This window comes from Amblyomma maculatum, chromosome 3 (genome assembly GCF_055883805.1).
Source record: "Amblyomma maculatum isolate TAMU_Amacu chromosome 3, ASM5588380v1, whole genome shotgun sequence".
NCBI lineage: Eukaryota > Metazoa > Arthropoda > Arachnida > Ixodida > Ixodidae > Amblyomma > Amblyomma maculatum.
In genome coordinates, this window is record NC_139346.1 from 197,124,205 (window position 1) to 197,195,505 (window position 71,301).

At 47.9% G+C, this 71,301-nt stretch overlaps 3 protein-coding genes and 1 non-coding gene across 4 annotated transcripts in view; 1 reads left to right on the forward strand and 3 right to left on the reverse strand.

Annotated features, from left to right (window-relative positions):
• The window catches only part of LOC146197374 (uncharacterized), a gene marked incomplete at its 5' end in the record, with an annotated part of 9,647 nt that extends 2,142 nt beyond the window's left edge, over positions 1–7,505 (forward strand). The window contains 6 exons of the mRNA XM_084597178.1: positions 2,142–2,189; positions 2,819–2,890; positions 3,347–3,441; positions 3,925–3,969; positions 5,226–5,285; positions 6,775–7,505. Of these exons, the coding sequence (XP_084453304.1) occupies positions 2,142–2,189; positions 2,819–2,890; positions 3,347–3,441; positions 3,925–3,969; positions 5,226–5,285; positions 6,775–7,505 (1,051 nt within the window). The remainder of the gene's footprint in view (positions 1–2,141; positions 2,190–2,818; positions 2,891–3,346; positions 3,442–3,924; positions 3,970–5,225; positions 5,286–6,774) is intronic.
• A 3,269-nt stretch (positions 7,506–10,774) lies between these two features.
• Positions 10,775–19,790, reverse strand: LOC146197375 (neprilysin-21-like). The gene is made up of 9 exons (XM_084596477.1): positions 19,467–19,790; positions 16,058–16,164; positions 15,826–15,884; positions 15,705–15,756; positions 14,626–14,827; positions 13,602–13,667; positions 13,409–13,513; positions 11,896–11,972; positions 10,775–10,883 (listed from the first exon to the last, which is right to left on the reverse strand). Exons 1-9 carry the CDS (start codon positions 19,626–19,628, stop codon positions 10,775–10,777), a joined length of 939 nt encoding a protein of 312 aa, XP_084452603.1. The 5' UTR covers positions 19,629–19,790.
• On the reverse strand, positions 19,772–45,470 carry LOC146197376 (neprilysin-1-like). The gene is made up of 14 exons (XM_084597179.1): positions 45,318–45,470; positions 39,442–39,566; positions 38,955–39,076; positions 37,720–37,764; positions 29,258–29,362; positions 29,008–29,088; positions 28,453–28,500; positions 27,861–28,034; positions 26,568–26,663; positions 26,249–26,454; positions 23,085–23,255; positions 20,789–20,872; positions 20,285–20,412; positions 19,772–19,832 (listed from the first exon to the last, which is right to left on the reverse strand). Exons 1-14 carry the CDS (start codon positions 45,468–45,470, stop codon positions 19,772–19,774), a joined length of 1,599 nt encoding a protein of 532 aa, XP_084453305.1.
• Positions 29,138–29,210, reverse strand: TRNAR-UCG (transfer RNA arginine (anticodon UCG)). The gene has a single exon. It is a non-coding gene; the product is annotated as a tRNA-Arg (tRNA).
• Positions 45,471–71,301: the final 25,831 nt, after the last annotated feature.

Consider the following 71,301-nt stretch of genomic DNA (forward strand, 5'->3'; position numbering starts at 1 on the left):
CTTACGAGATGCGTGTTTTAAAAAAATATTTTAGCGCTGTTTCACTTAATAAGTTGACAACCAATTTATTAGTATATCGTTGTCTTCAAGGGGGACGGGTTCTTTCATACTTGCATTAACCTCAGGTGACTGAATCGAAATAGTTCTTTACCTGGCGGCATTTCGTAAATATTTGCCGCAAGGAATATCATCCACTTGCTTCCCAAAGTCTGCCGTTGTTGCACGGGTATTCAGTTTTTCCGGTCCCTACTCTACAAACGCAGTGTTCGGAACTCGCACGAAAGGCTGCCAAAGCGAAACATTTTCGGTTGGGGCTTGAAATTCAGAAGCTGCTCGTCTTCGCCCAATTGAGTGAGTCGCAAGTGGAACAGCGTAGAGCAACATACGCGCATACCACCGCTGTTAATCTTTTATCTTCTGTTAATCATCTCCTTTTGGTTGTTATTTTTTTTGTTAATGCAAACAACTGAGTAAAAAAAAAAAAAAAAAAAGATTGCTTTAACCGCGGCAGCTCTTAGCAGCTAAACTGCGGCCGGCGGAAATGAAACGATCAGGGAAATGAAGGAAAGAACAGGGAAAGAAAGCACATCGCTCATTTTCAGCTAATCGGCTTAGATAATTTGCGGCTATTCAAGACACACTGTGTGCATAAGACTGCAACGTGTGCCCTTTCTCCGTAGAATGCCCTGCCGCCCCCGCTGCTATCCCGCGTCCCCACATACCAGACAGGAGGAGCCGCGCAGCGCGTTCCGGTTCGAGGCTTTTTTCCTCCTCGCCGCGAAAACGGTCTATACATGCACGAAGTCTTGGCATAACTAACAGAGCAAAATAAGGTGGTGCTGCCTTAATGACTAACCTAAGGTGAACAGTTTATGCTTTTGTGCCCTTCTTTTGTATCCTCATGGGATTACCTTACACATGTGTGTACAGAGCCGACAGGCACTTCGAACTGCGCGTAGGATGCCTGGCAGAAGTCGTCAGGTTCAAGATCGCTTGGATGCAAGCTCGAGGGGCACTTAAGCTCCGCCTTACAGTATACGGCTATGACGCGATAACCTTAACGGGTCCCTTCAGCGGCCTGGGATCCTCTTTGCATGCCCCTCCGCAGACTCTTACCCTTTCTTTTTATTGATGCGAAACCAATGTCCCATTAGCACAAACTCCGGTGTTGTCACCTGTCTGAACCATCTATGGCATGAAATTAGAATGACGTCACTATGCCGGTGTACGATGTCATATGGCTTTCAATTGTATTCACATAGCTATGATTGATGAAGCGTAATGTATTACAACTTCACAAGCCTTGAATCACGATTACGCATCCGAAGCAGTGGCGTCGTGTTTGGGAGCCTGCTTTGGCTGATGGAGATTGCTGTCAATCCAATGGGAACAAGCGGTCCGCTGGTCAATCGCTCGGCTTTTCGGGGGTACACCACTTGGTGAACGAAAGCCTATGCCTGAAATTCCCGTTGCCTGTGGGCAACCAATAACTCCCCAGCCGAAAACTACGCCACGCCAACGTGCAACGTTCACAAACCTCCGATATCTACTCCGTAGCGCGCCTCTCCTAAACTGGCCACATAATGGGTTGCTGGACATAATAATGAAACCGAAGCGGTGCCTTGTGTAGAGCATCCGCTTCATATTCGGGAAGTACCAGGCTCGATTCCTGGTGCCGCTGAGTAGCCACAGGTTTTGAGTGAGTACAAGATTTTCCCCGGCCTGGTACTCGCTTCCTCTGGAGTAAAATGTTTGGGAAAAGGGTAATTGACCAAAAGGCCTTGTGCAAGAGCATCTGTCTCGCATTTGGGAGGTACCAGGTTCGATCCCCGGTGCCGGCGGGTACCCACCGGTTTCCAATGGGTACAAGATTTCCCCCGGCCTGGTGCTCGACTCTTTTAGGCTGAAATGCTTGGGAAAGGGGTCATGGGCCAAATAATTGGGCCATATACTGGGTTTCTGCTGCACGAGGGGGACTTAAATATGTCCAATGGCGAAACAAATGGAAACGACGGTGGCACAATATCTTCTATCGCAAGCCCATTCTCTTGTTACTGTGAACGATAACTGCTGTTAGTAATCACCTGAAACTAGTCATTAGAGCCTCAGTTTGTCTTGACTTTCAACTTTCACCTCTCCAGGCTGGAAGTGTCCCGACGAGTGTCATTCTCCAAGGAAGTTTCAGAAGGGTAAGGCTTTCACTCGCTGAAACGACGGGCCACGAGACGCCTCCTGTAGTACAGGACATTGGTTTCAACGTATATGAATTCTCAGTTCACGAACGCTTTCGAATCTCGACTCCCTTTAAATCTAACTAACGAATTAGTGGGTCATATTCCCACGACACCATATAGCGCTAGGCCGCCTTGGAGCCCAGGCGAGATAGGGCGACGGCAAGCGTCAGGCATATGTCTACAGTACGTACACGACCAGTAGTAACACGCAGTGCGGCCAGTTGCCTTGCGCCTTGAGTGTGCTCTTCGCTTGTAAGACCGGGACCCCGCATGCGGAGAGCACGAGGCATAAGAACTAATGTGACTTCCACGCTTTAAGGTTGGTGTAGCCGGCCAGTTTAAAATACGCTCCATGAAAAGGCTGCACGCCAGCCGCGTTTGCTAGGCTAGATTGCATATTTATTTATCTTCGAATTGATTCATTTAATTAGGATGTATTTCATATCTGGCCTTTTAAAACGTACTTTGCAGTAATGTGTTACTTGGTAGTAACCATTAAGTTTTTTCCTTAGCTTACAGAAGCGGCGCTTGGCGCCAGCAGTTCACATGAAAGCGGCGGTTAGAGAGACCCCGTCTATTTTCAGGTCGACGGAGTCCCTTCCTCACGACCTTCTCTGCAATGGTCCGCCGCCTGGGAGAACGCTTAGGAAGAAACAGTAAGTAGTGAGATGTTTGACTTCGTTGCTATACTGGGCCCGTATTCCGAGTTTGCGTCGTTATCGAAAGTGTCGCTATCTCCCCGATCTCGAGTCATCTGATTGGTGGAAACACCGCAACATAATGTTGCCACCTTTTCTGGTTCCGGCGTTTCGACCAATCAGATGACTCGAGGTCACGTGAGATAGCGACACCTCGATAACAACGCAAACTCGGAATACGGGCCCTGGTGTCAAATTATATACTTCAGGTAAATGCTAAGGTAATGGCAGCCATATGTACAGTATAGCTTTATTATAGTAAATCACTGCTTACCACTGCATGAATTAAATACGCCAAAGCCAGAAGAAGCAGAAAATAGCATGAAACTGGGTTATAAGGCTAACAGACGCCGCCACCCCTGCTTGGCAGTGCCACCACTTTTCCTTGTTTGTTCTTGTCTTCCCTACGGCCAGGAGCGTGTCAGTCATCGCCTTCTGCTCGTTGGCCATGGTCACCCTGGTGGGAGTTTTCTGGGGATATATCATCCACGGCATCGTCCACGCAGAAGGTGCTGTCAACGCTGAACGCCGCATGCGTCTTTGATGAAAGCATCGCCTTGAGAATTCGTGCTAACACATCGCATGCAAGCTGTCGCTTGAATTGCTTTTCTTACTTTGCTGTCCGGTATCTGTAGGTAGCAACGCACCGGAAGCTTTTTCCTTATGTCTTAGTATTTTGCTGTAAGTTTTCTAGAAGAGGGAAATGGAGATGTTTTTTCGAAGTACAAGATGGGGAGCAAGGCAAGCTACACTACCCGCTAACCAACTTTTGGGAAAAGAGGGCGTGTCTCTGAAAATGCAAATCACGCTGTCGAAATGTTAGGCGCTGAGCCTGGCCTCTGTAATTTTGAGCTAGTCTAGCTTCGCTTTGGAGGCTGTCACTGTTTGCGAAACTACACTGTTTCATGGGGACAAAGGTAGCGTCTGTGAAAGTGTCTCGAGAAGGTCGTTTCCTCTCATGGCCTCAAGGACCGGCCTCATTTTCAGGGCAGGAGTGACGCCTTCGCCACCGCATCGAAACAGAGAATACGTTAAGGGTGAGTGGCTCTTTGTATTGACTGCGCGAGGTGTGTCATAAGTACAGTGAGCACTTAATAATGAAGCCCGCACAACACTTACGATGTGTTGCATTTTAATTTGCTTCATATGTATATTGCTTGCGTTAATGCATTAGTTGGTCATGTCAGTTTTCGCCCCAGCGAACGTCGTGAAATTTTCACAGTTATTTCAACACGCTTTGTCGCCGTCGGTATGCAAGGGGATTTTCAAGATGTTTTCAAACATTTATTTAAAGAACTGGTGAAGATATGTCTGCACGGTCTGAGCGGATGAGCTTTAGAACGAGGTGTATAGCCTATATCATGTACATGTTGAAGCTTGAAAATTAGACAATTAACTCTCATTTACTAATCAGCCTTTTATTTTTATATTAAGAGGAAATAATATGCTTTGAAGATAAAGCGTATAAACATTAAAGTTCACTCCTTTTTTAAATTTTCTTAATTCGTATCATGGCTTGAAATACCGAACGTCAAAAATGCGCATTGTTAGCTCGCCGAATTGGTTTTCCGGCATCGCGCATTCAGAAAATGGCGTCTATTGCATTTCTTAATGCATCAAATACAGATACAGTTTGCTTGTGTTTGCGTGCTTGATAACATAAAAGAAGTTTACACACTTTTGATAACAATGTCACGCGTAACGAGGCTATAAAATTATGCATTGCGGTAAAGCCAACTAACCGAGCTTTAAAATCGCATTTTTTCATACGATGTTTTGAACCACGCTTTCGTTTAAGAAAATAATCAAAACGAGCACTCACCTTTGATTTAGTGGTTTTAATCTCACAATATTGCTAATTGAAATGAAAAATAAACAAGCTTTATTAGTTAATTATAGTTAATTGACTGATCGTTTAGCTCTATCACGTACACGATGCCCATCTTGCTGTGGAACCCGCATGTCGCGAGACCGAACCGACATATTGCTCGTAGCTTTTAGAAGGCAAGTTTGTAAGCGATAAAGAAAAATTACGCAGTATATTAGCACAAAGGAACCTAGAGACATTTCAAGCAAAAGGCCTGACCCGTGGGTATCCGCATCATCCTGTTGCAAATGCAGCTTGATTTAATCGATGCTCGTCCGATGCAGCCTACTTTTGCCAAAGGAAACGACTCGAAATGCGGCAGTCAGTTTCGCCTGATTACTGATGAAAATGCTTCCTTTATATCTGTCGCCCATGCTATCTGTCGTGGGTGCTCATATGAAAGACCTTCACGGTTTTCTTTTTCAGCTAGTCCTGCAGAAGAAGTCCTGAGAAACCTGGAGGAATCAGACTACGCTGTTCCGAATTGTAAGCGAAACACTTGCAGCTGCGCCGCTGCCGAGTAGTGCAGCTATCACTAAAGTGCAGGGGGTTCGACGATTTTCGTTATAAAGCAAACTTTTCCTGCTAAATGCTTGTTAAATATAACAACGATAAACCTGGCTACACTTGTTACGCATGCCTTTAAAACGGTATATGGGATCACTCCTTTATTTTTCCTCTTTTTCGCGGAAAAATAAATCACGTGTACGTGTGTGTGCGTGTGTGTAAATCTGGGCCAGAGACAGATACATTGTTTTAATTCAGTTAGAAATTAAAGTACATTTAATGGGTCTCGGAGATACGAGGCATAGAAGGTAGGTGACAGTTTTTCGCATCTTGGTTGACTAAACGCTAGAAGAGCAGAAAACAAACGGCTTGAAAATATGCGTTGCAAAAGTTTTGTCTCGGCATCGTCGATATTGTGGCCTAATTCAAATTGTTCACAGTAAGGGCGTTGTAGAACGTTTGTTCTCGCTTTTCTGTACTCAGTACATACTCGACTGCTGGGTACTGATGAATCTTCCTTAGCTCGAAGCCACGGATTCGTTAAAACGCGAAACTCCCAGCCCGAAATAACAGTTCACGAACGTTCATGTGTCGGCAGTTCATTTCTAGCTACACTTAAAAAAAGCGTTAAAAGCCAGATGCGATTTTATTGTTTACTTAGAACTCCTGCGTACTTTACTTACAATGCACTACCGCACGGGAGACTGGTTTGACATATACAGCATACCGGAGAAATGAGCAATTACTCTTAACATAGGTTTCGAGCAAAGTAAAACCAATGAGTAGACACTAACAAACATCGTCACAATCAACACTATGCGCTCATACTAAACGCTGGCGACAATTATTGTTCGCTTAGCGCCATTGAAAGAAGCTGTGAAATGTGCAGTCAGAATTTGCAGGAACACAAAAACAAAAAACCTGCCGTTTATAGGGCAAACATTGCTGTCAGCAGGGCAAGAACTTCGCTTCGGCTGAATGCAGCAGGATTGATTTCGCTCCGGTGAAATAACACACAGACATTTATGCACCTAAATCCGTGTGACTATTAAGCGGTTGCGCCTTCAACGTTCAAGCGAGAAAGTCAACAGCAAAATAGGAAACAAGCGCGCTTGCGTTTGCGCGCTGGCGGGATGAATTTCTCAGCGAGTCCATCAGCGTGCATGATGATGATCACTATACAACCGCTTGCTCAAAGGAACTCGAAACGCATACTTTCGCCTTTCCACTTCGCCTTAACGAGCCTGTCAAATTAATCTGGCTTGCATGTACCATATTGAGACAATAACAAGGGCAAACTTCGATGCTAAATTAGGGCCATGTAATGTAAGACGGTTTTTTTTCTTCAAATCTTGAAATTGAAGACACTTTCTGAAATCTTTAGCTAAACAATTGCGCACTTTCTTAGAAACGTCGGGAATACAGCTTATTACCGCAGTAAGTTCACACTACGCGTCCGACTGTGCAGTGGTATTCCTCACGGAGCGATCGAGACGCCGCCGTGTACGGACGCCCGTGGTGGTACTGAGGCGCCACCCGTCAACTGAGTCGTCTTCTCTAGCGCCTCGTCGTACAACCGGCTGGAATAAATATAGATTCCGGCGCTTGAGCACTGGCGCACGATTAACGACACGGCGGCAACGTTTCAAGACGACGCGGCGGACCGCGTTCCAGTGGCGCTCCAAGGTACTCGCGAGCCCCGACTCCACCACCGACGCTGGCGAACCACCCGCAAACGCCGCCCGCACGTTTTCCACTGTGGCGCCTGTCCAGGATAACGCACTCTTTCCGGCAACTGAGGTCGGATTTCCCGCCGAACTCAGCAGCAACGAGACCCTGTTGGCTGTTGGTGCCAATGGTAGTTTGGTAACTAATTCTAGCGAAACTGTGATGCTGGAAAACGTCACTGCTTTGGTTGGCTTGTCTACAGAAAAGGAGCCGCCGCTGACTTCTGTCAGTGACGACGGGGACGACAGTGGTGACGACGACAGCGCCGAAGATGACGGCTATGACGTTTCTTCGAACGTACTGTTCAACGAGGATGAGACGTCCCGTGTCAGTGGCGAGACCAGCGGGAACTCATCTACTCGCATTCTTGTCGACGATGGAACAACGAGGGTTAGTTTCACAGTGGTACGCTCGAACGAGACCGCAGAGGGGCCTATCGTAAACGGCACCGACGTGGACTATTACGAGTGACGTGCTTGCTGGCGAAAGGGGTTTTTTTTTTTTCGTTTGCTCATTCACCCCGACTGTTTTGCACATCACGTTTACCATATCATGTACATATTCATGTTACGTTCAGTAAATATATTTACAGTGATGGTTGCTACTGCCCTTGGGTATCCCCAATAAATAATTAGTTTTGGGGAAAAGAAAATGGAGTATCAATGGTCTCACTTCTAGGCGGAATCCGCAACCGCGCCTTGAGAGAAGGGATCAAGAAGGCTGATTGGGTGGGGTTTAACGTCCCAAAGAAACTCAGGCTATGACAGATATCGTAGTGGGGGGCTGCGGAAATTTCGACTACCGGGGGTTCTTTAACGTACGCTGACATCGGACAGCACACGGGCGCCCTACTTTTCGCCTCCATCGAAAAGCGGCCACCGGGATTGCGGGAAAGAAAGGCTTACAGGTTTTTGAGTTGCATTCGAGAATGTAACTCAAAAACCTGTAAGCCTTTCTTTGATAAAAGTGTGGTAATAGGAAAAAGCAGAGAAAGAGTAACGCGCGAAATCATTGAAGCCGAAAAGATAAATAGCTCAGGATGCGCGTGTGTAAGCACACCTTCCATTCTCCTCTCAGATAAAGAGCTTGTCTTTCTAAGGAATTGACTGTTGGCACATGTGATTCATGTTTTTCTGGCGTTTATATATGATGCTTCAGGAGAATAAAATTTGTTGGAAGTTAGCGCTCGTGGTGTTCGTCTCTCGCTCTTGTGTCCTCGTCTTTTGCTGCGCTATAGTGTATTGGAGTTCTTCGGCCAAGCGCTGGTGGAACTCATGACGTCGTCCTTCGCTAGACACCCGTTTGGCCTTAAATCGTGGAATTTCATCAGATGCCAGCAGAAGGTACGCTAAGAACGAAGACCGCGGAGAGCGCAACATGCTAGGCAGCTACGCGCATCGTCGTGCAGCCGAATAATATGAATCAATCGCCTGGTCACCGACGCTTTGCCTCTGTAACAGCCTTATCTACACAGAAGTATGTGATAACTGTTATTAACTTACCGAAAATAATTTAATCTCCCGGAACGTTAGTGCATGAAGAGTAATCACTTTATTACAAAGTCATTCAGTGTAAATAAATACAAGTAATGAATTATGTGCAGCTATAGAACACATGCGCTAAAACTTTGGTGACTGACAACGTTGTTGGAAGCATGCATGGGCTATGCACATGGGGCAGTAATGTGTATACCGTAACGATCGTAACAACTGAAACGATCTTTTTTCTAGAAATAACATTGAAGGTTTATAAAGTGTTTCTTTTTCGGTGCTCGCCGAGATAGCTTGGCGCGCTAGTTGTAAGAAAAAAAAATCTTTTTGGCAACCTCGAAGCCGTGAAATGAGGGGAAAACAAAAATTGTCGGGGAACGCTTAAGCTCCGCCTTTAAGGATATGGCGCCATAGCGCAGACATACGCCTATACATATAAAGCCTCGTGTTAAAGAGCTTGGAAGGTTGATTCTTATTCCACCTTTCCCACTTCAAATGACCAACCTGAAATGGCAGCTCCTCTCAACTTCCTGATTCGATGTCTCGTTAGGTCGCACAAACCATGCCAAGAATCAGTACCCAGCCCTTCAACTTCCAGCGCCCTGCCAGAGATTTTTTCGCCTATGGGTAAAGTCAATGAAGGGCAGACTGATTCTAATAACACCCTCTCATGTGAAATGAGAGGCCGGAATTGGCAGCTCCTGCCAAACGTAATGTCAGACAACCCTGCGTCCAGTCAGTGTGCGGCTTTCTCAGTAGCCAGGGGAGGGGGTGAAGGGTGGCAGTTCCTGGCCCTAAGGGGCTGGGACGGTAGGTCAACGCCGCTTGCGGCGGGGGCTAGCTAGCCACTAATTTTTATCTGTTGTAGGCCGTCATTGCACCCGCCACCGCTTCGGTGGTGGTGGTGGACGACGGCTGTTGTTGCGGCACGCGTCTTTTTCTCCCTCTTTTTTTTTTTCTTGTCTATTTTTCTCTTCTGTCCGCACGAGGCAGTGGGGGTGGCTCAGCTACAGAGCCAGTAGCAGGCCCGTGCATTTGTTTTTCTTCCTACAGCACCAACAACAACAGCTATCGCCTATCAGCGCCATGCTCGTGATGTTTCGCCGGATTTTTCGCTATTTGTGACCATTCGCTAACGCACAAGGAGGTGACGGAAGGCGTCACTGTGCGGAACGGACGACCGGCCATCGAGGCACCGTATACGGATGACTGCGTGGTGGCGGTACCAGACTTCATAGCGACAATAAAAAGATCAGTGTATGGTTATAGTTACGATTTAACTTTATAATCGTAAGTTGAGCTGATGTTGTAGCCTTCTCATATTTTGTTTTCTTCTGGGCGCAAACTCTAGCTCCCTCGCGTTATATTTGTTGTCGCGTTATTTGCGTGTAAATACCTTAAGCGGGCGCTTGGCACACCGAGATCTGCTGAGCGTGGTCCTGCCATTGGCGAAAAAGTTAAGCACCAAAATCGATGATCGATGTCGAGCGGGCTCCTGCTATTGGCGAAAAAGCACCATATTCGATGTCGAGCCAGTTGCCAAGCTGGTAGAGAAGCGGCTGGTTGCTCCGCCTCCAAAAAATGCGGCAGCAGCCAAAGGGCCCCAGTCGCGCTGTATTATAGGCACATACGAGTGCGGATGCCACCATTTGTTAGCAGAGTTTCCCATGATAGATTGTATGCTTACTGCTGCGCTGGACGATGAAATAGACTATTTTTTGTCATTTTCGTTCATCAGTGCAGCAAGTCGATAACGTAGTCAAAAGTGTAGAGCCCAGGGGGTCTGCTTCTGAGCCGCTTCGTGCGGCTTGTAATGCATTGTCCAGTGTTCCGAATATCTCGATGGTAAGATTTTTTGTCTATACCCTCTCCAATGGGAAGGACCTCCACTAACGCTAGGTTAGCGCCGCTATTTGGATCAAAAGCAGACCCCCCGGGCTATACACTTTTGACAAAGGCTGTGCCTTTAATTTCCAGCTGTAAATCTGAAGCAAGCCGCATGAGAAATCCACCGACGGCCCCTTATTGAGACGGAACATGCCTCAACGCCACGAATTTTAGCTGTGGTTTTGACGCAGCATTCTGCGATAGGTTCGAGATGCAATACCTTTTATTACCACTAGTGACGACTACGTTTGTGATTGCTACGGTTTATGCAGAATGTGCCGCAGTGGTGGTTAGAGACAAAATTATCAGCTAGCCATTGTGCACTTTGAAACTTGAAACAAGCCAGTTGCTTTTTTTGTTTCTTTACTGAAACCTCCAGAACTTGCACTTGACGTGCGGGTTCATGGGCGTCCCCCTCACGCACCGGAAGGCGTCTCCGAAGCCATCGCTGTTCGCCAGCGGGATGTTCACTCTGCAAGAAGACAGTTCATGCGTGAGAGTCGAAGGTCGCGAACGCTTCGCAGAACAGCCATCTGTGCCGAGGCCGCTTTTGTAGTCGCGTATTTTGAGCAGCTTTTGCAGGGGCAACGGTTAAAAGCACCTTTCCCGGTTCCGCGGCGTTAGTGTAACACCGCGTTGCGGCGATTGGTCAGCATGCAGCGACGTCACGATTGACATCACTGCGGCGCACACACGGCAACGCGCCACCTGGAGTGGTATAAATTCAGCAACGTCAGAAATGACAGCATATACTGATGTCACGCGCTCTGTGGTTAACGAGGGAGGTTTTAATCAAAGAAGAATGCTTGAGGAACCGTCAACAGCAGCATTAAACTGATTTATTTGTAGGAAGGGAAAGGCACGGTAACTGTCTCACTTGTTTTCTGTGGACACCGCAACCGCGCCGTAAGGGAAGGGAGGAAGGTGGGAGTGAAAGTGGAAAGAGAGAAAGAGGAGTCGTAGTGGAGGGCTACGGAGTAATTTCGACCACCTGGGGATCTTTAACGTGCGCTGACATCGCACAGCACACGGACGCCTCTTCGTTTCGCCATATATATAGGGCAGGAGAAAGAGCGAGGAGGGGTGGAAAGGAGCGACTGCCGCGTATGCAGCCGATGAGTCAACCGCGCGGACTAAGAAGCAGGGGTGAAACACATATTGGGATTTGCAGGGCTCTAAGGTGGAAAGGGGAGTAAGTGTGGAGGGAGGGGTAATTGCCGGGCCGCGAGCTTGGGGCACGAATCCATTAACTGAAATAGACAACAGAAAGCCTCTTAGTGCTCGTTTTCCGCATTACTACGAATTTGATTACTGCAGTATAACTTTTTTCTGCCAGTACTGGACCGCAAAGTGTCTAATTACAAAGTCAAGATGAAGCATTTGCCCATGCGCAAATGTGTGAAGCGTCAATAACTTAGTTCAGCAAGATAACTGAGTTAAGCAAGTGCATGCGGTGTACCTTTATGACGTCGCATTTTCGTTACCTGTGTTGCGTGAGCGCCACCGTCGAGGTTCTCACATGGCGCTGCGCGTAACCTTCGTTGGAATTCTCGCAGAAGCCCTGTTCGGGGAAGAAGCAAATGCACAGGCTTGAGCGAGACGCGCTTCTTGACGACGGCGAAGTTGATCAAAGCTCTAAGTAGATGCTGCGATGCTCCGCTGCCTGTTGTAAAATGTTCCCTTTAAGAATGGTTGTACAAATTGCTTCTATATCTGCTTCCAATAGCGCTTCAGAAAATACCCGTCAACTGCTATCCAGCTAAGAATATGTAATTTGATTTTACATCTGTACTGGAGCTGGCTGTATAAATTATGCCATTGATGCCCTGATGCACCACTGATATCATGATCCTGTTCTGGGGCCGGTAGCCTAATGTGTTTGTAGACCTACCCAAGTCTCGATCACTGGTTAAAATTAACTTTGGCAGCATACTTTCGCGAATTTAGATATCTTACAGCTGCACTAACAACTCGCCTCAACAGCTATCCCCTTCGCACAAATGTACCACAGACACTCTGCGCCTGTAATGTTGTTGTTCTCGTCCAAGTCATTACTAAATTCTTAAGCTTAAAATTTTTACAGTCAAAGCCTTCGCTGAGAGGTTCGCCGAGAAATGATACATGGTACGCCTGTGCCTGCAATGGTAGCGACGAGCTATACTACCAGCGAAGCATAAGCGACAGGTCAGTACTTCATTTAACCCTTATCCGAACCAACAAGGCAGTCCAAACATCATCATCGCCCACTAATTTAAGAAGTACTTTGCGCTATAACCAAAATACCTTAGCGGCAACGGCGGAGGTCGCCGTGACGAAACAACACATTGTGTCAGGCTGCCATTGATCCTGCGCCGTTGGTTAATTATTGTTCCTTTCCCGAACACACACGTTCACATTCCTGGCTTTTGCGGACGCTTGTGATGCACACCGGCTACCCAGCGAGCTCAAATGGGCAGCGTGAAACGCGACGACGACGACGACGATGATGATGATGATGATGATTAGGATGATGATGATAAACTCTTTATTTACTCCCAAAGAAGGGAAACCAGCCGAAAGACTGTTTGCACTGCTTAGAGAAGGTCAGCAGGGATCCCTTGGGACTCTGCGGCCTCCAATGCATGCAAAATGAGCTGGCGCTGTTGGGCGAGCTTGGCGGTACGCAGGAGGGACTCCCACGCATCCACTGTAGCTGAATTGTCTGCGTTGTGTCGTATACATGTCCACACCATGTGAATAAATGTGGTCGGTTGTGAGCAGTGTTTGCAGCTAGGTGCAATAAGATTTAGGAAAATTTTGCTATATAGCCATGGGTTTGGAAAGGTTCCTGTTTGTATTTTGCGCCAATGGACGGCGTCGCGCCGGGATAGTTCCCGGTGTGCAGGGGGGTACACTTCTTGCGAATCGCAGAGCAACAGTACTTGCGGCCACACGAATCTGCCGGACCACAGCTTCCTGTTTGCGTGCTGCTCGAGAGCAGCAGCCTGCCCCGCTCACCATGGCGTACGCTGTGTAGAAGAGCTGGTCGGCGGTGACGTTTGGCAGGTTGGCCAGCACGAAGTTGCCCTTGATCCCGCGCTCCTTGAGGTGCCTCGCGTACATCTGGTCGGAGAGAGGAGGTGGTCTTTTTTGTGGGTCCGTGTGTTTGAAAAATGTATGGCGCCGAGGAAACAGCGCGTCGCCAACTCACATTGTGCAGGAAGGCCACGGCAGCGTTGTCGCGCACGTTGGACTCTGCCGTCAGCGAGCTGTATTGCTGCGAAAAAGCACGACACAGTAAAATGATAATGCAGAGGCCGCGGCGCGCTTACAAGGTTGTTCGAGTGCCTGTGTTCCGATGGAGGAAAGCATCTGATGCAGTGATTACGAAAGCTGACGTTTATTTATTTATTTTTTAACCTGCAGCCTGCACTTGAGTTGACGATGCCCATATACTGGACCCTCACCTGTATCTAAGTCGCATCGTAGATTCAATTTGAGCTAGAAAAGTAAGACAGGCAAAAAAAGAAAATAATGTTCTGACGCATGCGGATTTGCTTAATGCCAGCATAAAGGTTCCAAAGTCTCGGTATGGGTGATCTGTGGTGGTTAGTGAGTTAACTAAAAATATGGCCGAGTAAAATTCGAATTGGCAAAATTTAAGACGTCCGATGAAAATGTCCATTTACAAATCCTGACAGTCAGATTTCATTTCCTCCAAACGGAAACAATATTTCCGCGTGGTATAGTGCGACAAGAAAGTGTATAGTTGGCCGAGAAAATCGAAACTAAGGTTGTGGCCCCAGAGGTCCTAAAGGCACGTCTAAAGAAGGTGTCAACCAGTGAGGTGCCCCGGGTCCTGCCCGTGTAGACAATGCAAGGTTGGCGCTTCGTATAAGTGGCTGGGATAAACTTTTCTGTATTCTATTATTTTGCTTTACTTATACGTTTTTCAAAAGACAACAAGCTCCCGCTATCGCCTGCACATGCAAGTCGGTGCCACGGAAGATGATACAGTGGAATCAAGAAAAAATGGCTGTCACGTTATACCAGCGGATGAGAGGCCAAGTTCAAGCAAAATGCGTCCTGGTGGATATTGAGAGGACACATTAGGCAGTGGTTGTAATGCACTACGTAAAACATATGGTCTGTCAGCGTAAAGAGAAGGTGAAGGCAGCTGATGCCTGGCGGCGGAGGTTGGGAGAAGGGGAATCTCTGGTGCCCGTAGCACTCACGGCGTTGGCGAAGAGTCCGCTGAGCGAGGCATTGTACTGTCGTCCCAGGCAGAGGCTGTAGTTTGCGTAGGCGTCGCGGGTCTCTGGTCCCCACCAGTCGTGTAGCGCACCACTTTGGACGTCGAAAAGCGAGCCCAGCCCCGTCACGGAAGCCATCAGCCGCTGAGCCAGACCCGCCAACACGCGGGGAATGTACAGCGGCCTGCGGAACAACCAAGGTCGAGTAGCTCATAGGCAGTCATCCCAGAACTAAAGCAAGCACGAGTCTTGTTTTCAATAAGATACGAAAGCTCATCAGGAGGTTGTGGGATGCTCTGGAAATAAATTAACTAACGCTAGTTGTTGTTGTTGTTGTGGCTGTAGGAAGAAAGAAAAGAAAATGCACGGGCCTGCTACTGGCTCTGTAGCTGAGTCGCCTCCGCTGCCTGATTTGATTGATTTATAGGAAGGGAAAAGCGCGGTAACTGTCTCACTTGTTTTCTGTGGACACCTCAACCACGCCGTAAGGGAAGGGAGGAAGGTGAGAGTGAAAGTGGAAAGAGAGAAAGAGGATCCGTAGTGGAGGGCTACGGAGTAATTTCGACCACCTGGGGATCTTTAATGTGCGCTGACATCGCACAGCACACGGACGCCTCTTCGTTTCGCCTCCATCGAAACGCAGCCGCCGAGGTCGGGTTCGAACCCGGGTACTCCGGCACAGTAGTCGAGCGTCTCACCACTGCACCACCCCGTCGGGGCCCTCCGCTGCCGCTGATTGATTTATAGGAAGGCCTCGTGCGGACAGAAGGGAAAATAGAGAAGAAAGAGAAAGAAGAGGGAGAGAAAGACTCGCACCGCAACAACAGCCGTCGTCCACCACCAAAACAGTGGCGGGTGCAATGATGGCCTACAACATATAAAAATCGGTGGCTGGCTAGCCCCTGCCGCAAGCGGCGTTGACCTACCGTCCCAGCCCCGTAGGGGCCAGGGACAGGCACCTTTCACCACCTTCAATCCTAACGCTAGTCAGTGGACTGGCGATTTTGAAAGCCTGTACATCCTATGCACGCGTGAAATGCGCGCGTCTCGCGCAGCCTTACGTCTCTGCGTTGTCGAAACCCATCGGTTCTGCGAACATGGCCATTGGGATGTCTGCGGGAAAGAAGCAGGTTTAACGTTATTCTGAGCGCAGGAATACCTTCCATGCGTTCTCCATCTTACACAGTGTGTTGTTCTGCGGGTCATAGGTCACGTGGACATCAAACACCGACCCGAACCATCTGGAAAAGAGGCGAGTAGTAGCGAGGTTAGAAAACAATGCGATCTCACTGCTTCAAATGAAACTCTGTTTTCATATTGGCGAAACGAAATTCCACTTGGATAGGCACATCATTGGCTCGAACTTATACCGATGCCCGCCGTGGCAGCTAGTATAGAGAGCGGCGTAACTCACGCGCCCTGTGAAGGGCTGTAGAGCAGGCGCCGAAAGCGCTGGTCGACATGAGCCGACTTAGCGCTCATCAGGCTGCGCAGAAGGTTCCCCACGGGGACGTCGCGGACCTGCACAGAATGAAAGGGCACTCTGAACGAGCAAATGTGAAAAACGCACACACACAAGGAAGAAAATAGGACACGAGGCTGAGTAACAACTGATTATTTGTTAAAGGGCGCAGAATAATATAAAAGCGAAAGGGAGAGGGTGAGGGAGTGAGGGGCGGTAACACAAAAAATACTCTCAGTCGTCGCGGTGAAATAGATGAAGTTGACGTCTCGGGATAAAATCAATAAATCAAATAAAAACAATAAAGTCCTGTACAGGGCCAACCCGGTAGATATAAAATGCTAAAACCAATGTGCGAGGAAACGGGGCTAAAACACCAGCGAGGAGAAAACAAAGAAAGCGGGGGAGGCGGCTGTAGGCGCGAACAAAAACTAATTCAGTCAATCAAACAAAATCTAGGGAGCTAAACTTGTAGAACTGTCAGAGGTTCGATCGGCACCGCTTCCACCACTTCCCGCGATAAATGTGCGTTAAAAAAAAAAGCGTTTTTTTTTTTTTTCCCCCGGCAGCTTTGGCTGCCAGCACGGTATTGCAGCGTCCTATCCAGGGAATTCCTCAGGGAATACAACTATGGCGAGGGAGATACGAGGCTAGAGGATGGGGCAGTTCTGAGGGCAGAGAAAAACAGTACTTTTTTTTTGGTAGTTATTAGAGCTAAAACCGTTACGAATTGATGGGGTGCTTTCAGAAAAAGAAGGCGATGTAAAGTGGAATCACTGGTTTATCTAGTTTGCTTTCATGGATGCTTTCCAACAGTTCTCCGGCCGTTTGGTAACTTCTAAATAGCCGTCAGTTTATCATATCAGTGTGTTCGTTGATGCGTTCACATGCGGGATATATAAGCGAATGGAAGTGTACTTGCCGACTCGTAGAAGACGTTGCGCTCTTCCTCGCTCATCACCCAGGCGGGGAAGAACTCGACGAAATCAAGGCGCTTCAGCTAAAAGGGAAAAGTTCGCCAGTTTGAAATTTGCTGTGACTTCTAACTCTCGACGAATTCGTTTCATTGCGAAGTTTACTAGCCGTCATCGCGGTCTATTACGATGGTCAGAATCTTGTAGCTATTAAGGGCCAGAGTTAACGGTCTAGACAAAAAAAAAAAAAAAATAAGATAACAGTGAGCAGAATTCGTATATTTTTATTTTTTGAATTTGGGTTGCAACCAAGAGGTTCAATGAACTTTGAGGACTACGCTATACATTTTGCTGGCTGTTGAGTACGAGTCGCAATCGGTGACGAGGGAGAATTAAAGCGCGAACTTTTGAAGCGCGGTGAGACAAATAGATCATTGAATTGGGTAGTGTAGTTGTATGTTTCGCGGCATTTATCCACTACGTTAAACAAATGCCGGGTGCACATAAGAAGGAGCCACGACTACACTGAGCTTCATCTGCTGGTATTGTGCTTTCTGATAACCTATCAAGGCTGGCACTTAATAAACGAGATTTCGCGCCGTATTTAAGAAAGATGACGAACTTTGTAACCGTAACAAGCCAGCGTCATCTCAAAACTATGGATATGTCACGAAAAATTGTCATGGTCTGGCTTCTCCAAAGTACACCTGCACTCCGGTCTCTATTGCCGTGCTGATTTAGTGGTTGGGGATCCCCTCTCTTCGTGAATTCCGGCTGCGGCCATTTACTCTACTCAGTCCGACTCATTTTCCGCTATCCCCGACCAGATAAAGCTACTCCCACACGTAGATGAGGGCATACATATCTGGTTCTAGGCACATGTATGCACTAGCTTACGTAAGATAAGCGTCACATGTGTTACTTCCATTGTTTTCGCTCATTTATCCGTGCTTTTGAGCAACCCTAGATATATATATATATATATATATATATATATATATATATATATATATATATATATATATATATATATATATATATATTTTTTTTTTGCAGCTCGTATTTACGTTTCTGTACTACGGCTCGATTTTCAACTGGTCCTTTCTTTTCACAGCGAGTGAATTTCAATTTTTGCGCTATAGGCGACTATTTCAGCATGAATTGTTTGCACGTAACCGCCTCGTGCCAAACGAAAACATTTTCGATTGTCGCGCGCAGAGAGGTGTCGCATGTACCACCGAAAGAAACTGGAAGTTCTCCGAGAAAGAGAGAAAAACTGAAATTTTGTTCTGAAATAAACATCGAAAAAATTTCGGTGCATTTTGCAAACAGTAGACGCCGGAGGGTCCAACGCCTAGCTGTGACGTATGTGGTTGTAGTTCATCTGGAAGTTCTGTGCCACGACTGAATGATATAGTGGCTGCGCTGCCCACCGACGACTGCACGTCGCGTTTCAGTATCAAGCCACCTCCAAGCTTGCTTCTAAATGCTTGTCTAATAAACACTTCGCTTCAGACCTCTATGTCTGCCGTCACCACACACTGTAAGACTGACGTACTTGATGGACACGAGTCCAGAGAAAACAAAAAGTGTAGAGGCTCAATTATCATTGAATCAAGTTTCCCGTGCTGCCGCTTCGGTCTTGCCTCGCTTCTGTGTTTGGTAAGCTTTTCAGCAATGTTCTAGTCTAGCTTCTAGTTGTCCGATCTCGGCAGCCTGTCTGACACGGCTGCGGCGTTAAGATGGCGTTTGAATGATGGCGTATTAGGCGAAAGCCTTTCCTGGCTCATAAGCTGCGGAAACGTCAATAGAAAATGTTCGCGGAAAATTTGCGCACGAACTGACGCCAAAAAAAATGTCTCCACCGGGAATCGAGCCACTATCCCTGTGAAACCCAGTCAAGCGCGCAAACCACTACTCCACGCCGGACTCGCGAGAAACCGATCGTAATTCTTTTTGTATAACGTGGGGATGATAGCAGCGATGGTAATGGCGGTGCAGTTAGGGATGATGATATTGGTAGTGAAGATAACGATCATAGCAGCTATAATGTGATGATAGTAGGGATGACAGTGATGCTCCCGTTAGTAAAAACAATCCTATAAAGTGGTCTTCGCCACTTCCGCTCTTAAGCAAACTTACACGCAGTCCTGCAATATTTACCTAGAAGCGGCGCTGATGGAACTTCATGAAGACGATGATGTTTACTAGATAGCGCGAGAGTGTTTGCAGTTGGATCTTGACGAAGATGACAATGTTTGCTACTCTGCGCGAGATGAGAAACATGCGAGGCACGAGTAGAAGCGCCATCCGTTGAAGGCATGAGGTGCTTCAGGTCCAGGAACGCGAAACTCGCAAATGAACGCAGCATAGCTAAAGCTCCAAAACAACACACATGCACATGTTTATGACTGTAAACATGCGTGTGAGAGTTGGTGTAAAATGACCTTTTCCAGGGCCCTGGGTGCGTCCTTGGAGGCTAGCCAGACGACGTCCTCAAGGGAGGCGGCCAGCAGGTCCTTGACCCTCCCGAGTGCGGCGCGCAGCTGGAGTACGTTGTGCTCCCTGACGAACACGTCGTGGTACATGCCGAGGAAGGCGAACGGCATTGCGTCCTCGGCGGCGCGCAGGCACAGCCGCCATCTTGGCAGCTGCTCGTGGCTGAGGCCTCCGGTCAGCAGGCGGCCCCGCAACGCGGCCACGCCGCCCTCCGTGCTAGGCGCCAACAGCGGGGAGAACACCAGCAGCGCCTTCAGGCCCAGGTAATTGACGATTGTGCGCCTGCACGTAGACGTTCCAGTTTTGCCAAACGCCTACGAGCGAATACTTATCCTTATTCGAGAAACATAGTGCGGTAACAGAGGAGGACGATGACAAGGCTGGTTAATAAGCGCCTTATTTCTTGAGTTATGACGAATTACCAACCTGCCCAAGCTTATTTACTTCTGAACACTGATCCTTCTGTGCGGTTTCAGCGCGAATACCAGTGTGGATTATAGATGTTCGATGCGAAGAAGGCTTGTCCACATACACAATAGGTATATGAAGATCGACAACGAAAATACATCAGTGATGGGTCGTTTAGCAGATCAGGGATAAACACTGCTTCAAGGCCATAGACATCCTTGAGTACTGCGCAGAACTCCACATTGATAAAAATCACAATTGAAAAAACAACAAAAACATTCCCCTATAGACCCCCGATGCGCACGCACACGCGCAAGCACACGCGCACGCACACAGTTGTGCTGTGACATAGGCGTACCTCTGGCGTCCCTCGAGGATCTCGGCGAGCTTTTTGACGAAGGCTGCATTGCGCACCACGACCACCTGGCCCCGATGCACTGGTCGCACCTTCTCCATAGTGTTGTTCAGGAAACGCAGCCACTGGAACTGCGATTTAGTGTGTGATACGACGCGTTAGACTCCCCCACGAGGAGGTGCCCCTGCATACTACAACTCTAAGAAGTGTAATGTTCCAACCCCTGACATGATCCCCTGTGTATGCTTTGTGCATCGCAACTACACAAAGAACTTCCCTGCCGGTCGACTTCAGTGCCATGCACCTAATATAAGGCATTTCTAGAGCTACAACTCAGTTCTGAACTGGAACGTCACTCCTATAGGAAACTATGAATTATAGTAAAGGAATGTCATGCGCTAGACCAGTTGCACGAAACAACGAACTCGGGCAAACATAACACCTGTTGACTGAACGGACAACCGTATACGTGGCACTGTCCTCCCCATAGAAGCAACTGTGCCTCACCTTACTGCAGCGAGGAAGGTCCGCGACGGTCATCTTCACGTAACTCCGAACCTTCTCCTCGAGCTGGACGGGGGACCGCATGGCCTGTAATCGGAAGATGCATGCTGCACCCACAAGCTTAACTTTATAAGTGTCAGCAACAATTGACGGAACCTGCTTCGTACTTCCCTTCGTCACTGGCACTATCGTCACTACTATCATCTACGAAAAGTCTTGTGCGCATCGTCGCGTAGACGGCGCCAAATGGGCTTTCATGGCCCTGTTTGCTTGAAGCACCAAAATTTCTGAAAACGGCAAAACGGAAGTGGTGTACAGCAGTTTCAAGGTGTGTGCATAGATTGGGGAGATACGCCCGCTTTTGCCGGGAAGCTCGCCGCTATTAGGGTAGTCAAAATAAGACCTTTTTGAGACAAAGAGATGGTTTTCGCAGCGTAGTGATCAGTGCACACCAGAAAAGAGGTCACCATGTTAGCTAGTAAGCTATCGTGCACGAATATTACATTTACATGCCCGAACCGTCATAGCATTCCTTCTTGAACGTTTCTTAACATTCGTGATTTTAACGCTTCATGTATGTGGCCATTGCAGACTCACGTTTTTTTATTCCCACTGCACACCTATGTCTTGGCATCAACGGGACCGGTACGTGCTACTTCTGCGATTACATGAGTTCTTCGATTCGAATTAGCTCGTGTTGAAGTGTACCGCTCGAACGTCGGTAGCGACGAGTCGACAGCGGCGAACCGCGTGCGAGTAAATGCCGATTCAGATCTCCGGTGGTGACCACGTAAGCACTCAAAATCTCTACTGCAGAGGCAGCTGACGAGGGCCAGCGAGCACAGCGAAAAAAACGCCATGGCGATCCCGAGGCAAGCGTACTGCGCTCAGGTGCAGAAAGCAGGAGCATCCCGCAGTATACAGGTTGCGCGCCAGCTTTGAATGTCATTTGTGGAAGCATGCTATTGGATCGAAGGAGGTGCTGGGCGGGCCAATCGGGACGCTGGGAGCGTTCGGCTGATCCCCGAAGGTTCCCAAAAGAATCGTACAAAACCCTTTCTGCTTTACATCCGCATGCGGATAGAAAACGTGCGCCCCGCCCCGTACGCTTGCGGCCGGTTCCGCAAGCCTGCGGGCCCGCATCAAGGACAGATTTGCCACGGGCAAGGTTAAATGCCACGTGTGTCATAAAGTGATGCTCACTGATGTCAGTCGCCCAGAGCGCAACCCGGTCGTGCGATGATCTAATTACGCGTGAAATAGTCATCGTTTTTTTTTTTTTTTTTTTGAGCCATGGTGCTGACAACAAACGCGTTTTCGAGGTGTTCGGACTCTCACGCACAATTCTGAGCAGATTGGCAGAATCAAACCGTCGGACCCCCCCCCCCCTCTTCCCCGCCCCCCCCCCCCCCTCGTTTTTTTTTCTCTTTTTTTTTTTTTTGTAGGCATTGCGGAGACACTTACCTACAGCTCATAGCTATTCCAGAGAAGAGCAACCATCACCACATAATATGCCGTAAGGCACATTATTGCTCGTCCACAATCGATTGATTTAGGGCAACAACTACTAAATAGAAATTCATATCGTAAAGATCGGTAGCTATCATAAACGCTGTTATTCCTGCAACGAGCTCAGTTTTCCTGTATTTTTTTATTTTGAGTGCATGCATAAGCAAATCAGTTCTGAAGAATATTTCAATCGCATTGACAGTTTATCGCGTACTGTAGAGTAATTTCACAGTTTCACAGTTCGTGCACCCCCGTCGGGGTGGCGCAGTGGTTATGGCGCTCGACTACTGTTCCCAAGGACGCGGGATCGAATCCCGGCCTCGGCGGCCGCTTTTCGATAGAGGCGAAAAGCAAGGCGCCCGTGTGCTGTGCGATGTCAGTGCACGTTAAAGAACCCCAGGTGGTCGAAATTTCCGGAGTCCTCCACTACGGCGTCTCTCATAGCCTGAGTTGCTTTGGGACGTTAAATCCCGCAAACCAAACATTTCGTGCATGGCGTAGTCGTCTCATTCCCGCAAGTCTGAAGTTTGCTTTGAAAAAAAAAAAAAAAAAAATCAGTATTTACATTTCTTGTTGAATATATCATCACCATGCAGTTTAGACGATCACCAGCCTTGAAACCACCTCCACTACTTGTTTCCCTTTTCGCAATCTGCCAGCGGTCAGGAATATCTCCTGGAATGACGACCTGTGTAAATTTATACGGCTGCAAAAATAATAATAATAATAATAATAATAATAATAATAATAATAATAATAATAATAATAATAATAATAAATTCGGTCGAACCTGAGATATCTCGTCCTCCAGTCCTAGCACGGCAGAGCCCAGCAGGTCGCTGAGCGCCGGGTTCGAGAGCTTGTCGAATGCCTTGCGCGTTACCGCCTCGTACTCGAGAAGCTCGCGCTCCGAGTGCAGGAAGTAGCCACGCCGGAACACCTCGCGTGAAGGCTCGTCCAGCTGCGTAGGCATCATTGGCCGTAACTACTTCAATCAACCCAAGTTTTCTTCCAACTACACTGTAGTGAGGAACGGTCTTCCGGTCAGTCTAAGCACATAGTGCCTGTAACTAGACCATACAGAACCATGCAGACCATGTAGGTAGAAGAGGAAGTGTAAAGTATAATAATAATAAAAATAAAAGAACATGGGATTTCAAAGAGAAATTAACAAGAATTAAACCAGTTCCCGCTCAGCAAATAGAAGTCACAAGTAAAAATAAAATTAAATTAAACACGAGTTCCTTAATTCCGTCATTATTTTAGCGTGACATTATACCACAGTGCGTTACTAAGTCCCCTAAAACATCGCGTAAATAAATCCACGTTCTATTTTCTTAGTTTGTAAAAAGTCATGCTTTAACATATATTTGTGTTTTCGTAATAGTACACCTTTTTTGCACCATAAATTTAAGGGAATTTGGATAATAACAACCTGTCAACATGCATGCTAAGCTAGGTGATGTATTAGAGGTATTCCTCCTTGTTCCAGTCCTGTGTGTCGTGCCAGCTGCACGCGAGTACGCGATTTACGCGAATTATAACATTTACCGCGATTTATAACATGTACCGCATGTTGCAAAGTACACAATTTATAACATGTACCATGTTGTAGGATCCCAAATGTGATTACCGATTGCACTATAATGTGTCATTTATTATATTCTTATACTGATAGAAGTTCTCTCTCGCGGACTAAAAATACTGAGCGCGGCAATTCTTATATTATCAAACATATACACGACAAAATTATTGCAGGTAAAATGTTGGTGAAGGGCACTGCTCTTAGCGGAGAAAAAAATCTACGAAATCGTGTCAAAAATACGACAAAAGAATTTGCAGTTCTGTCGATCGTAACGTCAGACGTAGTACTTTTCGGCATTAACTGCACAAAATTATGTTACTGCAGAAATTTTTTTTTTGTCACAGCAGGTTCACTGCCACAAAACACGCAAATTATGCTTTGACAACAAAAATGTTTCTGCAGTTTCTTTTTTCCCACTGGGATGACTCCTTGACCATGGATCGATCGGCAGTAGTTGACAAAGGCATGCGCTGCCATTTGGCGCATGCAAATATATGCTCCCATTCAACGAAGGTGGCGACATATGAGGTTCATTTTTTTATTTTTATATGTATAATTGGGTGCGAAAGGGTGGCGGAAAATTACATCAGTGAATGAGGTTAAGGCGTTTGCAGGGTTCACGTAAATGCAGCGAGCACAGAATCGGGTTAATTGGAGGAATATGGGGAGACCTTTACTCTGCAGTGGGCATAGTCTGACTGAAGATGATAATGTTTCCGAATTTACCTAAAACAGAGGATGTGTCCTTATTGGAGCAATTGATGTAGCGTCATTTCGTTCTGCAAACTTACGACGTGAATTAAGCGGTAGCAGGCTACAGCCCTAAAGCATACGTATAGGCACTATAAAGTATTAGTGCTAGTGTGCCTTCTTGGTGTCCCACTGTTCTACCGTGAGAAACGTCATTCCTAAGTCACGAAATAGAGATTACTTTATTACTTTATTACTTTTCTTTTGATATAATAATTAGAATGCCCTTATAGCTTATATCCTTGTACTATTTGTGAAACAAAGTTGAGCCAGTTATTTAGCGGACTTTTTCTTTTGGAATGACTGCTGTATGGAAATCATGTTTAATGATGTACGAGAAATTTGTTTCGGACATCTGGGGCAGATATGCCGAGTATTTGGTTCATTTTCTAAACGCTTGTCACTCAGCTTCACTACTACATCGATAAAAGTACCATATAATTTTGCAAGATTATTTTTTGTTATTTCGTGTTACGGTCTACTCTGGGTCCGCCCATCAATTCGCTCCGCCGTTCGGCGTAGATCTCCATCCACATTGCTTTCTGCAAATCGACATATCGAGTGTCTTTCTTTTTTTCCCGGTGTAACTGGCTGCATGGCGTTTCGTAAAACTGGAAGTTCTCTGCCGTTCATAGTCAGGTTTATTTTTTTTTTTTTGCGCACGTTTGCCATGCTTGGTCATTTAAAAAACGCGACCCAATGATATTACGCATAATTCATTTCTCATTAGAGTTCGTTTGCTTTATTACAATTTCCATAAACTGTACATTGCCCCGAATGTTTCAGTAACCTTGCTGTGCAAGCTTAGATGGTCTAACTCAAAATGATAGTCCAGTCAGTGTCCTATAAATGTCCCTATCAAGTTTTGTGTTGCCTATAATTGGTTTCTTTATTCTCATGGCACAAATCCTTATTGCCTTCATCAGACTAACTGCAAACGATGCAAAGTAAATCTGCTAGCCTAGCCACAGGTAGAGCTGATTTGCCTGTCGAATGATGATGTGATCAAAGCATGATTTTGCTTTTCTCGAGCCCTAATATTCCTTTCTTGTGTGTTCGTATTCTACCACAGCCTTCCACAGCCTTCCGGAAAGATATTCTACCACAGCCTTCCGGAAACCTGTATTATGACAGTACTCATGTCCTCTGTAAACCGTACCTGCGGCTCATTTATATCCTAAAAAAAAAATATAATTCCTCTCGGAGCAGATCTGTGTTCATATTTGGGGCTCTGTAACCGCATATACATTGTCATATCTGTTAAGGTGAAAATGAAACGTGAAACACCCGAGTAATTAGGGCTTCAACCTATTTACACCTGCGAGTGTCCGGCGGTGGGTTCCGAACCAGCCACCTCCTGCCACCGATACAGACACCCAGTTTCTCCAGGTCACGCATAAAGTACTGTGTGCGGTGACATAATGGTGTGTCTCAGGCCGCATAGAGCGAGGCCCATGTCATATATATAACTGAATGGCCCAACGACGTTTTTCGCTGCAAAACCAACCAGCGCTTCGGCGTGCCTCCCATATAGAACACTCGGAGCGACGCGCTCTTTGGCGCTCCTCATATCGCAGTGCATGGGCCGGTGCATTACATGTGGCAAAATGCGCTCTCACCGTGATGATGAACTGTTCCGGGTTGTCAGGGTCCCGCTCCACGTCGACTGAGACGAGCGGAAAGAGGCCGAGCCGCGAGCCCAGCGCGCCGGCCACGCGTTCAATGAGCGACTCGTTGAAGTCGATCTTGACCGTGGGCCACTCGGCCAGGTGCAGGCTCTGCAGTACCTCACGCAGAGGGCCCAGGCCGCGGTCCTCCAGCCGCTCTGCGCCAGACACCGCCATGTTCAAAGCTCTCCGTAGTCCCTGTCGCGCACTCTCGGCAGTGCTTTAGTTTAACATCTCTGTGTAACACATGGTGCAACCAGCAAGTACTTACCAACTTCCATGCATGCATTCCTCATGAGGATGGCCTTCACGTGGCTCGAAAGGAAGTTGAACGCCAGAGGCATGGAAAGCACCTTCCGTAACTCGGCTGAAAGAGGACAGAGGTCGCCATCTTTTGCTATGACGGTCAAATAATGGAAAGCTTTGCCCATAATCAATTCTTTCCTTAGGTGTTTTCGCTGTACTGCTTTGCGCAAGTGTTACGTCAGTGCAGTTGCGACGTTCGTCATTCTTTCACGACGGCCTACCATCCACAGACGAACAGGCTTACCGAACGCCTTAACCGGACACTGACTGGCATGATGTCCATGTACGTTTCTGATGACCACCCCGACTGAGACATGAAGTCGCTATGATTCCTGTCATCGCAACACCCAGTATTCTTGCGGCTCTCTCGTACTGCTTTGGACTCCAGCTCGCCGAGTTGGCCTCTCGGAAAAAACTTTTGCCCCGTTATACAGGACTCTACCGTATTTTACGACAAGTGACTTCAGTGACATATGAAATTACGCCCTTACATACTACACGTCTCACCTCTACACCACGCTCCGAGACAGTCCATGTTGCACACCTCAAGCCGTACTACACGGACCCTGGTTTGGACGCTAGTACGCACCGGGACGGTGCTTTTGAGTCGGCGGGGTAGTGTTACATTAGGCGGTGCATGCACTCATATGCGCATAAGGAAGGAAGAAGAAGAATATCGTGATTTTTGGAGAAGACGTTCGAGCAGTGTCGGCTGGTGCCTGCAGAAAACGCCCGTTTCTTGAAAGCCTTTCTTCCGCGTCCGCTCTTTGCAATCCCAAGCTGAACTACCCCGCAACAATATTTAGAGATGCGGCTCTTAACAAGCACCGCTTATAGGCCAATAAATACATGTACCATGCGCTTGGAGCACCATGTTTAATTCATTAAACCTCCTACCCGACTCAGGGCCTATTAATGACTTCAAAAATTAAGCGCCACAAAACTGCAGTACTGCACTAAATAAATGACCTATTACAGGTTTACGCAGTAATCAATGTGTTCTTTTTTTCTTGTACCTAAACGCGAATGGTAGCGATCGTCAGAAAATTTACGTGATGCAACGATATTGCTTGAACTGCTTTCATATCGAAATATTTTAAGACAAGAATGACAAGCAATTTGCGAAGTGAACTCGAACAGTACGCTCTCCGTCGTATACTGTTTATGGAACGATGCAAACGCCGCAGAAAAACGAATTCAACGCACGAGGGCTGCGTAAAACACACGACTAGACGACGACGCGGCTGGCTCTGCCTACCGCGCACGATGTCGTCCAGCTTCTTCTCGACGTATTCGACGATGGTCGAGCGGTAGGAAACTTGTTGTGTGCCTCGCGGCACTGGGTGCTCCTCTGCCCAGGTGGCACACGTGTACTCGTAGAAGTTGTCGCACGGGCTCAACACCGGATCCACCAGGCCCGCCAGCCGCTCCCCTGCGCGGCGCGTCGACGATGCCGTGCGGGCGAATGAACGCAAGCATTCGTCACCACGAAGAACGAAAACGTCTCCGAATGATTCCCTTTAAAGCCTGCACTCCAGCAAATGTATCCGTGGGCACGCTTGAGCTAGCTGGCAAGGGCTTCCCCACGAATTAAAATTAAGGAGGACGGGCGTCTATATGTCTAAGGTGGAGGTAGGGTGCAGTGTAGGAAAGCGGTACCCATTTTCAGTAGCCGCCAGTATAGAAAAAAAGAAAGAAAAGTTGCCAATTAAACGGTTCTGCACCGCCAGAAAAACAAGGGAGTATGTGCACACCGCCTACCCCACAGGAGCATGTAGGCAAATCACTGCTAGTTGGTGTCAATGCATGATGGGTTAATACAGCGCGAGAAACCACGAAGGTCAACGTACCCTCTTTGATGCAGCTATCCGTTGTGCACACATAGTCCCTGCTGAATCCTTCCAGTCATCAGGAAAAGAAAAAAAGTGAATGATATCAGAGTAAGAATGGTCATACAACTTTAAACATGTTAGCATGCACTATTTAGGCGATGACGCTCTGCGACTTTAAAGTAATTTATGTGGTGTAAGAATTTCATCTTGCATCTGCCTCGATCGATAACATTAATTTTTTGAGAGAGAGCAATGCGCAAGGCGCCGTTAACAAAGTTTCAAAAACGCGCGGGTGTTTAGTGCGGCAATATAGACCTAGATGGCGCCACTTTCCCGTTCAGGCGCTCTTTGCGGTCGTTTTTTATTATTCACGGCACAGTTATATTGTTCCAGTCCAGCTCAAATACTGCCTTTAAATCTTTTTTTTTTTTTTTCATTGAGTTAGTAGCTCAGCTCAGCTAAGTAAATAACTTCTAAGTCAGAAACCTTGCGTGGTTCCGTTTTGTGTAAGGTGTGTAGTGTAAGGGTGCGCCGAAGGCTAGCTCTGCTAATGAAAACGCGGGCTTAACTCACCCCGAGGTGCGACAGTGTTCTGGATATATGCGGCTCCAAGAATTCCCTGTGGCTTCTCAACTAAAGGGCTATTAGCAGGTGCTGAAAAGAAAGAAAAAAAAAAAAATTACAGCATAAAAAATATTATTTGCGTCCGCGACAGGACTCGAACCTGCAATCTTCTGATCCGAAGTCAGACGCCTTATCCATTAGGCCACGCGGACAGACGTGTGTGTTTGGCTATTGATACTATATATGTGAGGTACACTACCCTTTAGTACACCGCGAGATATGGTAGCGATGTTTTCTGCTGCTTCGGTTACTCGTTGCGCCATGTGGGAGCCCAGCACTGTCGAAGGGGCTGTGGTTGGGTGCACTGCGAGCAAAAGTAGAGTTTACAGCTGGCCGTCAGTGCAGTAATGCCTTAAACGTTCTTTTCAGCACATCTAGTGGCTAGTACAAGTCAGAACAATGGGTTTGAAAGTAAACACCCACCGGCCGCAAGTGTAATCTAGTGGAAATCATGAAGTTACCAGATGCCTGCAATCCGGGAATGGGAGGATGGCAAAATCCACCTTTATTGTGTTGGGCTTTGCTTATATGCCTATGGTTACATTATTCTAGCCCCTGTACCATCGTGTTAGGAAGCAGCGCCAAGGGCACTGGCCATGGGAGTGAAGCCTAGTGATCACGACCAAAGCCGGTCGTGCTAGTGATAAAATGATAAAATATAATGGAAAGCATCATAGGAAATTAGCCATCACGTGACACGGCAAGCGGTAGCTGGTTTTTATGGAGGAAGGAAAGCAGGTTTCGGTCGCGGTTTCGTACGCTCCGCTCTGGAGGAATGCCTTCGCTACTCGACGTCTGCGCTAGAAATCTGAGGCGTGCGCTGGGCGCAGACGATAGATGGAACTTTGGACCTTTAGACGGGCCAATGCCCTAGGAGCTGCCGCCGCCGCAGTGCATACGTGCATTTTGCGACGTGTGGTTGGGTCCCCTCAACTGCGCCATATGAAATGCTTGCAGGGCTCGGCGCACAAAGTCAAACACAAGAACTCCTTAGTGTTCTTGTGCTTCCCGCTGCTTCGTGTTTGTGCGCTGAGTCCCGCAAGCACGGAACCAAACCAACTAGCCCAAAAACAAAGCTGCAGTATGAAATGCTGCATGCAGCGATTCTAGAACTACCGCTAGGGGCTGTCGCTCTAACGGTGAGTATCCTGTTGTGCGCATTCCTCGAGAAACGAAACGTTTGCTTGTCAGAGTATGTGCATGTGTTGTTCGAGACGAAAACCGTCTGCTTCATTTATGAAATGCAGACCTCAAAGACATGTACTGTGTTGCTGTAGCCAGTTCCCCGGGCATGCAACGCTATTCCAAATCCGTAGTCTTCTTGGCGAATCTGTGGGCGAAAAAGCTTTCTGCAGTTCTCACCTATGTGCCCATAAACACGAAGTACAATGCAACATTTGTAAACAAAGTATACATGTGTTACGACGAGACGTGCAACTTTAGGTAGTCCACTGCGGCAGGATTTCCACTGGGGCATCCAAAGTCACTATAGAATACCATGTACCCTGATGCTTTTAAGTCTGGCAACTATGTTTAAATTCTCAAGAATCATTGCGCGCAGGAGAGAGAAGGCAGCGGCGTCAGAGGAGGTTGGCTTGCGGAGGCTGCCCGCCCTCCCTCCTAGTTTTCTGCCTCCATGATGCCCATGCAGGAAGAGAAAGGGAATCCGAAGAAGGGAAAGTGATAGTGGTCGAGAGCTGCGGCGCGCTGATGTCATGACAGTCTTCTTTTCCCTTGGGGGAGAACCGCTGTGGAGACCATCGGTACCGTCGAGTTCGCGTAGACCTCCGCAGTAGTAGCGGTGTGGAATACAGGGGCGGTAGGAGTGAGGACGCAGACGAATTTTCGGCAGGTGAGTCCCCTGGTTCTTGCGGGCCCGTGGTGCTTTCCGATTGGATGTCGGTGCGACGCTGAACTGGCGAGTTGGCGGTTGCAGGACTGTCCGGAAGCCGCCATTTGACCTGGTCGAAGTGACTGTGGACGATCTTCCCAGTAGCGCCATCTGCATTTAGCATCTGGGCTTCTTGTGTTTCCTGTACTCTCTGTGTCCTAAGTTTCGCGCCCACACTGCATCGCCCTTCTGCAAGAGCTCGGGTACATGAGTATTACAGGGGGCTACGTTCAAAAAGGGCGACGGGCACAGCGTTGTCTAATCTGGAACGCGGCTGCAATCCAAACAGACGCATTGCCGGTGTCTCTCCACAGGCCAACGGAGTCCTTCCAACTATGTAGGATTCTTGCTAAGCGTGTTTACAACGATTCTTGCCGGTTCAACTTCAAACCTTGTTTTACAGTCAGTACCGCTCGTTCTGCCAGCCCGTTTGACTGCGGGTGATATGGGGCTGTGTGCAAATGCACGGCGTTATTCATCCGCAGAAAGTCTGCGAACACTTGTCCCGTGAGGACCGTTATCGGACATGATGGTTTCCGGTATGCCAAAGGTGCTGAACATGGTGCGCAAAGCCTGAGTGGTTGAACAGGCTGTGGCACTTTATGTGGTCACGACTTCGATCTACTTAGTATGAGCATCTATCGCTATCAGCAACATGCACCCTTCAAAAGGACCGGCAAAATCAATATGGGCTGCCTCGACCAACGCCAACAAATTTCAGGCCAGGGCACCGGCTCCTGACTAGGAGGCATAGGAGCCGCTTGAATACAAATATGACAACCTTTTACGAGCCGCTCTATGTCGGTCCGCGGGTACTAAAAAAGTGAACGCGCTAGTGTCTTCATCGCGCCGATTCCCTGATGTGTGTCGTGCAAAAGCTGAAGCATCGCCCCTCTGGCCTCGGTGGGCACTACCACGCGGTGGCCCCAGTACATGAGCAGATGACTGACAGTCAACTAATCTCTTCTGTGAGCAGACTTTGAAAGCAACCTTCTGTCTCGCCAGGCGCTGCGGCCAGCCTCCCTCTCTCCATTTTCGCACTTTGGTTAACCCATTGTCTTTCGAAGCCAATATTGCTAGCTGTGTGGTCGAAATCACGCCATCGTTGAGGCTCTCCGCAAGAAGAACGTACTCACATTCGTAGAATTCCGTGTCTTCGGGTAGTGTCCATGTGTTTACTGGAAGCCAGCTGAGCGCGTCGGCTGGAACGTTATCCTTGCCCTCCTTGTGGTAGATTTTTTTAACTGTAGGCATTCAAGATCCGGGCTCAGCGCTGGATCCGGCCCGCAGCAATGACAGGGTCGGGCTTGTCATGATGGAAGAGGCCTACGAGGTGCCTACGAGGTGCCTGTGGTCTGTTAAGTGTGTTGTGGTCTGTTAGTAAACACCAACGCAAGGACTTCCCGTTCTAACTCTGAATAGTTTCGCTCATCTTCGGTGAGTATGCGGGAGCGGGACCCAATCGGGCGTAATGCACCCTGGCCCATATATCATGCGACAGCACCGCGCAGATTCCAATGCCATGCATCACGTTCGGGTATTAGTGGCTTGTCGCCGATAAAATTGGCTAGCCATTAGCTTCTTTGAGCAGCACTGTTTAACTTGTCAAAGGTCCTCTGCTGGTGGTAGGCCCATCGCCATTTGGCATTGGTGCGGAGAATCTCGTATAGCGGCTCCATCACCGAGGACGCTTTCTTGAGGAACTTGTGATAATAAGCGACCAGTTCTAAGAATGACCGCAGTTCAGCTGTGGTTCGCGGCTTGTGGACTTTGAGAAGTGCATCAATGTTTTCTGTCTTCGGCTGCTCCCCATGCGCTCCGATTCGGTGACCCAGGAAGTCAACTTCAGGCTGTCGAAATTTGTATTTGTCTTGGTGCAAACACACTCCCGAATCTTGGAACCGCTGCATCACTTTGCGAAGGATGGTGCACACCTTCGTTTCTTCTGCAATGTTGACGTCATCTAGATAGACTTGCACACCTGGTAAATCTTGCAGTATTGCCTCCATGCCTCTGAAACAATACCGGTGCCGATGAAACCCCGAATGGTAGTCGAGGGAAACAGAAAAGCCCCTTCTGTATGTTCACGGTTTTAAGCAGCTGAATTTCTGTCCAAAGGAAGCTGGTTGTACGCGTCGCGCGGATGTCGATGGTAGTAAAAACATCTTCCCCGTTTAAAGTAGCCAGTATATCACCCACGCGGGGAAGGGGATACTGCGCAGTATGACAAGCTTGATTGACTGTGACCTTGAAATTCCCGCAAAGCCTTATGCTGTCGTTGCATTTGACTACCGGAACTATGGGCGCAGCCCATTCGGAGTGCGAGACAGGTGTAAGAACGCCCCTTTCTACTAGTCGATTAATTTCCTCGGCTACTTGTGAACCTAACGCATACGGCACTTGAGGCGCTTTGCAAAACTTTGCGATAGCGGCTTCTTTTAGATGAAGATGGGCTGGCGGAACTTTGATGAGGCCCAGATGTGACTCAAACACCTCACGAAATTATACGAGCAGGGCACGGACGTCAATGTTGTCTCCTGAACCTGTGGTGCAGGGCTCACCTTCGGTTGACACGTTGCAAACTGGTACATCTAGTAGGTTGAAAGCTTTGATGAGATCGCGGCCGCAGAGGTTCGGCCCTTTGCGACCCAGGACGGTCAAGGTGCTGGCGACGGTACGTCATCCTAAAGAAACCTTCAGCCTCAACTGCCCGAGCACCGGAAATCCCCCAGAAACCTGTTAACTTTAACGAAGAGTCTTGAAGCTTAGGCCAGGCAGCCCGATGTTTTGTATAGGTTGCCCACGTGATTATTGAAACGGACGACCCCGTGTCGAGCTGCATGGTGATCGGAACTCCGTCCCAGTCCAACGTACACACGAGTAGCTTGACTGTACCGAGGGCCCCAACGTAATCTTCCACAGCGCCAAGCATGAACTAGCCATCGGTATCGGCGTTGCAGGTGCTGCCGTCTCGGCACCAGCACTCTGACGGCTTGGGGTGGTGGTGCTCTTTGCGTAGTAGGCAGCTTATCTGCGCGACGGAAGCAGGCCCTTGCAAGGTACCCACGTTGGCGGTACTTGTAGAATACAGCAGAGCGGAAGCGGCATGCTCTGAGCTGCCCCCTTCGCTTTCACACCTGAAGCACGACATTTGGTACCCCTTCCGCAGTGCGCTTTTCCTTGCCACCCCATACACGTCTTCGTCTGACTTGGCCCCGCTTATTCGTTTTAGAGCGCAGCTCTTTGGCGCTCGTTCCTGGGTTTCGCGTCGGCGTCGGCCTCGTAACCAGCGCCTCCCCACTTTCATCCCCCCAGTTCGAGCCGGCGCTTGGCAACCGAAGCCTCGCAGGAAGCGCGGAGCAGCCGCAGAACACAAGGAAAGGAAGGGGGTTTGGGGGGGGGGGGGGGGAAGGGCCGCCGGAGGAAGCGCTAGCAGCGACTGTCTGATGTCGCTGCCGCCGCTAGCGAGTCAAGACAACGTGACCGCGTAGATAATAATAATAATTGGTTCACAGGAAGGGAAAGGCACAGTATCTGTCACACGAGTTTGTGGACACCTGAACCGCGCCGTAAGGGAAGGGAGGAAGGTGGGAGTTAAAGTGTAAAGAGAGAAAGAGGAGCCGTAGTGGAGGGCTACGGAGTAATTTCGACCACTTGGGGATTTTTAACGTGCGCTGACATCGCACAGTACACGGACGCCTCTTCGTTTCGCCTCCATCGAAACGCAGCCGCCGAGGTCGGGTTCGAACCCGGGTATTCCGGACAGTAGTCGGGCGTCTTACCACTGTACCACCCCGGCGGGGCATGACCGCGTAGGAAAACTGATTTATTTTTTATAGGAAGGGAAAGGCGCAGTAACTGTCTCACTTGTTTTCTGTGGACACCGCAACCAAGCCGTAAGGAAAGGGAGGAAGGCGAGAGTGAAAGTGGAAAGAGAGAAAGAGGAGTCGTAGTGGAGGGCTACGGAGTAATTTCGACCACCTGGGGATCTTTAACGTGCGCTGACATCGCACAGCACACGGACGCCTCTTCGTATCCCGTTCCTCTCGCTCGTAACGCGTCCCAAGGCTGTGACAACCTCGCGAGGCACTTGTATAGATCTCGTCTTTGAGAATCAAGCATTGGTGTACTAAGTCGAACATATATCAGTCTATTTCACCGACCACAAAGCTTCCTTCATGACTGTCAAGAACTGTTAGTGGAGTCTTTGTTAAAGGAATACGTGTGAAAAATTAAAAAAAAAGTCTGTGATAGCGCATACATGTGTTGCTCGATTTCTTTGCCTCAATCTATCGAAAAGGTGAAACAGCTTATTTGCTGCGCTCAAATTTCGCATTAGGAAGTAGCGTAATCGTCGGTAATTTCTTTTTCGTTTATATCTGCCAGTTCCGCTGCTACTGCTAATTCTTCGGCCTTGCTTCTGGTAAGGCCTGCCATCGCTAAAAGCTGTCGACGTACACGGGAACTCTTCAACTCACACACTATCCTATCTCGTAGCATTCTGTCCAGATTGTCTCCAAAATTACACGTGTCGGCAACCTGATGAATGGCCACCATAAACTTTTACCTGCTTACCGGGCAACTGGTAGCGCGTGAAAATCTTGCAAGACTGGGCTATCTCGTTAGTTTTCGGCGAGAAATACTGTTGCAACGCAGCTGATGCTGCTGATGCCTGCTGTACTGTGTCTGCTTATGTGCAAAGCGCCAAACGAAAGGCACCGCACGTACGCCTGACATGCGCAGGTGATCTCGCACTGCGAATAATAATAATAATAATAATAATAATAATAATAATAATAATAATAATAATAATAATAATAATAATAATAATAATAATAATAATAATAATATATTATTATTATTATTATTATTATTATTATTATTATTATTATTATTATTATTATTATTATTATTATTATTATTATTATTAATAATATTATTTAATATTATTATTATATTATTATTATTATTATTATTATTATTATTATTATTATTATTATTATTATTATTATTATTATTAGTGCCCGTCTCGGCTGCGGGAGGTGGTCAGTTCGAAACCCACCGCCGGACACCCACCGGTAAAAATGCGTCCCCCGGCCTGGTGCTCGGCTTTTACAGGGGTGTGCGTTTGGGAGAAGCTCCGTAAACCCCGCTGCGCGCCCCTCCTCCGCAGTGGGCCCAAACCCAGTTTCGAACCTCGCAGCCTGCAAAGGTGGTTCTGTTTGTCTTGCAAAGGTACTTCCTTTGACCCTCACCTGAAGTGCTCCCTTAGAGCCTCAGCTGCAGCAGTCCTAAAAAAACAAAACGAAAAACAAAACGAAATAATAATAATAATAATATATTATTATTATTATTATTATTATTATTATTATTATTATTATTATTATTATTATTATTATTATTATTATTATTATTATTATTATTATTATTCGCAGTGCGAGATCACCGCAGTTGTGATTACTGACTACTAGAGACTTGGCTACTGACTAAAATTTGTGACGGATACTGCGCCTTTTCTTGGTGCAGTGGTAAGACGCCCGACTGCTGTGCTGGAGTTCCCGGGTTCGAACCCGACCACGGCGGCTGCGTTTCGATGGAGGCGAAACGAAGTGGCGTCCGTGTGCTGTGCGATGTCAGCGCACGTTAAAGATCCCCAGGTGGTCGAAATTACTCCGTACCCCTCCACTACGGCTCCCCTTTCTCTCTATCCACTTTCACTCCCACCTTAATCCCTTCCCTTACGGCGCGGTTCAGGTGTCCACAGAGCAAGTGTGACAGATACTGCGCCTTTCCCCTCCTATGAACCAACCAACCTTCCCTCTAAACCAATCTAAAACGCCGCTGATGCCTGCTGTACTGAGTCTGCTTCTGTATGCTGTTTGGTGCGGCGTTCGAGGAAGTGCCAAATGAAAGGCGCCGCACGGATGCCTGGATCGAACGACCGGCGGGTCAGCACTGATGACGTCATCATTAATTTCAAGGTACGACATACTGCACCACTGATGACGTCATCATTGATTTCAAGGCAGCACATACCACACCACTGATAACATTATAATTTCAAGGCATGACATACACCACTGATGTCGTTAATTTCAAAGGAAGACATACATCACTGATGACGTCATCAAGTTCAAGGTACGGCATACTGCACTACTAATGTCGTCATTATTAATTTCAAGGCATGACATGCACCACTGATGACAACATCATTATATTTAAGGTACGATATACACCACTGATGACGTCATCAAAATAAAGCGTTACGGACGAACGCAGGACAGCATTTGTGGCCGATTGAAAACTTCCCGTTTGCTGAGAAAATTCTGCTCGCACTAATCTAAGAAAATGCAACCAAATGTCATAGTTACTTTCACGATACCGTGTGTTATTACGGAAAACAGCTGTTCTACCTGCAAATAATTGTAATGTTGATCACGCGAGGGCTATGCAACCTGCATCTCTACGTCACTCTCTTCCCTTGAAACCATCAAGCTGCCGCCATCTGTCGTTAGCGCGTACCACCAACATAAGCTGCGCATGCGCAGTAAGTGCTATCAGTTTGCTTTCAACCAAAGGAGCTGGAAAAAAAGGAGGCGCGCATGTGCGGAGTGGCAGTCTGAGAAAGACAAGTTTAGAAAGAACTTTGTATGACGCGCACGATCGTGGCCGCGAGCATGAGCCACTAAAGGCTTTGGCTTTAAAAAGAGCCGCTGTTAGGATTTATATAAAGTGTACATGGTATACAAAAGTACCTGGTGTATGCTTACCCGCCATTGTCGCATTCTTTTGCAAAATCTTGTTCAAACTGGATGCTGGAGGTGAGAAGGAAAACATCATAGAATAAAATTACGTTTTCTTCTTCTAGGTAGAGAAGAAACTCGCACTCATTAAGCAATCAAGCAGAAAATGTGCCTCTCTATTATTCGTCTGAAGTGTGGGTTAGTGAATTAACATGTGGCGTAGTTTCCAACTAAAGCTGTTCGCAGTGAGGTACTAAAGCAGGACCGTAAAATGAAAGCTTGATACAGTGGCTGTGGTACGAACCAAGTTGTGCCAATAAGTAAAAAAACATGTTTTTTTTTTCTTTCGAAACAATGCAGTCGTTGCTAGCGCCGCGAAGTAGATGTGACACGTATGAACACTGACAAAATGTCCTCTGGTTTGAGGCGAACACCTCGGCTGTGCTGGAAACAATACTAGACACAAGTTCTCCCCCGTAAATATTAATCAGTCATGAGTTGTATCCAATTACGGCTACCCATGCAGCTAAATGATGCACACCCAGGCAGGAAAAAGTATTCTGGCGCGGCGTGCGACTCTTTCTGCGCAGGTATCTTGGAACACGTGCACAAATTGGCGATTTCGCGGAAAAAAAGAACACTACTATGGAAGCGTCCTAAAGGCACACGCTCCTGCTGTTTTGGTCTGATAAGGTCGCGCTAAGTTTCACGACAGAAAAAAAAGAGAGTCGTTACACGCTTTTCTTTGAGACCCCCTCTGCCGTCCGTAGGATATTTCCTGCGGCACTTTGTGAGTCCATTTGCTGCAGAACTCTGTTGAAACCTTAAGTTCTTGCTACAACGGGTGTAGTTTGTGAGCCAGTAGTTATTTTGCGTTCTTGATTCGAGCAACTTCAAAGCAAGGGACAAGAACAAATCAGTAAACTATTGGTGATCTTTATTCCGAATCAGTACAGACGTTTTAGACTACAGGACTAGCAAAAGTACATGCTCCGAGACAGAAAAATACAGTTGTCGCATCGAAATGAATATCCACTCGTGATCGTGATTCACGGAAACAAGGTGACCGGCATTAAGACAGGGTATTATGCACCTTAGTCGGCTATTGCGATGAATAGCTTTATGACATGTGAAGAGCCTGCACTACGTTTGTCGCTTTCGAATAATAATTGTTTCGATTCACACGTTCGCACATGCTAAATGAACTAAATGTCAGTTTGTGCGTTCTTCTGGTCAGTAGAGCGCATGCGGACTGGACGCACTTCTGTTGGCGATGATGACGCAGGCGACGCCCAGCAGCACGAGGAAGGCGACCGAGAGCACCACGACGCTCGACTTGAGCACCACCTTCGGAAGGCCAGCCTCGTGGGACAGTCCGCGGGTGCTGCGCCGGAGAAACTCCTCTCGCACCTCAACAAACATGGCACAGGCGAGGCCGGCCGCAGAGGCCTCGACACTGAACAGTCTAGCTGCGCTGCTTCCGAAAAGGGTTTTTTCTAAAGAAAGCCACGCATGCCGAGAACGCTAGCGCTGTTTGCTATGTTTCGACTGCTGTTATACAACAGTATTCAAACTGTCGGAGTGGGGGACACTATACACAGTGTGGATTGTACTCTTGGTGTAACTGTTTACAGGCGTGGTTTACGTGTGCAGTGCAAAGCAATAACCATTAACTTGAATCTGCAGCTCCAGATTTCACGACATGAAAGACGTTTTCCGGACAGTGTTGCAACTGCATAAGACCACAACCTGGCGTTCAAGACGGCGGGGTCGACCGTGGCGGTGGTGCCTTCGATTCTGCTCGGAGGCCCGTACACAGGAACTCTCTGGAAGACTGGATGCTGGACCTGTGCCGCCGTGTCGTTGTAGAACACCTGGACGCACATGGTGTGTGCTGTCATAAGAGTGTATACATGCTAGAAATATCAGCCCAGCACGACTGATTTTGAATATAGCGTTTAATGTCTCGAGGCGACTCAGGCTACGAGAGGCACTGTGTTTAAATGCCCCGGAAAAATTTAGGCTACCTGAGGATCATTAACGTGCTCTAAAACTACGTACTGTGAGAAAAAGTAATGGAGAGACTCTTCAAAGATCCCAATCTTGCCACATAGCATATGGGGCGGCACTTGACAATCAACTCCTGGTGTCGAGACCAGCACAGTGATCGTCACATAAGCAGTAGTACGTAGTTATCCAGCACCGGCTCACTAGCCAAGTGCCTAGCTACTGAGGCAACGCGGCGGGTAAGACACTGCCAAAGACACCGAAGGTATAGATCAAGTAGCGAAGGCAGTATGTTGAAAAGTTTGCCTATGAATTTTACAGTTGTTCTCATTTTTTTCCCCCAGATTCCCTTTAGTCTTACCCTCCCTTTATTTTTTTGTTTTTCGCTGCCCATTACCGCGAAAAGCGAGGCTGAAATGTGAAAGCCGAGTTCTGACAAACACAGCGTATATGTCGGTCTAACAAAAAAACCGCGCACAGATAAGGATCTGCTTTGAGTTCAACGTCCAACGCGCTGCGCTGCAACGTGGTATCCATTCGTGGTAAGTGAACACTGTTCAGTAAAGCGTTGAGAATTAACTGCCGCCGAGAGAGGCAGAGTTTTGTATTTTATGCGAAGCATATTAACGTAGGATGGATGGATGGATGGATGGAATATAGGAGCATCCCCTTTGAAACGGGGTGGTAGCAGTAGCTATCATGCTCATTTTTCTCCTTATATCTTAATTATTGATTTAGAATGGTTAACTAAACCACCATTCTATTTATTAAATTTTGTTCCTACATTACGAACATTATGTCACTTCTCTGCTTTTAAGCCACCAATCTTCCAGTCGTTTTTTGCTAGTTTCCACCGCCGGTTTATTCACCCGGCCACTGTTATCTCTAAAGCCCAGAGCTTCAGGAACAGTGATTGCGCCTGCACCAACTTCCGGATAGGTACCATTACATTCGAGTATAATATGGTCAATTGTTTCACTGGAGTTTCCACATACAGCACATGCGTCATCTCCATTGTTAAATTTCTTTTTGTAGCTGCGTGTTCTAAGGCACTCTGATCTAGCTTCAGGTTTCGGGCCTTCGCGCGACGCCCGGCGGTGGCCACCATTGACCCTGAAGTGGGGTCACGTGACATGACGTCACGTGATGACGTCACACCGGCTGCAGATGGGGCCTCATATCGCGCCGTCGGTCGCCTCCCGGCGGTGGCCACCATTGACCTTGAAGTGAGATCACATGATGTGACGTCAGGTGATGACGTCACACCGGCTGCAGATGGGGCCTCATATCGCGCCGTCGGACGTCGCCCGGCGGAGGCCTCCACGCTTCGGTTCGCGCCGTCGCCAAGGTATATGTACAATGGTAGCGAAGGTTCCATAGGCTCCCATTGGTCCAAAAAATGGCGGCTCATGGGCACCGCCATATTGGGGGGCAACTACGTATGAGTGACGTTGAATGACGTCACGCATACGTATGTTTCTAGCGCGAATTTTAAAGTGGTCTTTTTAAAGAACCCGCCTTTTCAAGCCGGTATCTCATGAAGGTTGCCTTTCAGTGCGCACCAACCTTTTCCAGTCAAATGTGCTCGAGTTGCTGCTAGTTATGGCCTTGCTAATGTGCAATTCGGAACCCAATGAAAGTTACTGGCAAAGAAGGCAGCATAGAAAGGCAGCAACACTTTCAGACGCTGGCTTATCTTGGCTGGCTAAGAATGCAATCATGCATGATTCGTAGGGGAAACCTTTGTGGAAATACTGGTGCTACTACTTTTCAGTACAAGGTATGATGCACAAAGCACAGGCTCAAGTGCACAGTTTGCAATACAGTGTACGGCAAGTATGGTTTTCATATTCATGGTTTATTACAGCAACCAAACAAATACAAGGATAAAGCACACCAACAAAAAATACACCTCACAGGCAGCTCAAGCAGTAGTTTCTTTAAGCTGGCTATTCATCTTAATGGTCACAGTGCGGATAGAAAAAAGCCCTGCAGTTCCACGAACGTTGCCAGGTAGGAAATTGAAAAGCATAGAAGACAGTGCTGCTTCAATTGAGGCAAGCATGACATGACATAAGTAGGCGCATCAACACGGGTCGCAGCTTTTTTGACGACAGATACGCAGACGGTTCGAAGTGCTTGAAAAAAAACCCCGCAAGTCTCGCAGCTGCCATGGTGTCTTCTTCTCCAGGCTGGCGTTGTGGTAGCACCCACGCTCACGCTCGGCACCTGGACGTGATGCAACGTGCACGTTATTCACAATTGCGCCGTAAGGAATACTGCATACTCCAAACGCCAATGCGTCATTCCTGTCAATGCTAACTGCAGTACATTATATTTCCATTATATCTGAACTATGGTAGTAAATGCTCGCCCCAAGCTCTCAGCGCCTAAGAGTGCGGTTACGTACGCTCGTCCTCATGGCATGCGGGTAGCTATACTTTTCTATGGTTAAGATTGACGAGAATGAAGTGCGTTTAAAGTTACCCTAACGGTCATGCATATGCAGGATAGCAATAAGAAGACAGGCAGTAACTCCTGAGTGAATTCAGTTAAAGCACCCTCAAGGCCGCGCATATACACGTGGCTGAATTTTGATACTACCAGTTGCGAGGGTCAAATTGGCTTCGCGGTGTTGGAAAACTATACAGTGTTGTGCTCAGACTTGTCAGGCAGCACAATTGGTTTTAAATTGGCCTTCCGGTCAGTGGCATGCGCGTGGTTGCTCCTGAGAGCCCGGTATCAAGTTAACGCTGGTGATAGCCGGCTGCATGAAACTCACCATAAATCAGACAAATGGTGGGCCTGGGGGGCCTCCTTCGCACAGCTCAGCACTTAAAGTGTGTGCCCTGTAGTGTATTACATAAATATCACCGAAAAAATGAAGCCACGTGCGCACGAACTGGTTACAGAAACAGAAGCCCAAACAAACAGAAACAGAAGAAACAGCCCAACGAAAGCATTCCGAGCATACCTAGAGCAGACGCCTTGTAGCAGACGACACTGACAACAGCTCACCTGTGAAAGTCCAGCGGGAAGCGGTGTAGCTTGACACCGACGCCACTGTCCATGCTGTCGCAATGTGCCACGGCGCATCGTTTCTTCACACGCCGCAAGCTCATCTTGAAATAAAGCGCTAAGCGCTTCAAAAGAACAGCGCGAAGCGTGCAAAGACGGAAAAAGACTTCGCACTGGCCGCACGTCGAAGGAAACGACAAAAACCGAGAAAACTGCCGCAGCGGTGCGGCGGGGTGCAAATTTTACAAAACGGTGACAGAGACGCGACGCGCAAGGACGACGAAAACTTCGCAAAAGGGGCATTTCGAGACTGGCGATAAGAAACCGCTTCGTGAGCTCCCGCGGCCACTGTGGCTGGGTGCCGAAACAAGGCCTGCAAAGTAAAGCTGCAAATGCACCGCACACTCATCAACAGGGGGCGTAACAAGAACGTTGCAAAAAATTAAAAATGGGGAGTAATATTTTGCTAAAATAGTTTACCTATTTTATAAAACGTGGCATTAAAATGTGTATTTCTTTATGTTGTTTTATAGCGTTTTTATTTGTGCTTTTGAATTTCATTATCTAAATGTTTTGGCCCCCCCAAAGTGGCTGTGCTGCTGTCGCGCTGGACCGTTTTTGGGCCCAGCCTTCGCTACCATTGTACATATACCTTGCCGTCGCGCGCGACGCGGCAGCGGCGCCACCATCGCTGCATCACGTGATATGTGACGTTACGCCAGGGATGAAGCGGCGCGCGCCCGCCGTCGCGTCAGTCTCTGTGCCCGCAACCGCGCCAGCGTCTTTGCGCCGGGCGTGTATGCGGTCAAGATGCCTACGACGATTAACCTAAAACCACGTCTCCGTTACTTAGCCCCATCCACACTGAGGCAGCTGCTTAACATGCTTCGCACCCACTGGGCTTAACCTTGATAAGCCTCCAATTTTTATGTATAAATGACACAAAGTGCGACACGTGGTCTTGCGTACGTACCGCCTTTGCCAAAAGTAACCAGGCTGCTCCGAAGGCTGCCGGAGCAAGCGCGCGGCCGTGTGGCGGCGTTGCGCTCGCTGTGGCTTATCGGTGCTCGTAAGTTCCGAGGGTACAACAGCTGACATAACTTCGCACCCTCACTCTCGCCCGTGGATGATAAAAACTAAGCGCGTATGATGTGCGGGCTGCGGTTTCAGTGGGAAGCCTGGTTGCGCCAAGCGAGGGCGCTCAGTATTGCGACGGGGCTATCGCTCTTCTCGGCAACTGCGGAAAACAGAAAAGCAGGTGATAGTAGACAAGATGAGCTCTAGATGTTCGTTTCTAAGACGAACATGTGCTAGGTTTGCCAGACAGCGTTGCCCTGAAATAAGGGTTCTACGAACGAGAAAGTAATCATGTGCATTTAATGGCTAAGCGTGAGGAAGTTTTCATTATAATTCGTTACTTAAAAGAAAACTTACCCACAAGCAAATGCAATAATTTGTTAGAATCAATCATTGAACTTACTTATACACAGTCTCCTCAAGGGGCTAACACAATTTTTCATGCCTAAAAGAGATATAAGATGGCTTGGAAGGTTTCACAAGCTTTTCCATATATTTGTACTGGAGTCACGGCCCATAAAGTGGCAGTACGCAAGGCACTTTGGAGAAAGCATATTGAAATTTCGGGGTGCGTTATCATTCTTTAATGTGCAGGCGCATCAAAGACGCAGGAAAACGCAATCGTGCTGGTGCGTTTTAACTGCGGATTACAGAAAACAAGCACGTATAACGTATATATAAGCACGTATAACAAGCACGTATAACAAGCACGTATATAGCGAGAAACGCGACTTATATCTGCTTCAGTGCAGTTGCCGAGAAGAGCAAATAGCCCCGTCGCTGTACTGAGCGCCCTCGCTGGACACAGCCAGGCTTCCCACGTGTGAAACCGCAGCCCGCACATCATACGCGCCTAGTTTTTATCATCCAACGGGCGAGCGTGAGGGTGCGAAGTTACGTCAGCTGTTGTACCCTCGGAGCTGGGGAGCACCGATAAGCCACAGAGAGCGCAACGCCGCCACACGGCCGCGCGCTCGCTCCGGCAGCCTTCGGAGCAGCCTGGTTACTTTTCGCAAAGACGGTACGTAGGCAAAGTGCATTGTCCACCGCAGAGCGAAAACGTTCACTCGAAGAAACTGTTGCCATTGCTGCTAAGTGGTGAAAGTAAAATCTTTCACTGTTCAAGCCAATTCGAACCAACATTTTTCTACATAAGGGAGAGCCAGAGTGCTGCGTAAATATATATAGGGCAATGTAGTATGGCATCTGTTTCAGCCTAACAATGATAGAATGTTTCTGCTTGAGATTAAGAAAAAAACTGGTCTTAATCACATCATTTGTAATATTAACGCCAGTAAGGACATTATCATCGTTATTTTATACATTTAGCCGTCATGTCCATTATTCTAAAGTTCACCTTGTCTCCCCTATTTAATTCTCATGACCTTGACTTCCTTTTGAGCCATTTTTCTGCTTCTTTTCGTTCACTGTGAAGCATATATCTTCGTCACTGCCGAATCAGCTTGGCGTTCCACTAAGCGCACATAGTTGTTGTTCTTGTTTGGTAGGGCATGGATGTGTACCTGGTCGGGGATCTTCTGGGGGACGTGCTCTGGAGAGCGGCTGCGGCGGCAGGGCGCGATGCTGACCGAAGACGCAGAGCCGCCGGCAGCGGCTACCATGCGGCGCTGGCCGTGCTTGCTCTCCCGGCTGGTGCTGGGCCGCGCTGGAGGCATCTGCGTAATTTGTGCCCGCATCAACCAGTGGCTGAAACTAGCCGACCAGCGCGTGCCGCGTTGCACGTTGTGTTATGCCTCTACACCGACTGCACATAAGCAATGAGAAACGTGGCCGGAAGAGCTATTGCTGTAAAAAGCAACATGATGGGACGAATTTACGTAAGGATTATTTTACCGCACATTTATTAATGCGTGGGCATTAGAGTACACAATCTGGGGAAGACGAAGTGTAATTAGTACGTGTGAGAGGAAGTTCTAGCAACGCTATGCTACCCCTGGGCCGCGGAGGTCTGAGATTGAACAGGGTTTTTTAGCATATATGACATCATGGACATGCGTATGGCAGGTGGTAGTTGGCAGGTCACATGGTCACACTGATAGGCCGGCGGCTTGTGTGAAGTCACAAGACCGCATGACGTGGCAGGATTTCTTAATGCGTGGGCATTAGAGCACACATCCTGGGGAAGACGAAGTGTAATTAGTACGCGTGAGAGAAAGTTCTAGCAACGCTATGCTACCCCTGGGCCGCGGAGGTCTGAGATTGAGCAGGGTTTTTTAGGATATATGACATCATGGACATGCGTATGGCAGGTGGTAGTTGGCAGGTCACATGGTCACACTGATAGGCCGGCGGCTTGTGTGAAGTCACAAGACCGCATGACGTGGCAGGCTTTCTTAATGCGTGGGCATTAGAGCACACATCCTGGGGAAGACTAAGTGTAATTAGTACGCGTGAGAGGAAGTTCTAGCAACGCTATGCTACCCCTGGGCCGCGGAGGTCTGAGATTGAGCAGGGTTTTTTAGCATATATGACATCATGGACATGCGTATGGCAGGTGGTAGTTGGCAGGTCACATGGTCACACTGATAGGCCGGCGGCTTGTGTGAAGTCACAAGACCGCATGACGTGGCAGGATTTCTTAATGCGTGGGCATTAGAGCACACATCTTGGGGAAGAGGAAGTGTAATTAGTACGCGTGAGAGGAAGTTCTAGCAACGCTATGCTACCCCTGGGCCGCGGAGGTCTGAGATTGAGCAGGGTTTTTTAGCATATATGACATCATGGACATGCGTATGGCAGGTGGTAGTTGGCAGGTCACATGGTCACACTGATAGGCCGGCGGCTTGAGTGAAACCACAAGACCGCATGACGTGGCAGGATTTCTTAATGCGTGGGCATTAGAGCACACATCTTGGGGAAGACGAAGTGTAATTAGTACGCGTGAGAGGAAGTTCTAGCAACGCTATGCTACCCCTGGGTCGCGGAGGTCTGATATTGAGCAGGGTTTTTTAGCATATATGACATCATGGACATGCGTATGGCAGGTGGTAGTTGGCAGGTCACATGGTCACACTGATAGGCCGGCGGCTTGTGTGAAGTCACAAGACGTGGCAGGATTTCTAATGCGTGGGCATTAGAGCACACATCCTGGGGAAGACGAAGTGTAATTAGTACGCGTGAGAGGAAGTTCTAGCAACGCTATGTTACCTCTGGGCCGCGGAGGTCTGAGATTGAGCAGGTTTTTTTTTTAGCATATGACATCATGGACATGTGTATGGCAGGTGGCAGTTGGCAGGCCACATGGTCACGCTGATAGGCCGGCGGCTTGTGTGACGTCACAAGACCACATGACGTGGCAGGATCTACCAAATCAGACGGATTTACTTTGAGACTGGAAGGTGAGATAGCAGCAGAGTCCGCCGGAAGCCTTGGATCCCGAGTTAGACGAGCATCACAGGATGACAACTGGGGGCGAATATATTTTCCTACATCTGGCTCAACGCGTTTGAGAATTTCCAAAACCGCATTTTCTGATGCCGATACCGATCACTTGTTACTCTGTGCGAAGTTGGCAAGAAGAGTTCGTCCAGAAAATGATGCTGTACTTGCTTTTGACTATTTTACGAATCATTTCCCACCTGCGAGATTATAAATACAGGTGTACCTACCATTGGCTAGTTGCCGGTAAGATTGGGGCAAGATTTATCTGGTATGGGACAAGCTAAGCGCACTTGTACTGAACATGTAATAATTTGTTCGCAATGTACCGCTGACTTGATCGCCAAGCAAGAGAGGCAAGATGTTTTTCTCTATAATCTGTTTCTTAACTGTACTGATTCAAAATTTTATTATTTATTTTTCGATAATAAAAACTACTGAAATGTCGCGTCCATCGTTTTTTTTTTATCTACAGATTAGGTGATTAGATCAAATGGCTTTTAGATTGAGTTCTGGCTTCTTTTAAAGTCTTGCGAATAGCTATCTGACGCGTAGTCAACAGGAGAATGAAATCAGAGCCAGACGAAAATGTAGCGACGGAAACATGGCTCACTTTGAATGACAGCATATTAGTTTTGACAGTGCGTCAGGCTGACATAGAAAAAAAATGGCGCTCCAGTTTTACAAGTTGAAACGGCGGATGTCAGTAGACGACCAAAAGAACCACCCGAACCATCTGAAGAACGCAAAAAAGAGGGAGCTGGAACGATCAAAACATCCGAAATGTCTACCTATGCAGACAGCAACCAGAGTCTTATGCTAAAAGACCATGCCGCAACGTGCTTGCTCGCGCATTTACGTACAGTCGCCAAACGCGAGTGCCATAAATATCGTGCAGCGAAAATTAGTAACTAGTACAGTCAAAACTTGATCTAACAAAACCCGATTTAGCGAAACTTTTACCCTGTCCTTTGTTCTTATCTCTCACGTCTGATTTCCTCTCCCTCTTCCTTAATATCCTTTTATTTCTGCCGCTCCTGTTCAGGTGCTTTTTATATAGCAGATACCGCGAAGCTGCTAACGTATTTTTTACTTCAGTTTCCTTATTTTAATAAAATCATTTACTACTACAGTAAAACTTCACTTGAACGAACTTAGAGGGACCTTAGGAAAATGTTTGCTAAAGTGAAAGTTCGCTGAACTGAAATTTTGCAGCGCTTTTGAACTTAGGACTGCAGTCTTGGCCTCAGTCACTGTGTGCAAGCTTCCGTGAACCTCGTCCGGCACAGCGGTCTGCTGGGCAGCAGAGGCATTCATTTCCTCCAACCAGATCATTCCTTCCACAGATCACAATTAACCAGCATATATAAGTACTCCTTTCTTGGAGCTAAGAAGCTTCGTAGGGCTGAAGTTGTGGCTATGGGTGGCTATGACTGTGAATCCAAATTAGCATGCAAAGATAGCTGTGATTCCGCTGGATACAAGCTTGTTTAGATAGCCAGTTAGGCTTAGAGCTAAATGACGGCCAGCTTTCGTCACGCGCTAATAAAATATGTTTCTCGAAATATTCAGTAAAAAGTGCACGTTGTTCTGGTTTAAATACTCAGTATGGCGTGGGAAACACAAGATGACGTTATAGAAAATGTTCGTAGAACTGAAATAAGCAACAATTGAAGTTCGTTAAAATGAAGGGCGTTTGCATAGCGTTCAATGGAGCTTCGGCGGGGGAAATTAATAAAGTTCGTACTACTGAATACTTCGCTTAAGTGACGTTCGTTCAAGTGGTATTTTACTGTACTACAGTTACCGAAGATATCCCTATTACACCGCGGACGTCCGTAAGGTCTAGTGCTTTTTGTAATTCGAAATAAAACCTACCATGTGGTCTGTCCCGGTTTAACAAACCTTTATTCGAAAAAAGGAACGTGAAGAACTTGATGTTTCGTCTTTTTTGTAGAGACCGTCCGGAAATTTATTGATTGCGAGCCAGGGTGCCTCGTTGTAGCGCTTTCATTCCGCTTTTACTTAACAGCGCCATGTAAAACGGTATTTATAATTTTGAATTGAATTCACAAAATGATGGGTGAAGTGGTGGATGCCCTTTATCTGTTGCAGAAATAGGGCGTAACACACGTGGGGACGAAAGACGTGCTGGATACACGACAAACTTTATGGGAATGCGTGCGGTCGTTTCGTACAAACCACACGCAATCAAATATCATTGACGTCTTTGCAGTCCCCCAGCGCTTTTGTCTAAATAAACGTTTGTTTCTTTTCATACGCGCTAAATGTGTCGGTAATTGTTTACGCGGGCCACAACTTCATTTTCAGCGCAATTGAGTGTTGTCAATATGATGCCACTACACCATATAACCGATTGTGTCAAATTAAATGACCGGAAAATGCCTTACTCGCTTTAGCGAAGTTCCGATCTAACGTAATAATTCGTGGCTCTTTCAACATCGTTAAATCTAGTTTTAATTCTACCCGTACCTATATGGCTACAGCTGCTGATTAGAACACCTGGACAGTGACCATGGATATATGACAAGGCGGGGGATGCTGGAACTGCACCGGGAGGAATGAAGAATGGTTACAAGCACCACGCGAATATTGAACATGCGATAACGCTGGGAAGCACAGGGATTTCTATATTTCTCGTAAATCGAATGCGACCACCATGGGCTGAATTCGCTGCCGCAGCAGCCGAAAACCACAACCATATGACCACAGCTGCGGTAAAAGAAAGAGGGGGGGGGGGGGGGGGGTCATAGAACGCATCGAACAGGAAACAAACTTGGGTACTGTCAAGTTCACTCTATGCGATAACGTTGAATGGCCTTACATCTCTTGGAGGTCCTCTAGCGCAGCCTTGCACAGACATCGATCGACACGCTTGTCCCATCAAACACTGCCTTCAAACTCAATAGAACGAACGCGCCGCGCCGGTGGTGTAGGGTATACCGCGTTTTTCTGGGCACCTAAGCTGAGAGGTTCGATTCCATCATTTGACCGCAAATTTTACGAAACGAGTCGCTATACGAAGCACCCATTGAGCCGTCGCATGGCTGCAGTCGTAACAATGTTAGTGATTGATATGGGCACGTAGGAAAAAAACACTAGAGAATGGAGATTAGCAGCAATAGGAGCAATAAGGGGAATAGCGGAGAACCCAGAAAGAGGTAAAGAAAACAAAAAGACATCTCAAATGCAGTGGCATTCCAGTTTATCGCTGTCGCCCATCGCTATCCGCGCTCAAGCCGCGGTCTCGAGAAGGATGTTAATCATTTCATTTTCATTTCATTTATTAATACTGTCAGCCACCATAAGGGGCTGTAACAGGAGTGGAAAATACAAAACGAAAAATGAGCAATATAGAACACGATGAAAATCAATAGTCAATCAAAAATTGTCTCTGAATGCACACACAAACAAAACAAAAATGAATTAGAAATCGGAACAACAGCCATCCTACACAACAGCAATAGAACCTCATCACCCTGTGGTAGTGCCATAGATGAAATTTTCTAAATGGCGTACAAATTCAGATAATGATGATGATCGAACAGCAGAATCTGGAAGAGAGTTCCAGTCCTTACAAGTTCGCGGGAAATAGCTAAACTTGAAGCAATTATTTTTTATAGCCGGCAATGGAATGAACCTACTATGACGATGCCTTGATGTCTCATTAGTTTTGATCTCGAAGTAGTCGGACAGTAGCGGTGTGAGAAATTTATTGCCTTCGGGCCTTGCTATCCTGCTCCTAGCTTTGTGAACTTAATCTCTTCATGATACAGGCAGGTGGCTGCATACAGGAAGTAGACGTGCTCAACGAGTGGGCATTCAGCCAATAATTCAGCTAGAGCGCGTAGATTTTGCAACAGCTGCCGTCCACAGGTAATGCGGAGGACGCCCGGGCACGCGCTGCGGAGTCACGAGACAAGCTTGTTTTCGTCGCCGAGCTAGAAGTCGATCGGCGGGGTAGCAAAACCGAGGTGCGGCGGGCGACGCCAGCGACAACGCGTTGTGGCGGACTTTAACCCCCTTAATCTTGCTACTTGACAAATATGGATTTTTGATTCACACCGACGTCGAGTTGTCCGCCGAAAAGAACATTTAACGCTATCGGGTTGAATGCAGACGGCTGATACGATCATGTAAGATAAGCCGAGCGCGCGCAGCTTTGCACAGGCTGTGCGACACGCTTGCTTGCCACATTGCTTTTCCTGCAGCCGCTGGGCGCCGGAGAAAAAGAAACAAAGCGTAGCTACGACTTAAGGCGCTTCACAGGCCTCGATCGTGCACCGCAAAATCGTGCCGGCCGATTCCGCGTGCGCGCACACGGCGCTCGATCTAGACACGGGCCGCAACCTGCGTGGTGGCAGATAAAGCCCTGTCGCAAGAAGTGGTCCTCGCACAATCGCTTCTGGAGCATCCGTGGAAGCATCGGCGGGGAGGGCAATGCGGCCTAGAGCGGAACTTACGTTTCAAAAGGCGGCTCAGCCGGAGCCTGCGTCTTCTTCGGTGGGACCGCGTTCTTCTTCTTCTCCTCCTCGCTCGCGCCCTGCGCGCGCCTGCGTGCACGAGTGACGACCAACGCTTTAATCATACAAAGCGCTATTACTTAACACCTATTTCTGTTTTTAATTCAATGCACGCTGAGGACAAATTAGTCGAATTACTGATGTCAGTAAAAATTGGTCCTGTTGCTATTTATGTTAACGTTGCTCCGGCAGCAAAAGACGACCTTTATCATGGCGGAAGGAAACAACTAAGGAAGGGCCTTTGCAATTCCTAATGCATTGGAGAAAGTGTGGCGGAAGTGACGTCAAAATTTAGGGTTAGCCAAGTCGGGCCACCATCGCTGTTGCTATGAAAACTCGGGCCACTAGCAACAGCGTTACTAAAGGCCCGAGGTACGTGAGCGTCGCGGAGAAAGAAAATGCGGAGGGTAAAGGAGGAGGAGAGACATTGCAGCGTCTGGTCGCGGCGCGGCCGCGCCGGCTTCAAAAAAGTGGTCAGGGCCTCTCCTAAGTTGTTTCCTTCCTCCGTGCCCTTTATTGTGCCACTCGGTTCAAACCAAGAAGATTACATGGTTCAAACCCGTCACGCTGAGTGGATTGGATTGGATTTGAATGGGTACTGACAGCTGACCAGTTCTTGCTGACAGGACAACTGGTTGCCAACGTTTGGAGGGAATGGCGGTGTAGCATAGACTCCAGGATCCGCACCCAAAAATGATGTCTACGCATGCATTTTACTTGCGAAATTGACCGTTGGTGGCGACACGTGCAATTATTTAGCCCAATGTTTAGTGAAAATGATCACCTTGCCGCTAAAAATGCCGTATATAGTCTATCAATGTATAGGCCAACTTGAATTTTACCTCAGTGCCCTTTAAAGCCCCTTCGGAAGAGGGATATGGATTCTTAGAGAGAATTACGTAGAGGTTGACTCGAGCGAAGGCTTTCTGGCCTGCCAGAAGAAGAGGAGAGAGAACTGATTGAATCCTTGCGAGCCGAGTCGACTCGAAAAGCGGTTATTGCATGACGTATTTTGCTGCGGTAGCAGGTGGGGCGCCCAGTCCAGGGCTTCAACGGCTTGGGCTGTATGGGTGGCCCGGTCGGTCAGTTGATGATCTTCCTAGAACGAGGTCGTCAGCGCGGCGGCACACAGCTCGCATGGCTTTGTCAGTGGCAACGAGGACAGAAGCACTGAAGTGAAGGCAGTCCAGTCGAATGGGCCCCCCCTCTCTCTCTCTCTCTCTCTCTCTCTCTCTCACACACACACACACACACACACACACACACACACACACACACACACACACACACACACACACACACACACACACACACACACACACACACACACACACACACACACACACACACACACACACACACACACACACACACACACACACACACACACACACACACACACACACACACACACACACACACACACACACACACACACACACACACACACACACACACACACACACACACACACACACACACACACACACACGCACGCACGCACGCACGCACGCACGCACGCACGCGCGCAAGTTGTGTTTGAGGAAATGAAAGGCACGCTTCTAGCATTTCACGCCTCGTTTGTCGGTGGGGACCACGCCGTGAGAAAAAGGGAGAAGGTGGGAGCGAAGGCTCAGAAGCGTCGCATTCAATGAACTGTCGACTGAACAGGGATTAATGCGAGTAGAAATAATTTCCCTGCCATAATTTGGAGCGAATTCAGGAGCCAAGCAGCACAGAATCATCGGTCAGCGTGGGAGAAAACTCCCTTGTTATGGCACTCGTGAAGAGCAAGGCTGTCGGACTGGAATTTCTTACCGGCGCATATCGATCCGCGATTCCATACCAGCTGAGTAATGAGATTTCAGCCCAATAGGCTTCCTTAAATGAAGATGCAGAGAAAGAAGCTCAGCAAAGAAAAAGAAACATCACCAACGCGAAATGTCAAGGCATTGCTCGTGTACGCGTAACTTCGTAGCTATCGCAGCTTACTACTACTACTACTATTACTAATAATAATAATAATAATAATAATAATAATAATAATAATAATAATAATAATAATAATAATAATAATAATAATAATAATAATAATAATAATAATAATAATAATAATAATAATAATAATAATAATAATAATAATAATAATAATAATAATAATAATAATAATAATAATAATAATAGTAGTAGTAGTAGTAGTAGTAGTATAGGCTTTCTCAAGCTAGTGCCGTGTCCAGCATGACGCCCATTGAAAAAGCATGCGCCGCTAATCACTAGGCTGCTCGGCTCCTGGGGGCGGTATACATGCTAGTCGGAACAGCCCGCTTTCTTCGTCTCTTCTGTCGTTTTGCCTCATTGCCTGCTTAGACAACACAAATAGAGATCAATATATGCAATGCATCAGTGCCACACATTAATACTTAGTCATATTGCTACGTGCCTAGCAGCGCGCGGCCGCCGCGCTTGGGGTCAACGACAACGAAGCGGCCATTGGCTCGAGAGGCGGCCTAACTCTGATAACAGTGATCGAAGCCGACCTGATTCTCGGGTTCTCGCCTACGCGCACTTTTACGGCTCCTTGGAGCTTGGATCGTGACAATATTAAAATTTCCTCAGGCGTGCCAGGTCATCAATAATGCTCAGCCAATCTGGGGGTTCGCTTAGGGCTCGATACACTTCTATAACAAATTTTTTTAGTGACGTCGTCACGTACGAAACACATATTGACATTTGCATGACGAACAGCCATATAAGGGCCCGGACCATAAACATATCAAGCGGTATACCTTCGTCACTTTCAACCGGGAGGAATTTCATTCTATGGGACGTCCTTTTTTGAGATCTCGTTGGGGTATTGTACATCGTGGCTGTTAAGTGCGCGGTTGCATCGCCCTGACCACTGGCAGAACGAATAATCGAAAAATTAGCCGTGGTTTAACTACAGTTAAGCCTAATGATGTAGCGAGAGCTACGCTTAGGTTCAGCTTATAGTGGAGTGCTCAGGTTAGGCAACGGCTTAAAGTTTGTTTATCTTAATGAAGAAGCTCCGATGATCAGTAATGTAGTGAGACTTGATTTCCACCCGATCAATTGCCTGGTTTGAATCTCCAGTGCTTCGCTGTAGTACCAAGTCCAGGCTACTTACCCGCTGCGTTGTAGTGGCTGGCTGCTTCTTGCTCAACTTTAGTTGAAACCGCTGTTCAGCACAATCGATTAATGCCGGGTCACGCAGACGGGTTCTTTATTAAAGTCCCCCGGAAGAAAAACCAGCTCCCGGCCGGCACGGTTAGGCAACGATCTAGCCACTATGGCTAGGGCCGTCTCGGCACTTGCCTGTGGAGACACATGCACACCGGTTACAATGACACCACTTTCACCAAATTTAACACACACAGTTTCAGCGGGTTTACAGGGTGCGGCGGGGATGTGTCGAACAGCATGAAGATTATTGTTCGCATAAATTAAAACTCCAGCGTTTCGCTCCTGTTCCGGTCGTCTGGCAGCGGCGACAAGTTTAAACACGGGAATCAAAGAAGCTGTCCCTTCGGCCCGCCGCCTCCTCTTGTTTTCATTCCGCCGTGCAGCAGTGGCTTCGGCCTGGGCAGCAGCACTCGACGCCTCGTCTCCTGTAATTCTTGTTCTTCTCCTTTCCGGCATTCGGCACACGGTGCCACGCCGACGGCTTGAAAACCTACAGTAGTGTAGCTTTCGCTACAAAAGGAGGCTGTATGTGTAACAAAAACGAAGAAAAAAGTGAATCGACGTAGAAAAGGTGACGCATATAATGACGCTGGCTGCTTTGTTAAACGTCCCTGGGTGACAGTCAAGAAAGCTTCGCTTCGGAAAATGAAGTTCAATTGAAATTTTATTTAACTTTTCGCGAGTATGCATGCAGCGGTTCACGCGACGACCTTTTCCAGAATGCTACTACAGAGAAGGTTACAGCAAGGCAGCTCCTCCTGCCACTTCTCTCAACCACACTCTCCGTCCTCTATTTCTGTCTCCTTACTGTTGATTGGTGCTTGATCGCTCGCTGTACCACAAACCTTCGTAACTAGCATGCCGCAAGGCGAGCAGTGCTCGTGTACAATACTCTACTGCATGACAGCCATTCTACGTGAATAACGAAATGTTCCAACAGTGAAGACAGGAACATATTTCATATTGATGAGATCTCCAGGCAGGTCTTTGCTGTCACAAGAGGGAGTTAGCAAAGAGAGGAGTCATTTGTTCCAATTACTTGCTTATTTCTCTACGCATAGAAGGCTTCCTTTTCTTCTGCTTTTTGCTTCGCTGAAGGCGTCTGTGCGTCAGACCCCCTTCGTCGCATGCGTGTCACGTCTTGTGGGACTCATACGTTTTCGGCGGTTGTGGTTGGCGGTTTGGCTCCGCGACCTTCTCTTGTCCGCCTTACTGGCTTTAGTCGTCGCGCGAACCGTGCACCATGAGGCTCACTCAATCTGCGTCGCACAGTGAAGGTGCACGGAAGCACAAAGGCGGTGCGTCGTCGGGCACTTTACTGCACTTTATGCTTACATGCGGTTCAGGCAGGAGGGCCGTAGAAAACGGCCAAGGGAGTCCCTTAAGCGTTAGGGCTTTTCACAGAGAGCGAGTCAGCAGGTGTAAAAAAGTTTGCGAAGCTTATTCTCGTTACATAAAAAGTGCAATTACACCAGAACTACCAAAAACGCTGTAATGTTAGGTATCAAAATATTTTTTTAGAGCGCAGCTCTTTGGCACCCGTTCCTGCGTTTCGTGGCGTCGCCGTTAGCGTTGTCCCTCGTGACCAGCTTCATAAATAAATAAATAAAATAAATAAATCCTGTCTCCATCGGGAATCGAATCTCCATCCCTTGGATCCCCAGCCGAGCGCTTTTTTTTTTAGCTTTTTTTTTTGTATTGCCAGTAAACAAAAGTTCAGATAACAATAAAACCCTTCAGCCTAACTTCGGCTGACGTGAAAAATTAGAATTGCTTCATGCGCATCAGTTCATCGAATACACTTATCCAAGCATGCGGCTCAGGAAGTGCCAGGTAGATTTCCGGCATGTATAAGCCACACTTTGAACAAAGTTTTCACGAACGGAACGAACACGAACAAAAAGAACGGTACCATAAGATAGAGCGTCAAGGAAAGGTGTGAATAACGTTTTCGGCGCTCCAAAAGAGAAACTAGTTGCTATATCGAAAAAAAAAAAAGGATGCTACCATAGGATAGAGCGCCATAGAAAGGTGGGCAACTCACAAAATGGTTGATGTGGTTTAATTAGGTAATTAATTAGAGCGAATAACAATAATTGTTGGTTCAGGGAAAAGGAAATACGCAACGTCTGTTACACCTGTTCTACGTACACCTTAACCGCGCCGTAAAGGAAGGGATGAAGACGGGAGTGAAAGCAGGAAGATGGAAAGGGGTGCCGTAGTGGATTGCTCCGTAGTAATATCGACACCCTATAAGGATCTTCAATGTGCACTTACATCGCACAGCGCACGGACGCCTCTTCGTTTCGCCTCCATCGAAACTTCATTAGAGCCAGTTAAGTGGTTTACAGGAAAAGAAAGGCCCAGTATCTGTCACTCACGGAAGAGGAACTAGTTGGTATGGAATATGTGTGAAAAATAAAAAAAAAAGTTGTCTGTAATTACATACATACAAAAAAGTACATACATGTCTTGCTCGAATTCTTTGCCTCAGTCTACAGAAAAGCTACATCAGCTGATGAGCTGCACTCAAAATTTCTATTAGGAAGTAACGTAATCGTCGGCAAATTTTTATCTCCCGTTGTCAACGCGACGTGGGTGACCCTGACTTCAGAACAGTGGGAAGGCGAACCTGAAGAAGCCTTTAGCCAACTTTTAGTCACTTCTCTCAACACTTGGTGCTAACGTGCTGCGCTGCCAGGAAAGTAGAGCATGCTTACTACAGCATTCTTAAAACGTGTGACGTCACCGTTATTGTGCATGGGCGGGCCCGCCGATCGTCGCTCGGTATTTAGAAAATGGACATGTCACAAACCACATACGTCCAAGCGATTGCTGCCGCAGTTTAAAGCAAGGTTTTCACTTTGTAAACGCACTTCCTCAAAGCAAACTCCTCTACTTAACTCACTTCCCAGGTCGCAAGAAATAAATGGACCGTCCTCCTCCACCCGTCCAACCCGTCAACTTACTTTTTGAAGAAACGATGGCCCAGGTTAGAGGCTGCAGCACTTATAGACGACAACTGTCGGATGTACTTGCGTCCAGAAAATGATAGCAGCTGTCTACAACAATCCATATTGCTCCGATAACAACGAACAGCAGTAATCGAAATCATAATTTCAAAGTTTCTCCCGACAAGCGAAACCGTAGTCATTTTGTTGGGCTTGTTATTTCGTCTTGTGATTGGTTTTTCACATCGAGTGTTGTTTTTTATGGAGCTGTTCCTGCGTGGCCCCACGAGTAGCCCATGACAAGCGGGAGCACAGCTGTGCGACGTGCATCGCTAAGCGCAGTGAAGCAGCAAACGATGGAGCAAATGTAGGATGTAGATGGCGCTGCGCGCAAGCGGCCAACTGCATACATGCTAGTACATACAAAACGGCCCATTCGCAGCAGAAGGGAGAGGTCCGAGCCCGCCAGTATCGCGCACTGCAGCGCATGTGTCGTCTTCTTTGTGTTTTCCGTGTTTTCGAGCGCTACAGTCTTCATCATGAACAACCAACTCGCCCAATCTGCCACTCTCATGAAGCAGAGAAGATCCCGTCTTGTGCAGTGCAGCCAGGCGTGAGTGCCGATCGACGCCAGTACTACTGAGCATCGACCCAACATGAAAGGTGCGTATGAACACGAAGTTGTGAGAGGCAGCGAGAGAATTCGTGCATGGGCGTACCTACGTGGACTTTCTACTGACTGAGGCGCTAGCAAACGACGGCCCACCCGTCGTAAGGCGCAGGATGCTGCTGTTCTAAGAGGTCGCGTTCAGAGAAGGAAGCAACAGCAGGAGGACAGAGAGTGCGTCAGCGTGTGGCAGCCGACGGCAGCTCTGCCGCTCCTCTTATTCGCCGATGATAGGTAAAACCAAAATTAATTTTGTTCGTTTCTTTTGCTGTTTCGTTTGCCGTCTGTGGTTCGAATTCGTATATAGCCCTTGCCTTGTCAGTTTACGGCGACTTCACTTCACGCACCCCCACAAAGCTTCTCTTGATTTTTACTTATCTTCAGCACCTAATGTTACCCGCCTTAACAAAATAAACAGCGCACAAAAGTGCTACATAGGAGTATTTTTTTAAGGGAAGCTTGATGCTTTCGTAATGTGCCTACCGCGAACAAGGACGCGGCAAGCGATAACGGCAATGTCAGCCGCGCACGCGAGCGAGCTTGCCCCGGGGGGCTTCCCAACAGCAACGATCGCCACGCAGAAAAACATCTCGCGTTCCTGAGGTGATATCACGCGACACAAGAGAACCCAACGTGCGGCTGACTCTCAACGTTTGCCATGGTGAATCCGGTCGCGACAATGTTGTTTCCAAGGCGTATTGCTTTCCCCTCACACCGCAGTTTCCCGCTAACCACGTTTACGGCCTCGCGTTGCGCCCGGTACTTATCGTGTAGCGCTGCCCTGGCTTTGTGCCGCGTTTTCTTTATCGGGGCACGGGGTGCACTCGAAAATGTCGTTACCGAGACGGGCGCACAAGGGAATCGACCTCGTGTTGTCTCGTAGATCTGGTCGACTTGATGGCTTAGTGCTTAGTCCCCTCCCAATGCGTGAGTTTTCTTGCTTTATTGGCGAGTCCTGTTCTGTGGGCTTCTTCAACTGAGTACGGTCTCGTGGTAACAGAATAAACAACCTACACAAGTTTGTGAGAGACTGATTACAACTCCATTTGTCTTTAGTAAAAGTTTATTCTTTGGACATTTCTGGATATATTGACGTCTTATCGGCCGGACGACGGAGAAACTTTAAGCATTTTTGTGCCTTCAACTGCCAGTCCTGACTTTTACATATTCAAGTGAATTGTGATGTAGTCTATCCTGGGGCCTGCGGTAAAATTTAGAGCCGACCCATCAGGCAAAATTTTGCACCGACCTAGCATTTTTCTAGTAAATCGGCCGAGGACGGTGACACCTAAACTTTTTTTGCAGGATTTCCTAGCCTATCAACCACATATTCACTGACAGGTGAAATTAAAACCTAACGGAAAACACACACACACATACACAAGGAAGAGACCAGGACACGAGGCACCTTTTGTGTGTGTGTGTGTGTGTGTGTGTGTGTGTGTGTGTGTGTGTGTGTGTGTGTGTGTGTGTGTGTGTGTGTGTGTGTGTGTGTGTGTGTGTGTGTGTGTGTGTGTGTGTGTGTGTGTGTGTGTGTGTGTGTGTGTGCGTGTGTTTCCATTAGGTTGTATGTTCACCTTTGAAATGAGTCAAACGCGAACTTTCTCTTTATACTTATACAAACTCTATTGTCATCCTTTAGATCCGCTGCCTTTGCGTATAAATTATCCATAGATTTAAGTCTACAGTCCTCTTTGGCTTCTTTCGTTTATAGACAAGCCACAGATTGCCCACAGACTGAAGTCCATAACAGCCATCACTTCCTTTCGCCTCTAGATCTGCAGAATATTTGTACGCAGTCCTAAATTGATCTATAGACAGTCTTTGAACAAATGTCAAATTCTCATCGGTGAAGGCCTGCTTCAGTCCATCTTCAGCACTCCTTTAATGCTGGCTTACAGATGTATCTTCTTTAACCTGCACCGAAGTCTCTCTTCGCGATTCGCTGCCGCCTGAATCGAAGCAGCTAAGACTAAAATGGGTACACAAGAAGAGAATTAATGTGACATCAAGGATGTGACGCCACGCAACCGGAAGTAGAGCCGAAAGGGCATAGGAAGGGATTGGCGCGCAATTTGAAAGTCGCAAAGACTAAAATGGGCAAACAAAAAGTAAATTAAAGTGACTTAGAGAATATGACGTCACGCAACCGAAAGTAGAGCTGAAGAAGGGCATATGAAGGGATTGGCGCGCAATTTGAAAGTACCAAAGACTAAAATGTGTAAACAAGAAGTGAATTAAGCAACTAAAAGCAACCAAAAGCAACCAACAACAGCATCCGTGCTTTCGCATTACTCCAATGCAGATTCTGCAGTGCTCTTTATTTTTTTTTTCTAAAGTACGAAGGACATAGTACACTTATATAGACCAGTAAATCTTACTGAATCAGCCAGATCTGTGGCTCAGTGTCTCGAGACGCTGGGTTCGGCTCTGGTGAGGCGGTGGGTGCGGCTTCTGGCAGGAGTTGTCGGTACCTTGAGGGTGCGTTGTGCATCCACTTGGTTCCTGTCAGGAGCGCATTCTCTAGCCGGTGGGATGGCGACATGCCAACCTCGCTTCCTCGACGGCGAGGGCCAAAGCGTGTCGGCGCAGGCTGTACACTGCCTCCATAATTGGGGGCAAAAGTAGGCTGCAGCCAGTCCAGCTGATCGACCGGCAGCTGTGTGCTCATTTGTCGTACTTGGCTGATCCCGCTACATTTTGTTTTATTTCTTAAGTACGAAGGATACAGTACACTCATATAGATCAGTAAATCATACTGAACCAGCCAGATCTGTGGCTCAGTGTCTCGAGGCGCTTGGTTCGGCTCTGGTCAGGCGGTGGGTGCGGCTTCTGGCAGGAGTTGTCGGTACCTTGAGGGTGCGTTGTGCATCCACTTGGTTCCTGTCAGGAGCGCATTCTCTAGCCGGTGGGATGGCGACATGCCAACCTCGCTTCCTCGACGGCGGGGGCCAAAGCGTGTCGGCGCAGGCTGTACACTGCCTCCATAATTGGGGGCAAAAGTAGGCTGCAGCCAGTCCAGCTGATCGACCGGCAGCTGTGTGCTCATTTGTTGTACTTGGCTGATCCCGCTACATTTTATTTTATTTCTAAAGTACGAAGGATACAGTACACTCATATAGATCAGTAAATCATACTGAACCAGCCAGATCTGTGGCTCAGTGTCTCGAGGCGCTGGGTTCGGCTCTGGTCAGGCGGTGGGTGCGGCTTCTGGCAGGAGTTGTCGGTACCTTGAGGGTGCGTTGTGCATCCACTTGGTTCCTGTCAGGAGCGCATTCTCTAGCCGGTGGGATGGCGACATGCCAACCTCGCTTCCTCGACGGCGGGGGCCAAAGCGTGTCGGCGCAGGCTGTACACTGCCTCCATAATTGGGGGCAAAAGTAGGCTGCAGCCAGTCCAGCTGATCGACCGGCAGCTGTGTGCTCATTTGTCGTACTTGGCTGATCCCGCTACATTTTATTTTATTTCTTAAGTACGAAGGATACAGTACACTCATATAGATCAGTAAAGCATACTGAACCAGCCAGATCTGTGGCTCAGTGTCTCGAGGCGCTGGGTTCGGCTCTGGTCAGGCGGTGGGTGCGGCTTCTGGCAGGAGTTGTCGGTACCTTGAGGGTGCGTTGTGCATCCACTTGGTTCTTGTCAGGAGCGCATTCTCTAGCCGGTGGGATGGCGACATGCCAACCTCGCTTCCTCGACGGCGGGGGCCAAAGCGTGTCGGCGCAGGCTGTACACTGCCTCCATAATTGGGGGCAAAAGTAGGCTGCAGCCAGTCCAGCTGATCGACCGGCAGCTGTGTGCTCATTTGTCGTACTTGGCTGATCCCGCTACATTTTATTTTATTTCTTAAGTACGAAGGATACAGTACACTCATATAGATCAGTAAAGCATACTGAACCAGCCAGATCTGTGGCTCAGTGTCTCGAGGCGCTGGGTTCGGCTCTGGTCAGGCGGTGGGTGCGGCTTCTGGCAGGAGTTGTCGGTACCTTGAGGGTGCGTTGTGCATCCACTTGGTTCCTGTCAGGAGCGCATTCTCTAGCCGGTGGGATGGCGACATGCCAACCTCGCTTCCTCGACGGCGGGGGCCAAAGCGTGTCGGCGCAGGCTGTACACTGCCTCCATAATTGGGGGCAAAAGTAGGCTGCAGCCAGTCCAGCTGATCGACCGGCAGCTGTGTGCTCATTTGTCGTACTTGGCTGATCCCGCTACATTTTATTTTATTTCTTAAGTACGAAGGATACAGTACACTCATATAGATCAGTAAATCATACTAAACCAGCCAGATCTGTGGCTCAGTGTCTCGAGGCGCTGGGTTCGGCTCTGGTGAGGCGGTGGGTGCGGCTTCTGGCAGGAGTTGTCGGTACCTTGAGGGTGCGTTGTGCATCCACTTGGTTCCTGTCAGGAGCGCATTCTCTAGCCGGTGGGATGGCGACATGCCAACCTCGCTTCCTCGACGGCGGGGGCCAAAGCGTGTCGGCGCAGGCTGTACAGTGCCTCCATAATTGGGGGCAAAAGTAGGCCGCAGCCAGTCCAGCTGATCGACCGGCAGCTGTGTGCTCATTTGTCGTACTTGGCTGATCCCGCTACATTTTATTTTATTTCTTAAGTACGAAGGATACAGTACACTCATATAGATCAGTAAAGCATACTGAACCAGCCAGATCTGTGGCTCAGTGTCTCGAGGCGCTGGGTTCGGCTCTGGTCAGGCGGTGGGTGCGGCTTCTGGCAGGAGTTGTCGGTACCTTGAGGGTGCGTTGTGCATCCACTTGGTTCCTGTCAGGAGCGCATTCTCTAGCCGGTGGGATGGCGACATGCCAACCTCGCTTCCTCGACGGCGGGGGCCAAAGCGTGTCGGCGCAGGCTGTACACTGCCTCCATAATTGGGGGCAAAAGTAGGCTGCAGCCAGTCCAGCTGATCGACCGGCAGCTGTGTGCTCATTTGTCGTACTTGGCTGATCCCGCCACATTTTATTTTATTTCTTAAGTACGAAGGATACAGTACACTCATATAGATCAGTAAATCATACTAAACCAGCCAGATCTGTGGCTCAGTGTCTCGAGGCGCTGGGTTCGGCTCTGGTGAGGCGGTGGGTGCGGTTTCTGGCAGGAGTTGTCGGTACCTTGAGGGTGCGTTGTGCATCCACTTGGTTCCTGTCAGGAGCGCATTCTCTAGCCGGTGGGATGGCGACATGCCAACCTCGCTTCCTCGACGGCGGGGGCCAAAGCGTGTCGGCGCAGGCTGTACACTGCCTCCATAATTGGGGGCAAAATTAGGCTGCAGCCAGTCCAGCTGATCGACCGGCAGCTGTGTGCTCATTTATCGTACTTGGCTGATCCCGCTACATTTTATTTTATTTCTTAAGTACGAAGGATACAGTACACTCATATAGATCAGTAAAGCATACTGAACCAGCCAGATCTGTGGCTCAGTGTCTCGAGGCGCTGGGTTCGGCTCTGGTCAGGCGGTGGGTGCGGCTTCTGGCAGGAGTTGTCGGTACCTTGAGGGTGCGTTGTGCATCCACTTGGTTCCTGTCAGGAGCGCATTCTCTAGCCGGTGGGATGGCGACATGCCAACCTCGCTTCCTCGACGGCGGGGGCCAAAGCGTGTCGGCGCAGGCTGTACACTGCCTCCATAATTGGGGGCAAAAGTAGGCTGCAGCCAGTCCAGCTGATCGACCGGCAGCTGTGTGCTCATTTGTCGTACTTGGCTGATCCCGCTACATTTTATTTTATTTCTTAAGTACGAAGGATACAGTACACTCATATAGATCAGTAAAGCATACTGAACCAGCCAGATCTGTGGCTCAGTGTCTCGAGGCGCTGGGTTCGGCTCTGGTCAGGCGGTGGGTGCGGCTTCTGGCAGGAGTTGTCGGTACCTTGAGGGTGCGTTGTGCATCCACTTGGTTCCTGTCAGGAGCGCATTCTCTAGCCGGTGGGATGGCGACATGCCAACCTCGCTTCCTCGACGGCGGGGGCCAAAGCGTGTCGGCGCAGGCTGTACACTGCCTCCATAATTGGGGGCAAAAGTAGGCTGCAGCCAGTCCAGCTGATCGACCGGCAGCTGTGTGCTCATTTGTCGTACTTGGCTGATCCCGCTACATTTTATTTTATTTCTAAAGTACGAAGGATACAGTACACTCATATAGATCAGTAAATCATACTAAACCAGCCAGATCTGTGGCTCAGTGGCTCGAGGCGCTGGGTTCGGCTCTGGTGAGGCGGTGGGTGCGGCTTCTGGCAGGAGTTGTCGGTACCTTGAGGGTGCGTTGTGCATCCACTTGGTTCCTGTCAGGAGCGCATTCTCTAGCCGGTGGGATGGCGACATGCCAACCTCGCTTCCTCGACGGCGAGGGCCAAAGCGTGTCGGCGCAGGCTGTACACTGCCTCCATAATTGGGGGCAAAAGTAGGCTGCAGCCAGTCCAGCTGATCGACCGGCAGCTGTGTGCTGATTTGTCGTACTTGGCTGATCCCGCTACATTTTATTTTATTTCTAAAGTACGAAGGATACAGTACACTCATATAGATCAGTAAATCAATCGGAATCAGCCAGATCCGTGGCTCAGTGTCTCGAGGCGCTGGGCTCGGCTCTGGCGAGGCGGTGGGTGCGGCTTCTGGCAGAAGTTGTCGATACCTCAAGGGTGCGTTGTGCATCTTCTTGGTTCCTGTCAGGAGATTCTCTAGCCGGTGGGATGGCGGCATACCACCCTCGCTTCCTCGGTGGCGGGGGCCAAAGCGTGTCGCCGCAGGCTGTACACTGCCTCCTTGATTGGGGGCAAAAGTAGGCTGCAGCCAGTCCAGCTGATCGACCGGCAGCTGTGTGTTCAATATATATACGGGCCATAATTGGTTGATCTCGCTACATTTTTTTCTATTTGAGTGGACGGGGGAGCTCCGTAGTAGCTTGCTTTTGGTCTAGAAACGGCTGTTCTGTACGTGGGCATGTTGCACATCTTTGGCTGTTTGTTTTATCGATTTGTTCCCCTTTTCCAAGTTATCCGAAGTTAATTCCAAGCCTTTCACCCGTAACCCTTGTGCAGTTTTTGGACGTGAAATAACTTATACGTCATATCTTTGTTCTGTTTTATTTTGCGCATTTCATTGTTAAGGTACGGCTTCGAATGTTTAAGAAAGTTCGCAACATTGCATGACTGCGCCCTTGGCGATTATTCTGCGTGACGAGCCGCCGACAAGCAGCTGGGAGTCTGTGGCGCGCTCGTCTGGAGCCGGCGCTTTCGTTGGGCCGAGCTCCCCATGCTTTCGCTTTGCTCTTTGCTCCGCGGTAAGGCTCACCGCTCAGTGCACCCGCCTCCACGTTTGTGTGAGCCGGAAACAAGAGCCTCCAGGTAAAAAAAAAAAAAAAAAAAAAAAAAAAAAAAAAAAAAAAAAAGCAGAAATGAAACAGAGCGTAGCCGAGGCGTCTTCAGACAGGTACAAGTCTGCAGGTAATTCGGTGGGAGGTGGTACGCACGACTCCAACGCAGCTCCAGAGGAATATAGAGTTGCTAAGTCCCAGCAAGGAGTATTCGCGCGCATCTCTGGGCTGTTTTTTCTTTCGCACCTAGTAACAGGGAACGGACGAACCTGGCAAGTTGACAATTTACAATACGACGCATGGAGTGTCGGTGCATTATGCGTGCTCGACGGAGACTGGCCATGTATGGTAAGCGCAAGTAAGATATTAGAAGAAATCAAGGCTATGCATCTTGGGCTGTTGCGTATATACTACGTGCTGTTAGCGTTGTAAGGCTAGATAAAAAGTTCAGAAGCAAGTAGAATATTCTTCTAGACGCGGCTCCAGCGCTTTATTTAGATATGCAGGAAGAAAAGAAAAATGATTTCTTCCGAATCATGCTGAATCGATTAGCGCTGAACTTGGTGCATTCAAAGGATCAGTTTAAGTCTACCGTTCTAAATAAATATACCGAAATCGGAAAATGAAGCTGAACATTTTCAAATGTCGCGCACGCACCTGTACACACCTGCCACGAAAATAAGTTTATGGAATGCATCCCTCGGACCACGTGTCTTACCTTTTAAATTTAAGTTACCATTTACGTCAGCAAATTGAGATGATTAAGAACGCTTCGTGAATCAAATAATAGTGCAATTTAACGTAATACTTAGAATGTCTTCTATTACCACATTTAGCAGGCTAATTAGTTTTCTTACTTTTTATTCATCCTTTTGTTATCTAGAAATTTTAAAATATAACTTTTAAAGAATCGTAAAATTCTTCAGTTTTAGCATTGCTTTCATTATGCTTGATAAAAGTGGGTCAAAGTCGAAATTTACGGCTGCCTGTCATCAAACTCTTCTTTTAGGTGTCATGCAACATATTGAGGCCATTACTCAGAGGTTGCCTACGGTTACTAGAGCAGATACAGAAAATAATCTATGTACTCATGTAACGTTGATGTTACGCCACCTTATTTCCCTTGCCCTTCTTCTCTGCATTGCTAGGGATCGGCAGACGAGCAGTGTCTTTGGCGCAGCGAGCTATGTATTTCACTGGGAATTAGTTAAATTTTGTTTTCATTCCTCGGTGACACCATGCGTGAATCCGCACATTCTAAATGGAACCATGAGGTAAATAGAGTTGTCGATGATCCCGCGTCATTCGCTCCAGGTTGACATCTGTTCTTCATCCCTGCGACAAAAATAACTAATAGCGTGTATTTCACTCCCAGTCTCCCAAATGCCTCATTGGGCACATATATCCTGCGAAGAAACTTAGCTAAGCATTTGAAGAGTGGCTCAATTTTCACTTCGCGTTGTCAAGGTGACCGCAGACACTTATTTACATTTGACAGTTTTATAAGCTTTATAAAAGCATTTTTTTTCATTATTTTAGCATACTGATTGACCCAGTAGAGTTACCCGTTTTAAAATCGCCAGCGCACCCATATCCCCACTAGCGCGCATTTCTTTCATCTGCAGGGAACCAGCCAGAATATATGTGACATCGTATGAAAGCTCTCCACACAGTGTTACCTGCTGCTTTCATCTTTTCTGCCTTGGGATTCGATGCCGTCAACGCAGCTCGTTCTTTCAGAATCTGGCTTCTCGCTTTTCCTTTCCAGGCTCTAAGCTTCCCTAGCTCCGTGTTTTTTAATTTTTTTTTTAACGTCGCAGCCGCACACACGAGCGTGTCAAATCTTTCCATTCTTTGTGGCGGGCAGGACAGAACAGCGGTACTCACAGACCAGCCGTCTTCGACGAGTTTTATTACCTGTGCGTCATTGTATCCCTTTGTCATCTCTATAAGTTTGCCTTGTTTCAGCCTCTTTTGGTCCCAAAGAACACTGTAATTTTTGGAACGTGCTTTCGAATTCGGCTGCTGAAGGCGGAATTGGAAACGAGAGATCTGGATTCGGCGAGTTAGGCTGAAACAAGAAGCGGGACTCGCAGAGGAAGTCTTCTTCAAGAATCTCGGAATGATGTGCTCAAAGATAACTTCTGCCGTCGCTCGAGTTGTATGCACCAAGAATAATGAAACGCACGGTTGCTTAGCTATGAACGTTAGACGTTCCAAAGCCAACGCATGCAGCTATGGCTAGATACATTTCAAAGTCACCATGCAGCTTTGGTTTGCTGATTCGAAGCCACTCATGAGAAAGCTATTACGGCTTCACTTTTAGCTGTTATGCCGAGCTTTGGCGCCCTGGCACCCATAACGTGTTATTGCGGATAAGCCTACACTTAAGGAGGAGGACGGTCACTAAATGAGAGAACTGCCAAACTCGTCAGCCGAAGAAGCGACAATGGTAGCCGTCCTCTTCCTCCCCGAGAGTGCCCGCTTCGCGCCAGAGTTTTGGGACGAATTCGGAACAGTATTGAGTACGAAAAATGTACGAACAATAAAGTGCGATCTATTGTGAGTCAGATATAAGCATGGCAGTTTCGGCTAAGACATGAAGAGCAGGCACTGAGAGCGTTTGTAAATGAAGGTATTGCTGCGCAGCGATGCACTAGAGGCTGAGAAGCGCTGTGGCGATTGAAATTTCTTCGAGCGCACACAATGGGCCAGGATGCTAAACGTAGAGCAGTGCTGATAGTAGATGATACCGACGATAACGAAACACGTGACTCGTAGATTGTCCTAAGTCGTTCTTAAATCTTCTCCTCTTTCGATTCTGCTATCGGCATCCTTCGTGTTAGAAGCTCCCGGTAACAGAGGAGTGATGACGTCATGGAAACCCGTAACGAAGCGCGTAAGAATGAAAATGAAGGGCAATTGCGATATAGTCGCTGTATTCCAGCCCTGTGAAAACTTACACTGACGAAGCGACGTTAATTCTTTTCGCTGCTGTGTACCTTAGAACTAAGTGAGTGCGCACGCTGCGTTTGACGAGTGGAATAGCCGTGTGCAGCATGCTGTGAACTATACTGGGTCGTTTTCCGCTGCGCTGAACCTGCATCCGTTAGGTCCGTATGCGCTGGGCAGTTGTGTACTCTCTGGAGGGCTCTATTTCTCTGGTATCACTGCGCTCGCTAACTTCACACTCGCTGCACGTGGACTCAATGTTTGCGAACTATTCGAGAGTCGAGGAAAGACAAAAAAAAAAAAAAAATTCTTATTGCGCTTCAGCTTTCCACACCCCTTTTCCTCTTTTGGGCGCTGTACGAAATTACCCCCCCCCCCCCCCCCCTTATAACTATTCCGCGGCGTTACGCTTTTCCTCAAGCAGTTAAAAATCAAAAAGTGGAAGTTTAGTCGTTCGGAAGGGCTTAACCACTTTCACGTAAAGCCCTTTCATGTAGACTGAAAAATGTAATTTCCGATTTGCTAGTTCGTTTTCTGTTGGAAGTTGCTAGCTGTCTGCCATTTGCTCGTCCATACTTTCTCCCCGTCACCCGCATTAGGCATAACCGAGGGACCGCACGCGATACAACATAGCCCTCCTCAAACTGGTTACTAACAATTGAGCATATTACTTTAGTCGCAACTAAAAGTTACATCCTCCCTCTCTCTAATCGCTTTTCGTCGTCTGTTACTACCGTATTTGACACCTGGGCCAACAAAGGGCAATGCTTGCCGCGAGGGACGGTCGGAAATTTCGCGGACTCGCTTAGGAAGGGCATTTTGCTTCGTCAAGTTTCTTAAATTAGAGTAATGTCTCTAAGTCCCTTTAAAACTGTTGATGTTCACTGCTGCTTATTAGATGAACATGCAAATTAAAGTATATACATTTATTGCATATTGCAAAAATGTAATTCTTTTTCGGACGTGCTGCAAATAACGATAAAGGAAGAGTTCGTTCTCAATTGTAAAGAAGATTGCTATCGCCATCTATGAACCGGCAACGGCACCAATCTTTTCATTCTTTCTTTCCTTCTTTCCCTCACCCCTCTGGCTATATAATACCCCTTGATCTGGAAATAAACCGGCGTTCTTTTGGCCTGGCTACGCTGTCTGATGCATCACTCGGGAGCGGCGTTCCCATTGACTACGCCTTTACAACAGTGGCGTTCCCATTGACTACGCCTTTCCAACAAGGATTATAAAGAATGTGCGATACTTGTAGCTAGTCAACCTAATGCGGGCCCTATGACACGATTCTCCTTCTTGTATTCCATAGATTGCGCAATACGCGTATTTTGGATTGCATCGCTGAATCCAGATTTCATTTACCCGAAAAATGTTCCAACTAAAGGACATTTATGAGCAAAATGACGTTTAACCAGATTGGCTTCCATTGTGGACACGGTGTTTATCTTTTCCTCCCTTTTAGTTGTATTTGGTGTCAAGATACTGCAGCTCAGCAGCGGCTGAGAGCTTTGTAAACAGCTTGCATATATAGCCCTTTCTGTACATGACCGCATACAATTAATGTCATGTGTGAAAAAAAAAAAAAAATGTCATGTGTGGTTAGCGAGGCTCGGCTGGGAGGCAGAAAACGGTGGTTCGATTCCTAGCACCTGTATGATTTTTTCCCATTTCAGTGCCACGGTCTATCCTTCGGCCGAGAATATTTTCTTCGCCGGCTACTCTGAGGCTTCGCCACCGGAACGCAAAGCAACAAACATTTTTTTTTTTTTTAAAAAAGAGCAACAGTAGCGCAGTTAAAGCCATCGCAATAAATCGATTCTGCCGTGTTTCTCTCTTCCCGTTCCCTCAAGGAGAGCTTTCCCTCTGTAGATTTTGCCATGCCTCTGCAAGCCAAATTCCCTTTCTTTCTTCCTCCGCGTTTAGGGAAGGCATGACGTCTACATGAAGGGTTTAGGAGCGGCGCATCACACAGAACGGCCTCGGAGCAGGGACACCACGCGCGCGGCAACCAAACGGGTAAGAAAGAAGCGCGCAGCGAGCGGCTCATACAATTAGTGGCCTTCCCACACCCTCCAGCCGCCAGTCAGAAAGACGGACCTGCAGATGCCGTATTCTTAGTGACAGAGACACAGCACGCGCGTGGCTAGCGTGTTCATTTTCTACTTTATTTACGTAATGCACATTGTGGAGGCCCGCCCGCAGTGCCGAGTGCTCCAGCGTGCTAAGTCAATCGCGGGCGGGCCTCAAACAAACTCATACTGTGTGGAATGTACAATATTGTATTATACACCTTTACCTTTTAATCTAAATGGTCCTTCCTCCCTGTCGCTCACCTCTGATTTCTCCTACCTGTCTCCTTACTATCCCTTTATTTCTGCCGCCCCAGTTCAGGTGCTTCAGCTTATTTCGGCTTTCGAAGGGGAACATGAGATAGCTTTGATTTGCATTTTTGGCTGCTTCCGGCGCGCGCATCG

Bases quoted from the DNA above. Each gene is read 5' to 3' on its own strand.
- LOC146197375 (XM_084596477.1), bottom strand. From the start codon at position 19,628: ATGCCGTTCGCCTTCCTCGGCATGTACCACGACGTGTTCGTCAGGGAG. The intron at 16,165-19,466 runs GTCATTTTACAC...CATTCTGTGCAG, and splicing joins CACCCAGGGCCCTGGAAAAG to GTCCGCGACGTCCCCGTGGG. The intron at 13,668-14,625 runs GTGAGTGCTACG...GCTTTTTCGCAG, and splicing joins GCGGACTCTTCGCCAACGCC to CAATACAGCTCGCTGACGGC.
- LOC146197376 (XM_084597179.1), bottom strand. From the start codon at position 45,470: ATGCCTCCAGCGCGGCCCAGCACCAGCCGGGAGAGCAAGCACGGCCAG. The intron at 39,567-45,317 runs GTACACATCCAT...ATGTGCGTCCAG, and splicing joins CCCAGAAGATCCCCGACCAG to GTGTTCTACAACGACACGGC. The intron at 29,089-29,257 runs GTAGTGTACCTC...CTTTCTTTTCAG, and splicing joins ATCTCGCGGTGTACTAAAGG to CACCTGCTAATAGCCCTTTA.